Genomic DNA, 72,089 nt, shown 5'->3' with positions numbered 1-72,089 from the left:
CCCCTCTGTACGCTGTGAATACTATTGGTTAATAAAGAAACTGTCTTGGGCCTGCACAGAGCAGAATAGAGGTAGGTGGGAGAAACTAAGCTGAATGCTGGGAGAAAGAAGGCAGAGGCAGCAAGATGCCATGAAGCCACCAGAGGGGAAAGACGTGAACTGCCAGCTGGAACCTTGCTGGTAGGCCATGAACCTCATGGTAAAATATAAAATAATGGAGATGGGTTAATTCTAGATGTAAGAGCTAGCTAGCAATACCGCTTAGGCTATTGGCCAAACAGTGTTGCAAATAATAAAGTTTCTGAGTGATTTTTTTTGGTGGGGGGAGGAGTCTGGGCAGCCGGGAAATGAACAAGCAGCCTCCTACAACAGAATCTTCTATCCAAGCCAGGCATGATGGCACGTTTGTAATCCCAGTACTTGGGAGGCAAAAGCAAGAGGATTGCTGCACGCCCAAGGTCCAGCTGGCGGGCACAGAGTACTAGGCTAGCTAGGGTTGCATAGTGAGATCCTGTCTGGTAATGAAAGTAAACAAAGTTAAAAAGTGCCATTCCCAGAGAATAACAGAAACTTCAAAGAATGAAAAAACCAACAGACTACCTCATGTTTGGGGTTTACCTAGATGATAGTTTTGGTATAAATATGTTTGGTTTGGCAAGGCATATTTCAGATACAACATTGCATGTATTGCCTTGAAGGATTTCTGTATGTGGAGAACTGAAACCATCTAAAATATGTACTATTCCATGGTTTTGTTATCCAGCGTAAACAAAGCATTTATTCAACAAAATTCAGTGTTCAAAGGTTCTCTGATTCACTTCTGCTTGCATAGCACATTTGCATTGAGGGCAAATGTTTAATGGTACAACTTCCTACGTGATTTAAAATGGCAATCCTTAGGCGTTTACCTGGGTTATGGGTAGTTTTGACTTTGGCAGAATTCTAGCCAGTACCTGTATACTCTAAAAACGTTGTTTTCCTAATAATGCCATGAAAGCAGGGAAGACTAGTTTCTAGGCCACAGCTGTTTATGAGGGTAGTCTTTTATAATAGTGGTGACAGTATGCAATTAATTAAGCTTTACTTAATTTAAACAATCTGAGTTAAATTATCATTCTCATCATCATAATTGTTGCTGCTGTTGTCATTTGAGGTAGGATCTGTATCTAGCTCAGACTATGAGTTTAAGCTCTCCAGCTTCCTGCCCCAGCCTTCTCAATTCTGGAACTATTGGTGTTAGACACTGCTATGGTTGGTTTTAATGTCACCTTGTCACAAATTAGAATCAACTAAATAGGAAGCTGCTCCTTAGTCAGGGTCCCAATTGCCTTGATTGATGTGAGAAGACACAATGGGCAGTACCTTCTGGGATCAGCCCAGATAAGAGAGCCATGGCAGACCACTTGGCAGATTGGTTGGCAAGTTAACTTACTCTATCTCATCCTGTTGGCTGCTGCTGGTTGCTTTGCTAATATCAGAAGCAGCAACTCCTAAATGTTGTGGTGGACTGGGGCCAAACAGCTTTCCAGAAACCTTCTAGGCTTTCGTGCCATATCAGGACTGCTGAGGTACTAGCTTTGTGGACTGAGTAGCTAGCTGATTGTCACCCTCATGGTCTACTGAGAGACACTGTTGTGGGACTTCCTCAACTGCTGAGGCAGCCATTGGTTTTGTTTGTTAGAGAACTCCAACTATTACTGATACTGTGTACCATTAACTGGTAACCAGTCAGGTTCACCTTCCCTCCCTCCCCCCGTCCCTCCCTCCCTTTGTCCCTCCCTCCCTCCATCCCTCCCTCCCTCCCTCCTTCCCTTCCTCTTTCTTTCTTTCTTTCTTTCTTTCTTTCTTTCTTTCTTTCTTTCTTTCTTTTTTGTTTTTCTTTTTTTTTAGGAAGCTATTTTTCCTTTGCTTTGTAAATTAAAAAAACCCTCTCTCTCTTTTTGCTTTTGCTTTCCCCTTCTTTTTTTTTTAAAAGCAATCTTTCTTTTTAAAAAAAATATATGAGTGTTGCTTATATGTATATGCTTGGTGAGCATGGAAATCAGAAGAGACTGTTGGATTTCCTAGCACTGGAATTACAGATGGTTATAGGTCTCCAGGTGGATTCTGGGACTCAAAGCTTCTAGGTTAGTAGTTCTCAACCTTCCTAATGGGGTATGTATAATATACTGAATAATAAGACCTTTTAATACAGCTCACGTTGTGATGAGCCTCACCATAAAATTATTTTCATTGCTATTTCATTACTGCAAGTTTCCACTGTTATAAATCACAATGTAAATAACTGATATACAGGATGGTCTCCCAAAGAGGTCTTGACACATAGGTTCAGACCTATGTCTAAGAGGTGGGACTTGAAGCTGAGTCCTCTGCAAGTGCAACAAATGTCCTTTACTATTGAGCCATCTCTCCAGCCTCTTGATTATTTTCATTTTGGTCACTTGGTGCTTTCATTCCAGGTATCATTTAGATGCCTAGGGATGACTCTGTATGTCTTTGCACTACAGGAACAATACCTTCCCTAGATACTTGATAAGGAAAGTGGCAATGCACACTGAACAGCAATGACATCATCATTGTACCTTCGCTCTTGTGTTTTACATATCATTGTACCTTCGCTCTTGTGTTTTACATATCATTGCATGAAGGAAGTGGGGTAGGTTTGAGTGGCTGGTTCTCCTAGTGCACAGATTTTCGCAATGGTAAGAACAGTATTACAGATATAAAAACTAATGCACACCTGGACCTGACTGAGATGCTGGAGTCTGGACTCTGAAGTGGTGAGAGAGAGGATGAGCTCGGAAGTCTTGGGAACAAATGAGTGTGTTCAGTAGCTGGTGTCCTCCTATCCTGGTAAAGGGGTGTACACAATACATGGCTAGATGTGTATAGCATTATGGCCAGATGGCATTCTGTGTTGGAGTAAAGTATGCCCACAGTCTCAACTCAGCCTCCCTTAGCAAGGGGTCGGATTCTCCTGCCTTTGAATATGTGATGAGTTCTTGGACCTTTTCTAATGAATATGATAAGGCAGAGTGATGAATGATATGGAGATTAGCCCTTGAAGTCAGGTATATTTCTCTTCTCAGAGGAAAGCAAGCTGTCCTGCTGTGACATTACTGGGGTGGCCTCTTGAGAAGTTCTTATGGCAAGGCCTGGAGATAATGCTGCTCACAGGGCACATGAGGCACCCTGTGGGAAGCCCGTGAGCCAACCATTCTGAAAGCCAGCCTTCTGCCCGAGATTTTAGATGACTGCAGCCCCTGCCGGTATCCTACTATCCTACTGTAATCATGCGACAGATTCTGAGCCAGGAATGCCTCGACAGAGTTCCTCTAAATTCTCGGCTGGGTGCAACGATGCCTGCTTGCTATTACAGCACTCTGGAGGTTACATTAGGAGAGCTGCAAGTTCCATGGTTACATCCATGATCCTGGGTTACATGCTAAGTTTGACGCTAACCTGGGTTTCATAATAAGATCATACCTCAGAAAACAGGGAAAAGAAATTCCCATTCACCACCATGATAAGATAATAAATGTTTGCCGATTTACATTTCAGGTTCTTGGGAAGCTTTCGTCGAACAGCAACAGGTAAGGAAAGCGGTGGCACAAAGTGATGTTTCAGGTAGCCATGGTCATAACAATTATATATATGATATATTTATTATATATAATATATGTTATATACATTTTGTATACATATAAATGTTATATACATTGTACATATAAAAATATAACATACATGTTAGACACACACACACACGTATATATATATATATTATATATACAAAATCAAATGGCAAAATCTCAGTGCCACGCAACAGAATGTAGTTCTTGTGAGTCTGCAGGGGTTCAGCAGGTCTGGGCTAACTTTCAATGAGTGGGTAGGTTAGAAGCCTACCCATATCATCTTTAGTTTTCTCCTGTTCAGCAGGCTATCGTAGATCTGCCTTAACTGGGTGGCAAGACGTAAACCCAAGCATTCGTTGACTTCCCTGTCTTTGGTTAAGGTAAGGGGAGGAGGTAGAAGCTGCCCATGGCATCTATCTCATGGTGGGGTCGAGAGAGAAAGAAAACTGTATGGAAACTGGGAATGACTTGAGAGCTCTCCCTGCCACGTGGCAGTGCCCTGTGTGACTCACTGTCACTCTGCCGATAGCACTGGCCACGGCTGTCTTTTCTACAGGGGTGACTGGAGGGCAGATTGCAAAACAGGCTTCGTTCATTGCTTAGATGAGGAAGAAAACCACAAAAGACACAAAAGCCTCCAAAGACAGGCTAATACCAGTGTAATATAGCGATTAAAATGGTCACAAAGATTCATGCTTGTTGTCAGAAGCCTGCCATCGGTGGAGTGGGAGGCACCACCCGCTTGTAAAAGGCATCAAAGCCTCAACATAAAGCCAGCCACACTGAGCCTTATAGGAGAGAAAGTGGGAAGTACACTTGAACACATTGGCACAGGGAACCACTTCTTAAATATAACCCCAGCAGCACAGACACTGAGAGAAACAATTAATAAATGGGACCTCCTGAAACCGAAAAGCTTCTGTAAAGCAAAGGACATGGTCAACAAGACAAAATGACAGCCTACAGAATGGGAAAATATCTTCACCAACCCCACATCAAGCAGAGGTCTGATCTCCAAAATATACAAAGAACTCAAGAAATTGGACACCAAAAGATCACATAATCCAATCAAAAAATGGAGTACAGACCTAAACAGAGAACTCTCAACAGAGGAATTTAAATGGCTGAAAGACACTTAAGGAAATGTTCAACATCCTTAGTCATCAGAGAAATGCAAATCAAAACAACTCTGAGATTCCATCTTACACCTGTAAGAATGACCAAGATCAAAAACACCGATGACAACTTATGCTGGAGAGGTTGTGGGGAAAAGGGAACACTTCTGCATTGCTGGTGGGAATGCAAGCTGGTACAGCCCCCTTTCATTGTTGCAATTTCTCAGAAAATTAGGAAACAACCTTCCTCAAGATCCAATAATACCACTTTTGGGTATATATCCAAAGGAGGCTCAATTGTGCCACAAGGACATGTGCTCAACTATGTTCATATCAGCTTTGTTTGTCATAGTCAGAACTTGGAAACAACCAAAATGGCCCTGGACCGAAGAATGGATAAGGAAAATGTAGTACATTTACACAATGGAGTACTACACAGCAGAAAAAAATAATGACAGCTTAAATTTTGCAGGAAAATGGATGGAGCTAGAAAACATTATTTTGAGTGAGGTAACCCAGACACAGAAAGACAATTATCACATGTACTCACTCATAGGTGGTTTTTAAACACAAAGCAAAGAAAACCAGCCTACAAACCACAATCCCAGAGAACTTAGACAACAATGCAGATACTAAGAGAGACTTACATAGATCTAATCTACATGGGAAGTAGAAAATAGAAAAAGACAAGATCTCCTTAGTAAATTGAGAGCATGGGGACCTTGGGAGAGGATTGAAAGGGGAAGGGGAGAGGCAGGTAGGGGAGCAGAGAAAAATGTAGAGCTCACTAAATATCAAAAAAGAGCCATGAAAAACAAAACAAAACAAAAGGCATCAAAGACAGGTGTCCATTTTGACTTGTATTTGACTCTTCTGGAACTTTCAGTTTAATCAACAAAGTTGGCATTTTGTGTTTGAAAATATTTCTTTTAAACATTAAACTCTGCTCGTGAGATTGCTCCCTAGATAAAGGCTCCTACCACCAAGATTGATGCCATGAATTTGAATCCTGGGACCCAGGGTGCAAGGATGGGGAGGGAGGAAAGAACAGACGCCTAGAAGTTTTTCTCTAGTTTCTACAACTACACAAACTACAAAATGTTTTAATAAAAAGCTTTTTCAAAAACAATTTCTCACCAATTTAAAATCTGTGTAAATCTCTTTTCAGCCAAGGAAACAATTTGCTACTTGGGAACAATGTATTATTATGCTGCCATATTAACCTGTACTTGTACCTGAAGTAAATCAGGCCTGAGGATTAGAGATATAGATGGAGGCAAGTTCACAAGCCCAGAAATTCAGGCAAAGGGATGTACTTTAGTTACCTTTTACCTCATTGAACGAGAGTTGTGCAAATTCTTGGAGTCAGTGGTAGGTCAGCGTTATACTAGTGGTTCACAGTTGAGAAAACAGAAGGTGTGGTGGACTTTAAAAAGTGAGAGGAGAGATAGAGGGAGGAGACGGGGGTGGAGAGAGAGAGAGAGGGGGGGGGCGGTGGAGGGAGAGAGAGGGGTGGTGGTGGGGGGAAAGCTAGCTACCCTGACTTTAGTCCTGAGCTTGCCTATTTCACTTCCATAATGTTCTTTCTAAATAATTTCTCTCATATGTAAACTGGAAAAAGAGATTATATCTACTCTTACTAAGTAAATTAGTGTGTGTGTGTGTGTGTGTGTGTGTGTGTGTGTGTGAAGACAGGATATACCTAGATAGTTAATTTTACAAGAATCTTTCACAGACATGGACACTCATTTATCCTCTGCTTTCTCCTGGGAATTTTGGGAATCAAGTCTCTCAGTCCTGGAACAAACAGGCAATGTTTCTTTACTATTTTTAGACTGAGGAGTTTGCACTATGCTCTTTCCCCATTATCTGCTAACAGTAAAAGATAATAATTCACTTGAAGTTAAGGGAGGTCTCCTTGTATGACCCCCAAATCTCATTAAGGAACTTGGATTCCTTTACACTTTAGGAAAGTTCTCTCTGCTTTACCTTTCGTCCATATTTAAGTGAGGTGAGTGTATTCAATCAAGGGACAAAGTTTGCATAATGAAGCATTTCCATTAATCACACTTTCTTCCAAAGGTGCCATACTCGGAGCCAGAGACCTGTCCGGTGGTATAGGAATGCTTGCCATGAAAGCAAGGCAACCTAAGTTCAAAGCCCCAGAATTCCTGTGAAGGCCAGCATGGCCACACATGCCCCTGAACTCGGGTGTTGCGGAGCAGAGACAGGCAGACTCTAGGAACTTGCTGGAGGCAGCCTAACTGAAAAGCCAAGCGAGCTTCAGGCTCAGTGAGAGACACTATATTAAAAATAAGGTGGAGAAAGAGAGAGGAAGAGGTCTGGTGTCATCCTCTGACCTTGGCATGCAGGATCCTGAGTGCATACACCTGCACATACATGTGCACACTCACACACACACACACACACACACACACACTCACACACACACAAAGATTCCACATGAAAAAAATTCCCATGACCTATAAACAATACTGTATACAAATAGTATTATGGTGTGAGAGTCTGTGATTTCCCCCTCCCACCATTTGAGATTCCCAGTGTTCTAGACTGTGATGGTATTATTTTATAATTTAAAGAACAATACTTAAATAAAAAAATGCAATGGGGGAAGGACAGGAATAGCAATTGAGTACCAGAAATATTTGCTATATTATTTAGATTTTGTCTGTCTGTCTGTCTATCTATCTATCTATCTATCTATCTATCTATCTATCTATCTATCTATCATTTTGAGATAGTATCTTGCAGTCCTGGCTGGCATGGTTCTTACTATATAGTCCAAGTTGCCCCCGAACTTATGTGCAGTTGTCTTGCCTTGGTCTTGCAAGTGCTGGAATTTGTAGGTGCACACCATCATGCCTGGCTGCCTTATGCTATTTTTAAGCCATAGGGCCTAAAGTGTACTTCTTTGGTGGTCGGGAGGCAATTGAAAATAACCAAAAATAGCCTTGTCCGAATTAATCAGCTTTAATAAAGGAAGGAAGTGGGGTAAGCTTACAGAGCCAAGGTTCCAGCGAAGCGCAGGGAAACAAGAAGGGAGAGGCTTACCAAAACCCGGTTCTTTTAAAGGTATTTTTGCCCTGGGTTGGCCACGCCCCTCAGACAAGGGATTGGTCAGCCTCCCCAACATCTCCCCCTTTTGTCTAAATAAGACAGATTCAAAACCAAATACAACTATATACAATGGGAACAGATCATATAAAATTACAAGGAGTAAAACTTCTAAAGTGTACTTCTTTTTTATTTTTATTTTTTAAAACTCTTTTTTAAAATATTTATTTATTTTGTTATGTATACAATATTCTGTTTGTGTGTCTGCCTGCAGGCTAGAAGAAGGCACCAGACCCCATTACAGATGGTTGTGAGCCACCATGCGGTTGCTGGGAATTGAACTCAGGACCTTTAGGAAGAACAGGCAATGCTCTTAACCTCTGAGCCATCTCTCCAGCCCCCTAAAGTGTACTTCTAAGGTCACTGTTGAACTCCATCTCTCAGTTCACTGCTGTGATGGAACAGGTTCCTCCCAGCTGAGTACTTGCATTGAAAGGAGTGGCCTTTGCTTTGGAGAGAGAGCTGAAAGTTGCCTTCTCAAGATTAAAAGAGGTCATTATTTTGCAAACACTTGATGAAAGAGATCTAGAATTGCTTGGGATGCTGGCTTAGTTTAAAGGTTATTTGCTCTATGTATGTTACTTGAGGGGTAAAGATATGATGTTCTTTTGGGTCCCATGGGTAAATACAGAGGACTGAGTGTTTTAGGTGGTATGAAGTAATGAGTGAGTGTTGCCTACACTACTTTCCTCAGATTGTTAGCTGCAGAAGTTTCCATTCCATATCTGTGGCACACACTGGAGGGAATGTTTTCTCTGGCATTGAAGTCGCCATGTGGACCAAGACACAGTGTCATTGTAGTTCAAGATGTGCTATCATTATGACTTTGAGTGTGCTCTGAAGTTTAAAAGGAAGTGAACACAGAGTATCTCTACTGTTCATTAGGCAGGTGTGAGGGTGCTGTCCTCAGAAAGGCTTCTAAAGGCTGAAATTCAAGCCTCCCATGTTCTTTCCCTGGCCTAGTGACTTATATGATGATTTTTTTGTTTTGTTTGTTTATCGAGACAGGGTTTCTCTATAGCTTTGGGACCTGTCCTGGAACTAGCTCTTGTAGACCAGGGTGGCCTCAAATTCACAGAGATTCACCTGCCTCTGCCTCCTGCCATATAATTATTTTGAGGAAGTGACTGGATAGCACCAGGCTCCTCATGAAAGAAGGCAATGTCAGGCCAGGCGGTGGTGGCACATGCCTTTAATCCCAGCACTTGGGAGGCAGAGGCAGGCAGATTTCTATGAGTTTGAGGCCAGCCTGGTCTACAAGAGCTAGTTCCAGGAGAGACTCCAAAGCTACAGAGAAACCCTGTCTCGAAAAACAAAGGAAAAAAAAGGCAATGTCTGTGTTATAGACATAGATTGAGCTTCAGCAGACGACATGCCGTCATAGAATGGGAGGCTGGGTAGGAGTCAGGTTGTCTTTGAATCCCTACGTTCTGTTACTTAGTCAGAGAAGAGTGGTTTAGGTCATTTATATTCTCTTTTCCTCTCTTTCTGCTTTTCTCCCCTTCTTTCCTTTCCTCCCTCCTTCCTTCCTTCCCTCCCTCTGTCTCTGTCTCTCTCTTCCCTCTCTTTCTCCCCTTCCTTTCTTTCCCTTTTTAATAAAACAAAGTCTCATTTTGTAGCCCATGTTAGATCTTATATTAATAATCCAATGTTTTCAAACCTCTCTGACTGAGGTTGTACCTCTGTACACTACAGTTGGCTTTAAAAAACAAATATACACAACCCCTATGTTGTTTATGTTATGGGCCTTTACCCCATTTTAAGTTTATCAATAGCACACACATGAAAAAAATGTTTTGACAGCTTTACTAAGGGAGATATACAGGGTCATACTTTAAGAATACTGATTTAGCCGGGCAGTGGTGGCGCACGCCTTTAATCCCAGCACTCGGGAGGCAGAGGTAGGCGGATCTCTGTGAGTTCGAGACCACCCTGGTCTACAAGAGCTAGCTCCAGGACAGGCTCTAAAGCTGCAGAGAAACCCTGTCTCGAAAAACCAAAAAAAAAAAAAAAAAAAAGAAAAAAGAAAAAGAATACTGATTTAGAATTTTCTGTCTTAAAAATATAGATCCTGGTCAGGTGTGTGGTAGAACACGCCTTTAATCCCATCATCTGGAAGGCAGAGGCAGGCAGATCTTTTGTAAATTCAAGGCCAACCTGTTTGAAGACAAGTCTGGGCTACATAGTAAGTTCCAAGTTAGCCAAGACTCTATAGAGAGACCCAGACACACACATACACACTAAAGTGTTTATATAATTATTCTTTATTAGTAAAAACTTGGGTGTCATATATTGGGGTAAGAGCCTGAATGATCAGAGAAGCAACAGAGAAGCAATGGCGACCTCCTCCTCTCCTTTCCTCCCCATTCCCTCTCTTTTGTGTTCCTCATCCAAAAAGGGTCAAGACACTCTTGAAGCCCTGCCTACTACTTCCTTGTTTATCTGTCCTCAGTTCGCCAAAACCTGTATGATTAATTTTGGTCAGCTAGTAGTTAGCTCGGCCTTCTGATTCAAAACAAACTTTTTTGGCAGTCTCAGGAATGTCAGAATGTAATTAAAATATCACACATACATACACTTGTGAGATATATATATATATATATGTATATATATAGTCATATTTAAAAATATGACAAAATAAAATATAAGATAAATATAAATATATATAATCTGTGCTGGCTTCATCAGCACATATACACAATTTGGAATGATACAAAGAAAACTAACATCATCTGTGCACAAGTGGGAATAACCAACCCATAACTGATTTAACTTAAGACCCACTCCATGAGATAGAACCTATGCACTGCCTGGGTGACTAGGAACCTGGGACTAGATAGCCCAGGGACCTAGAGGAAAACCAAATAATACTGACCTAAGAAAGAAAAACTAACATAGTAATAAAATGATTCCCAATGACATTCTCTTATATTGATAGATCAGTGCCTTGCTTAGGCATCACTGGAGAAGCTTCTTCTCACAGTCAATGGGAACAAACGCAGAGACCCATAGCAGATGCTATGTAGGGCATGAAAGAGCGGAACATTCAGCCCCACATGGGATGTCTCTATCATATTCCTCCCATCAGATCTGGGAATGCCACAGACAAGGAGGTAGACACAGAAAAAGAGGCATATAGAGTGTAAATTCAGGAAATATTTTTTTAGTTTTATATTAAAATGAACAATACATTTATTTGTTTTTAAAAATATGACAAAATAAAATATAAGATAAAACAGAAGCTATCACATAGAAGTTGGGAAAATTTAACCAACAGAAGAGAAAGAGCCCAAGAGAAAGCAAAAAATCCAAGTCCCACTTGTTTGCACACTCAAAAATCCCATAAAAGCATTAAACTGGAAGCCATAATATATATATGCACAAAGGAAATGGTGTGGGTGTGTGTGTGTGTGTGCACTCACACTTTTATTTGGTTACAGTTTGGTGTTTTGTTTTTTCTTTTTTGGATGTGGTTTTATTTTGTTCTCATGGTTTTGAGGGGTTTTGACGTATTAGGTTTTGTTTCTTTTTTGAAAAAGAACTGAAAGTTGTTTGGATAGGGAGGGAGAGAGGATCTGAAGGGACTTGGAGGAGGAGATATGATCAAATGTTTTTGAATTTGAAAATCGTCTTAAATAATGAACAATGTAATAATAAAAATGAATAAATGAGGGAGAGATAGCTCAGCAGTTAAGAGGCTGTTCTTCCAGAGGACCTGGGTTCAGTTCCCAGCTCATGCATGGCAGTGTACAACTGCCTGTAACTCTACCTCCAGGGGACCTCACACAGACATGCATGTAGGCCAAGCAGGACTACACAGTGGGACCCAGTCTCAAAAAACAAAACAAAACGTGCCTCCATTTGACCTGGAAGTTACTTTAGTGCATTTTCTTCTAGGTGTTTTTTTGTTGTTGTTGTTTGTTTGTTTGTTTGTTTGTTTTTCGAGACAGGGTTTCTCTGCAGCTTTTTTTTTTTTTTTTTTTTTTTTTTTTTTTTTTTTTTTTTTTTTTTTTAGAGCCTGGCCTGGAACTAGCTCTTGTAGACCAGGCTGGCCTCGAACTCACAGAGATCCGCCTGCCTCTGCCTCTCGAGTGCTGGGATTAAAGGCGTGCGCCACCACCGCCCGGCCTTCTAGGTGTTTTTGCTTACATTGTTTTCACAATTAGCAACTATATATGTAGGAATAAAGTATTAGTAATTATCAGCTAATTTCTTGCCAATTTTGCCTGATTTCCTTTCTTATAGTAAAAGCCATTTTCACTTGTAAGAAATCTGCAGAAAACTCTGAAGAGGAGAATGAAAACACTGAGCATGAAATGGCCTATTTTTCTTATGTCAATGAGCATTTGAGTTTGAAAATTAAACTTCTCTATCTTGACTTTTCCTTTCTTTACCTCGTTATTCCATTTTTTTTCCATGTAGAAAATAATAAATTCTGTCTCACAAAGCAGGGACAGTTGACTGCTATGGCCCTTTCACAGTACGTGTCAAAATGGTCACCTATTGATCAGGCAGGTCCTTTTGAGAAAATGATTTGAAGACTTCAAACTGTCCTGTGAGCCTAACTGTTCCTTACTCTCAATGTTCTTTATTGCAGGGCTTGCAGTGTAATGAGACAGCCATGGCTGCTCTGTCACATAGTCCACACTTGTTGCTACTGTTAACATTGTTTCACACTCAGACAGCCTGTCCTATATGTCTGTGGTAGTTTGAATGTAATTGGCCACCATAATCTCATAGGGAGAGGCGCTATTAGGAGGTGTTGTTTTGTTGGAGTGTGTATGGCCTTGCTGGAGGAAGTGCGTCACTGTGGGGGCGGGCTTTGAGGTTTCCTGTGCTCAGTGTCTCAGTTGACTTCTGTTGTTTGTAAGATATAAGACTCTCAGCTATTCACCCCATCTGTCTGTATGCCACCATCCTCCCTGCCATGATAGTAATGGGCTGAACCTCTGAAATTGTGAGCGAGCCCAGCCCCCTGAATTAAACGTTTTCTTTATAAGAGTTTCTGTGGCCATGGTGTCTCTTCACAGCAATAGAAACCTAACTAAGATGCTGTGTTTACAGAGAATACATTGTCAAGAATTACGGTGTAAAAAGAATGCTGTAACTAAACGTCAAACAAAATGGCAAACTTGTGTATTTTGTGGACATTGTTGCATTTTTTTAGTTGTGTATTTTAATACTATTATTTGATTTCTCTGTATTTTATTTTATTTGAGATTTTCAGCAAATGACCTGCAAGAAGGCAATGTTAACTGCTCAGCGAGGTTTGGGCTAACATGGAGCAGGTTTAAATGTCAGATTATCTGGTTTCATTCTTAAGTGCCTTACCTTCCAGGGTATTGAGAACAGAAATCTCATCTTCCCTCCACTCTTTTTAATTCCACCTCATTAAAGAGAGTTTTGGTCTGGAGGGTGGAACCTAGGGCCTTCTGCATGCTCAGCACCTGCTCTGCTCCCTGGCCTTGGTTTTCAGGCAGGGTCTTACTCTGTAGCTTGGAACTCTCAAGCCTCCTGCCTCAGCCTCTTGAGTACGAGGATCTCAGGTGTGAACCCTGTAGCCAGCTGAACCCCCCTTTCTAAACAGCGCACAGTTGACGCATGACTGTGCTGAGTCTTCTTCTGAGTGGACTTGTGGGCTAGCAAGGCTGAACTTTGGAGGAGATAACAGATCAATTTGGTTCTCAAGGCGTCTGTTGACGTTAGTGCCTAGGAGTGGCCATCACCCCACCTGATCCAAAGGTGCGCACACGCAACTGTCCCAAAGGGCATTCTTATCTGCACAGGCTCTCCTCCACATACATTGTTGACTGCTACTGTGCGTCATTAGCAGTTGTACAGGGGCATCTTTCCAGGTTCTTACCATTCCGGGGCACAGTGATGCCTTTGCTGCTATGTCCCGAGCCATCTGCTCAGGTGGCCACACAGCCATCTTTTCTCAGAGGCCTCTCTTCTACCCATGCTCTGTTTGGGCAGTGAGGTTTTAATATCTTCCCTCTCAGAGACCCCTGGGCTGCCTCAGGGGTTGTAAGTCTTCCAGACCAGGGGGCATGGTTTTCCCTTTCGGGATCTGCTAGATTCTTTTGGTTTCTTCCTTAGGACTCTGTCCCAGGCTTGGAAGCAGGCTGGGATGAATGACGCATTCCTTTCTCCTTCATCAGTGCTGTCAGCATGTTAGATCTTTCATTGCTCTATCAGATCTCCAAGTGGCCTACATTTTAAAATCTTAAATCCAGGAATGGGCTCATCTAAAGTTTGCTATCTCCTGACACATTCTATTTCCTAGTCGGGGAGCAGAGAAAAATCAGTCCGGTTGTCTGAGTAGTGGCAGTGGTGCATGTGTGAGGAGAAAAGGGGGATGTTGGGAAAGGCAATATGAGAAACTAGGGCAATGTCTCTGTGTTTGAAAAGATCCGTCTTTTTATCAGTCTTAACTGATGTCCTGAAATCAACTACTTCTTTAATTTGAAATAATGTAGGACCACTACTAAAAGGAATATCGTTTGGCACATTCCCAGGGATAAATCTACGCAGCAGGTTCACGACACTGCAGTTGTGAAATTGTGTCAGAGATGATTACCCAAAGGCAATCAGTGCTCTGGACTTGTTAGGTGCACTGCCAAATATCTGGCTGTTAACCAAGGGACTTAAAGTCACAAAGCAATGGCTTTTAAGGCATATTTTATTTCGGGAGATGTATCTTGTCATGCATGGGGTTGAGGGTGAGTGTTGGGATTCTTTCTTTTGACTACATCCTGGTTTCTCCACTCTCTCTCTCTTTGAGATGGTTTGCTTTCTATGGGGTATCAGGAAGTAGGCAATGAGTCAGCTTCAATACCACAGTCTTTCTGGTTTTGGTTGAGTCTATGCTCTGTCTTCTCAGTCTACCGTTTTCAGAAATCCGGGGAATTAAATCTAAAAGTATTTCTGATTTGGAAGAAGGTTTGTGCATGTATGACCCTTCTTCCTTTAGTTTGGTTCTTGAGCTTGGGGTTAGACGCAGGGGTGTGCTCAGATATTAAGCAAATAGCTTGGTGACTTTTTTCATATGTGCACCCACACGTGTAAACATGGTTTTAATCAAAGGAGGCACTATTCCACAGCCCTGAACAGTAGTCCAGTGCCCTCCTTAGCCCTGCCTCCTTCATGCCACTACCACCTTGACAGCTAGCATCTCTGTGGTGGACTCTAACATTTAGTAGACTTTTTCTCTTCTGGCAGCTGGTCTCATTATTGCCTTGACCAAAGGAGGAAGGAAACAGTCTGCGGGCATTGTTCAATAAATGCCTACTTTCTTGTTCTGTCTTTTAGAGCCCATTTGTCTGAGATAGGGTTTCTCTGGGTATCTCTGGCTGGCCTGAAACTCTCCGCCTGCTTCTGCCTCCCAAGTGCTGGGATTAAAGTTGTGTGTCACCACTATATGCTACTATCTGGCTTTTTTTTTTTTTGGTCTTAGTCTCATTATGTAGACCAACCTGGTCCAGAATTTGCTATCTTCTTGACCTCTTGAGTTCTGGATTGTAGGACTGTGCCTCCAAACCATGCAAGGACACAACTTTCTCCTGAATGAGCCTTTGTCTGCGGCTCTTTCTCTGCTAGAATTCTTTCTGAGGCTGGGGAGAACTCCTCCTAAAGAAAAGCCTCACATGCTTAGGAGAGAAAGGGTCAAAGTATAATTTGATCTGCTTGGGATCTAGGTCATTAGCTGCCTTTAGCGGAAGTAAATGTTTTTTTCAAAGAGCCCCTCCATTTATGAATAAAAGGGAGGCCATTACTGATTCTACAGGCAATATTCTCTTCATCAGTACTAGCGTTGCTGCTATAGTGGCTAGCAATAAGGCTGTGGGTTCAGTTTCTAATAAATGCTCTAGCCTGAAGAACATATTTGGAACTGTGGAGATACCAGATTTTAAAGAGTAGGCGTATTTGCCTTCTGTTCTGGGACCTTCTTTCAAGTTTTCTGAACTCAGCAGGTGAAGTTTTAATATGTCCCTTACTAATTGATACACAGGGAACTAGGTCACCTGGACAGTGATGTTAAGGGCCAGCATTCTTTCAGGGTCATCCGGCCATTATGGTTGCTTTGATTATGGCCAGAGAGGTAGCTTTCTTATGGAGCAAGCTTTGTCAGTTTGTTCTGTCTTCCACCATATCCGGACTCAGCCAGAAGCTGAGCATGTGTCGGCACTATGCTCTTGGCTTCCTCAGCCTCCAGAACCATGAGCTAATAGGCTTTTACAAATGACCCAGTGTTAGACATTCAGTTATAGCAACAGAAAACAGACTAATTCTTCAAGCAAAGGCTGATTCTTTTACTATAGTTGCTGGCTATTTATAAAAGGGGTTCATTGAGACACTGGTTGAAACAATCTAGCTTAATCGATGCTGAGGTTATGACAGTTAGTTTTGGCAGGAGTTGATGCAAACTGTTGAAAAAACAAGCCTTAATATAAACACTGGAGTGTATCAGTCTTTGCAGGTAAAATGCTGGCTGTTCTGTGAGCACAAGTAGGGATATGAGGACGCCTGTCAGGTTGTGGGATACTGACTTGGCCAGTTTTTCCATGATAGAAATTACACGTATGCATTTTGCTTTGGACTCCCTCAACACAGAGCACATTCATTGCTTGCATGTGGTCCCTGGGACATCTCTGTGATTCTGTCTTGCTGAACTTATTTTTTTTATTGCTATACCTTGTTGTGTCTCCTTCTTCCTAGCTTCCTCTCCTCTCCTCTCCTCTCCTCTCCTCTCCTCTCCTCTCCTCTCCTCTCCTCTCCTCTCCTCTCCTCTCCTCTCCTCTCCTCTCCTCCCCTCCCCTCCCCTCCCCTCCCCTCCCCTCCCCTCCCCTCCCCTCCCCTCCCCTCCTCTTTTCTCTTTCTCAGACAGGCCTTGGCTTGGAACTCATTGCATAGACCAAGTTGATCTCAAAATCATGGAGAGCGTCCAGCCTCTGCCTCCTAAGTCCTGGACTAAAGACAGGTACAATCCTGCCCCGAAGTGCTTGTTTTCTCCTCGGTCTCTAGTAATATGTTATTTTCTCATAACACCTTAGTGTTTCTAGTTTGGCTCTATTTTCAGAGCCAAACTGGCTTGGTGATCATTTCTTGGTCATTAAAAATTGCTACGAATGTTAGTTCCTCCTTTTAAATGTAGTAAATACGGCTTCTCAGTGTCAGCAACATCCCAAGTGCACAGCTACTCAGCTGGTGATGCAGCACTTTTCATATGATTCTTGTATCCTAGCAATTATTTTAAAAAATTTGAAATCTTTTCCCAAGAGGCAGCAGTGAGTTCTGAGTGCATGTTTACAGATATTCATTTTGCTTTCAAAAATACTGACCAAAACCACATTTTATTGAGAGACACATACCTTCTGTGAGGTTTAGATTTTAGAGACCAATAAGAGTTCTGCCAGGGCACAATTAACTACCTGTGTATCTAGGTAAACGATGGGTCTGTGGATAGGAATAGTGTTTCAGAGGTGTGGTGGCGAAACCAGCCACCCGTTTTCCTGTTCTAACTCCGTCTTCATACTGGGACTTAAGCATCCCATACAGTGTCAGGAGAACCTGACAATGGGAGACCCTGATGGGCTGAACACCATTCCCAGCAGAGTCTGAGATGTTTTCCCAGAGGCCATGATACTGGCTTCCTCAGCAGCACCCAGCAGCAACTGTGCTCTGCGCTGACACCATGCTTCTTAATTCACTTTGAAGCTTCAAACAGGAAGTGTCCCTTTTGCTCTTGGATTGCATCAGTTAACTTTCCTTTTTTTAAATTAAATTATATAATTTTACAAAATTTCACCTCCTCCCCTCCTCCCATTTCCCTTCCCTTCCCCCATCCCCTCTCCCCCTCCCTCTCCAGTCCAAGGAGCAGTCAGGGTTCTCTGCCCTGTGGGAAGTCCAAGTTCCTCCCCCATCCATCCAGGTCTAGGAAGGTGAGGATCCAAACAGACTAGGTTCCCACAAAGCCAGTACATACAGTAGAATCAAAACCCAGTACCATTGTCCTTGGCTTCTCAGTCAGCCCTCCTTGTCAGCCACGTTCAGAGTCCGGTTTGATCACATGCTCCATCAGTCCCAGTCCTGTTGGCCTTGGTGAGCTCCCATTAGATCAGTCCCATTGTCTCCGTGAATAGACGCACCCCTCGTGGTCCTGACTTCCTTGCTCATGTTCTCCCTCCTTCTGCTCTTCATTTGGACCTTGGGAGCTCAGTCCAGTGCTCCAATGTAGGTCTCTGTCTCTATCTCCATCCAATGCCAGATGAAGGTTCTATGGTGATATGCAAGATAATCATCAGTGTGGCTATAGTAAAGAGCCAGTTCAGGCCCCCTCTCCTCAGCTGCTCAAGGAGCAAGCTGGGGGCATCTCCTTGGACACCTGGGAACCCCTCTAGAGTCCAATCTCTTGCCTACCTTCAAATGGCTCCCTTAATTAAGATATATACTTCCCTGATTCCATATCCACTCTTCCTCCATCCCAACTGTCCCATTCCCCCAAGCTCTCCCCATCCTCCCCTTCTCACTTCTCTCTCCCTATCTCCCCTTACACCCATCCTACCCCCACCCCCAAGCTCTCAATTTTTGCCTGGCAATCTTGTCTACTTTCAATATCCAGGAGGATAACTACATGCTTTTCTTTGGGTTCACCTTCCTATTTAGCTTCTCTAGGATCATGAAATATAGGCTCAATTCTATGGCTAGAATCCACTAATGAGTGAGTATATACCATATTCATCTTTTTGGGTCTGGGTTACCTCACTCAGGATGGTGTTTTCTATTTCCATCCATTTGCATGCAAAATTCATGAGTAGTACTCTAATGCGTATATATTCCACACTTTCTTTATCCATTCTTCTATTGAGGGGCATCTAGGTTGTTTCCAGGATCTGGCTATTACAAATAATGCTGCTATGAACATAGCTGAACAAATGCTTTTGTAGTATGATAGGGCATCTCTTGGTTATATTCCCAGAAGTGGTATTGCTGGATCCTGGGGTAGGTTAATCCCAAATTTCCTGAGAAACCGCCACACTGATTTCCAAAGTGGTTGCACAAGTTTGCATTCCCACCAGCAATGGATGAGTGTTCCCCTTACTCCACATCCTCTCCAGCATAAGCTATCATTGATGGTTTTTGATCTTAGCCATTCTGACTGGTGTAAGATGGTATCTCAGAGTTGTTTTGATTTGCATTTCCCTGATGATTAAGTGTCGAACATTGGTAACAGTTGTATGGCTGAGGCAGACTTCTGGGCTGCTGGCAGTGACACCAGGATTTATTCCTAGGGTTTGTACTAGCTTTTTTTGGAACCTATTCTTTTTGGATGGATACCTTGCTCAGCCTAGATATAGTAGGGAGGGCCTTGGACCTTCCCCAAAGCAATGTGTCATACCCTCTCTGAGGAGTGGATGGGGGGAGTAGATGGAGGGGATGGGAGGAGGGGAGTGGGAACTGGGATTGGTATGTAAAATAAAAAAAATAGATAGTTTTTTTAAAGAAAGAAAAAGAGAAAGGGAGGAAAGAAAGAAAGAAAGAAAGAAAGAAAGAAAGAAAGAAAGGAAGAAAGGAAGGAAGGAAGGAAGAAATTCACTCCCTGGGAGACAAACCACACATCTATGAGGGAATTCCTAGACTGAACTAATTAAGGTAGAAAGACTCATCTTAAATGTGTGCAGCTCCATTCTGGGACCAGAGTTCCTAACAGAGTACAATGGAGAAAGCTGAGCTTTCTCTCTCTTGTTGTGGACACGATATAACAAGCTGCTGCCCACTGTTCCTGCCACAGTGCCTTCCTACTATGATGGACTGGATCCCCAAGCTGTGAGCCAAAATAAGCCTTCTATTGTACTTTGAATAAGAATGCCCCCCTTAGGTTCAGAAATTTAAATACTGGGTCCCCAGCTGAGTTGTTTGGGAAGTCTTAGGAGATGCCACCTTGCTGAAGGACAAACATCACCAGGTGGGGGCAGTACTTGGAGACTAAAAGGCCCCGCCTACTTCCAGTTCACTCTCTGCTTTGAGCTCCTGTTTGAAGATATGAGCTCTCAGCTTTCTGTTCCCGCTGCCATGCCTCCCCACCATGACGATTCTCATCCCTCTGGAGCCATAAGTTCGATAAACTCTGTGTTGCCTTGGTCATGGTTAGCACAGCAGCAGAACCTTTTTCAGGTATTTTGTCACAGCAAGCATCTTCAACAAATGGTGCTGGCAGAACTGGATGTCAACCTGTAGAAGAATAAAAATAGATCCTTATCTATCACCATGCACAAAACTCAAGTCCAGATGGATTAAAGATCTCAATATCAATCTGAACACACTGAACCTGATAGAAGAGAAAGTGGGAAAGAGTCCACAACATATAGGCACAGGAGACCATTTCCTACGTATAACCCCAGTAGCACAGACAATAAGGACAACATTGAATAAATGGGACCTCCTAAAACTGAGAAGCTTCTCTAAAGCAAAGGACACTGGCAATAAGACAAAAAGGTAACCTACTGATTGGGAGAAGGTCTTCACCAACTCTGCAACAGACAAAGGTCTGATCTCCAAAATACATAAAGAACTCAAGAAATTAGACTTTAAAATGCTAATTAACCCAATTAAAAATGGGGTACTGATCTGAACAGAGAATTCTCAACTGAAGAAGTTCAAATGGCAAAAAGACACTTAAGGTCATGCTCAACCTCCTTAGCGAACTTTGGAAATCAGTATGGTGGTTTCTCAGAAAGTTGGCAATCAACCTAACTTGGGCATATACCCAAAAGATGCTCAACCATACTACAAGGACATTTGCTCAACTATGTTCATAGTAACTTTATTTGTAATAGCCAGAACCTGGAAACTGTTTTGTACAGCATGTACCCAAGTACATCTATAATAAATGCAATCTTAATCTGTGTCATAGTTTATTATTTCTGTCTTTTTGAGGCAGAATTCATCTACGTGTCCTAGAACTTATTTGTAGCTCACTTGACCGTAAACTCTTGATCCTCTTGCCTCTGTTTCCCAAGCACTGGAATTGTTGGCATGTACGCCATCCAGTTTATGCGGTCTGGGATTGAGCCAGGTTTTATGGGTACCAGGCAAGCGCTGTACCAACTGAGCTTCATTTCCAGCCTCTGGATGGTAGTTACGAAGGGATCACACTGTGCTAAGGACTGTACTAGAAATATCTCTTGGCCAGAACTGGTCTCAAATCTCCTGGGTCTGTGGAGGTGGGGAATCCTTTGTAGGCCGGTCACTTGCTGAGGATAGCAGTTTTATTAGACTGAAGGTTGGAAGAAGGCTTTAGTGTGGCTCACAGTTTAAAAGATGTGGGTGGATGGTGCAGGGAAGGACATAGCAAGGCAGAAGAAGTCACATCTCAACAGGCAAGAAGCAGAGAAACATGATGCCTGTGCTTGAGTGTTTTCTCCATTTCTCCTGTTTACCCTCTCGGAGCCCCCAGCTTATGCACTGCTGAGGCCCACATTCAGGGCAGGTCTCCCCCAAATGTCCTCACAGACAAACTCAAAGTATGGTTTCCTAACCTTGGATCTCTCTTTCCAAACAAGACAGACAAGGTTAACAATTCCACCCTCACCATGAGAGATGAATAGCTAATTAGAGCCTCCCATGGAAGCACACAACAAGGACTCCAAACCCACAGTTGGGACTGAGGGCTTCCAGAGGAAAGGACTTGGAAGGCAAAACTGTAGGGGAAGCAGGCATGAGGCAGAGAAGAGGAGGAAGGAGCACTTGGCAGTTTCAGTGGCTCACACTGATCATGGTTTGGGGAACCAAGAAGTGGTAGAGAATTGAGAAGAGATCAGGAGGCCAGTCAATAAGGACCTGACTTTCCTTCTGTTAGGGATTTAAAACCTTATCCTACCAGGAATGTATATCTGCTAAAGATTTTCAAGAAATGGATCGATATGGTCCGAGTGAGCATGGAGGGGACACCAGTCACGTCAAGCAGGATCTAGTAGCACAACCAACACATTTCTGTGTGACTTACAACTAGGTCACTGCTAGCATTGTGGAGTTTGTTTGCAGAGGAGAGAGGTCCAGGTAGCTTCAGGGGAGACATAAGCTGGGAATGGGAAAACAAGTCAAAATTATAGCTTATCAGACAATAGATTTCTTATGTGACCAGGGACTTGAATCTACTATGTTTCTTGACTATAACATTGTGATTGAATCTAATTGCATACCAAAGGTAAAATGACTTTTGCTTTGTTTCATCCTTCAAATAATCCTTTCTAAACAACTTACTTCGAGTTACTCTGAGGTACCAGGTTGATGCTTACTTTAAAGCATTACCACTTTCATGGGATAAGACCCATGGTAAAAGAGGGTTGAGTTGACTATAACACAATTCTGTTGCTATTTTATTAATTCAAATGTGCATAATGAGATTTTGTTTATTATGTATACAATATTCTGTCTGTGCCAGAAGAGGGCACCAGACCTTGTTACAGATGGTTGTGAGCCACCATGTGGTTGCCGGGAATTGAACTCAGGACCTTTGGAAGAGCAGGCAATGCTCTTAACCACTGAGCCATCTCTCCAGCCCTGAGATTTTGTATCAAGCTCACAGATTTCAGTTTGGAAGAAGAAAAGAAGAAGAATAAGAAGAAGAAGAAGAAGAAGAAGAAGAAGAAGAAGAAGAAGAAGAAGAAGAAGAAGAAGAAGAGAGGCACTCAAATCAGTACAAAAGATTCCCATAAGACATTCAAAATTATAACAAGCACCCCACATCTTTCATGGCATTCGGCATTCAGGTCCACAGTGAATCTTTAAATTGGCAGGACACTGGCATTATGAAACCTCAACTTTCTGAAGTGGGTGACAAGCAGCTCTATATTAGTATATATCAATCACACAAGGATATATCAGTCTGGTGTGGGAGAATTGTCTGTATTCTGTCAAATCATGTTTTAAATAAACACTGATTGGCCAAGCAGGAAGTGTAGGCGAGAAAACCAGACAGGAAGTAGAAATGATACAATGAGAACAGGAGAATTCTGGGAAGGAGGAAGTTGATTCTTCCCACTCCTGCCCAGACCACCGAAGCAGCAGGATGTGATCTGCCCCACTGAAAAAGGTACTGAGCCACATGGCTAACATAGATCAGAATAATGGGTTAATATAAGCTACAAGAGCTAATAAGTAGCCTGAGCAAATGGGCCAATCAGCTTTATAACTTATAGAGATCTCTATATAATTTTCTTTGGGGCTTGCCAGTTGTGGGGTACCAGGCAGGACAGAAACCCCAACAAGCCAGCCCCAATCATATTACATCAATCACACAAGGACTGCAACTTGAACCAAAGGTCAGCATTCTTGAAACCAGTCAGGTTATATGTCATCACGTAGCTGGCTCCTGTCCACATTAAAGACATGTGGAACATGATGAAATTTTAGATATGAAAAATGAAAATTTTATTTTCTTTTTTTTGACAGCTTTGTTTCTCCATCACTAAAATATCTTGCTCCCTGGGCAAACACTTAGTTTTATCGCCAGTCTATAGGAGACTATGGTTCAAAATAAATTTAGTCCACCCCCCTCCCATCACCATGGAGTCTTGCTAACCTAGGCCAACTTCACACTTTCTATTCTTCTGATTCTGTGTCCCGAGTAAGGGGCACCCACTCAGTTCTTCGTAAGGAGCAATGTAGAGTGACATTCTTGGTATTTCAAGCCTCATTTGACCCACTTCTATCCACAGAGAATTACATGTTCATGGAAGCCAAGGTTCCAAGAGACAACTTTGTGTAAACAGCTCACCCTTATTAAAAATGCACTGGGTTTGCTTCGGCTGTGTTTGTCCTGAAGGCTCATGCGTTGAACTTTTGCTCTCCAACTGGTAGCTTTGGTAAGAGGCGATTGGATCCTGAGATCTCTGACCCAACCAATGAATTGCATGGTTGGTAGAGTCATAACATGGTATTCCTGAGAGGTGGGGTTTAGTTGGAGAAAAGTGAATCACTAAGAGCATCTCCAGAAAGATGTACCAGATTTCTGACCCTTCTGTTTCTTTCTGCCTCCTGTGTACCATGACGTAAGCTCCTTTACCCCACCATATATTCACTACCATGACTCAGGGTCTGGACTCAGAGCCATAGCAACAGAGCCAGTGATCCACGGCTAAACCCCTGAATCCATGGAATGACATAAGTCTTTCCTCATCTTAAATTGTTTGGCTCAGGTGTTTGTCACTGAAAGGGAAATCTAACATATATAGCAAGTTTATGAAGTCTGAAATAATTCTTGAATTTTCTGTACTGCTCCTCTAAATGAAATTTTGCCCTGTGGGAGCCTGTGTCAGAAATCTGTGAACAATGGATGGGACAGAGAGTGGAATGTTCTTCCCACATGGTGGCCTTCTAGAAAGAATTATGATAAGTGAATACGCTTGGAAGAAAGACCCTGAAGGGAATGCCCTGGTGTGTCCACATTATCTCTGTGGAAAAGGCAACGGCCTGGGAGGAATATTCTTGACTCTTTTCACATGGCCAGAGATGATAAGAGGTAACACCAGGTGTATTCCCTCTGTGCGCTTGTATTTGCTTAAGTTAACCTCAAATGTCACCTCACGTTTTGCTTTGCTTCAACAATCAAAATGAGAAATGCTTTGCTTGCACTACTCTCGAGCTCAAACTCCCGGAGTTTCCTAGTATCCCACACAGGTCTTTGGAATGGGCTTTGGTCCCCAGGAAATTAGCCTGACTGGCCACAGGGTGATGAGTTGACAGTTTTCTGTGCATCTTTTCTCTTGCAGATTGATAGTTCCTTTTATTCAACTTTAAGAAACACCAGGAAGAAGTATGGTTTCCTCTGCCAACAGTGATTGCTTTCTTTTCTGATCCCTGTTGCGACCCCTTCTTTGTAGGGAGTGAATTGTGTATTGCTGACCCCAGTACAGCCATGACAAGGACGAAGCCTCAGACCCACAGGGACTTGGCAAAGGCCTCCTGCATATGAGTCAGTCTCCAAGCTGGCAAAGCCTTTTCCCTCTGGTCCAAGGATGAGATGTGCAGTATGTACAGGAACTAGCAACTGCAGCTTCCTCCTTCTGATATTTACAGAGTCTGCTTGCCTTTACCAGACTTGCCACCCCTACCCTTGCTCTTGCTGAACATAAGAAACACACTGAGGTTCTGAGTTAAGACGGTAGTAGGTGCCCCTCCACCACAGTGTGCACATCCCACCAGACCTCACTTTTTCTATTTCCGTGTCTGTCCTTCCTTTGTTCTTTTCCAGCCCCTAGTCAGGTTTCCAGAACATAAGATGTACTGAATCTGAAACCTTTCTAGACAACCGTCTCCACGTTTGGCTGCAAATGCCATGTGGGCCATGAAGGGATTTGTTTTTTAACCATTCAACCTTTCCACTCTCACTTATTTGTCACCATATGTAGGTCTCCAGGAGTGTCAATGGAGTCTCTGTGGTCTTCAGACTCCCTCCGAGCAAAGGAGGATGACGTCTGGTAACGGGCACTCCAGAGTGGCCTGTCGTGGCGAAAGCCGGCATGACCTCAGTCTCACGGGTATTGCTTCCTGCATTATCTACGCAAACACTCAGTCTAACAGGCAGGATGCATGGTGCATTCTGAGGCCTTCGGTTAGCAATGAAGAGGTTCAAGTCCATGTGCCCAGGCTGTGCTTTCCACCCATCTCGGCCCTACTACCCAAATATCCTGTGTGTCTAACGAAGCTCTCTGTGTAGTTGGCTCTTAGCAAATGTTTGCTAGATAAGGAATTACTGCTAAGTTTAATCTTTGAAGACAAAGATAAAACTGTAATCTAATGAGTTCAAGGGCTAGAGGGGGGTAGATTGTACTGAAAAGTGTATTACTGATTCAATTATGGAAGGGTAGGTACCCAGGAAAGTGGAGTGAGGGAATAGGAAGAATGAAGGTACAGTCAGAATAATACTCCGAGACAGCGAAAAAGGCAGGGTACTAGTTACAGGTTAGAGGCAGAGTGTCAAAGGTCATCCAGTGAAGGAAGGCTGAGGATGCAGCAAGGAAAGCAGGGTACCGGTGATCGAAAGCCAGGGAAACACTGTTTTGAGAGTTTATGCTCTCTTGGAATGGGAAATGTTAGCAAAGGAGGAGAGATAGATGCAAAACAGGTCTGAAACCGTCGCTAAGGCGAGTGTTCACTGAGCCCGCAGGTTCACCAGCGTCTTTCCACGCTTCGAGGCCGGACACCAGGCATGCGTACTTTTACTGGAGTACACCACAGCTCCTTTTCTGCCCTTTCGCCCCACATTTACTGCCTCCGTGTAATTCCTGTTGTAAACAAGTTGTTCACTGTGACCTATCATAGAGGCATAAGGCTTACTCATTACTGCGGCAGCCTCCGACAAAGAGGCTGTGTGGAAGCAGGTATCAGGGAAGCCAGGTTGGGAACGGCAGGCCAAAGGCCAGTTTTCAGGTCAGCACGGTTCCCATTCCAGGGATTTTGTGGGGGCTGGAATAGCATGTGGTGTTATATGTGACATCGAGGATTAAAGAGTGAGAAGCCAACGAAAACGATAAAAAATATTAGGGAATCAGTCTAAATAATCAAATATCAAAATAAATACCCTGAGTGATTAATTTGGACATCTGTGTCTTGAGAAAGATCAAATGACATTTGGCTTGATTCCCGAAGGCATATCAAAGGGCAAACTATTAAAGTGAACTCTAGCTCCGCTCTCTGCTACAAATGAACATTCCGAGTTTTCTTTTGGCTTAATTGAGCTCTATATAGCTTTAGAGAAAAAAAAAAGAAAAATGCATTCATACACATAGATAAAATACCAAATATGAAAAGCCATTAGCTGACAGGACAGTGGGCATAATGGGTTATCTTTTTTTATTGTTGTTACTGTCTATTGCTTGACTCTATTTTAAAAAGACTCTCTATGGGCAAGGAATCTAAACTGTTACTTAAAACATGAGCAAGATGTGTGATGCCTACCAGAAAGTCAAAGCTCTAAAGAAGTAAGAAGATCGCACGCTGTGAGGAACTGAAGGGACAGGAACTCTCATGAATCACCAGTGGAGATGCAAAGTCATCCCAAAGTTATAGACACTTTGAAAAGATATTTTGGAAAATTTAGCTAAGTGGGATGTTTATAGCAATGTTAGTTATAATTATCAGAATGTTCTACAGCAGGTAAGTAAACAAATAAGCTGTGATCTATGCAGCAATGGTCTACTCACCACTGAAAAGGGGCATCTTTCAAGCCACAAAACACATAGGGAAAAACTTCAAATACCTATTACTCAGTGAAAGAAACCAATATGAAAAAGTCTACATACTATATGATTCATACTATATACAACAGTCTGAAAAAGTCAAAACTACGGAGATAGTACAACAAAATAGGAACGATAACCAAGAACTAGGGAGAAATAAAGATGATGGGTATTTCAGAGCAGTTAATGGTTATATATAACATTAAAATGATAGATACATGCCATTCAACATTTCTCTAAGCTCATAGAACACACAATACTAACAGCGAGGCCTAATGTAAATCACAGATGTAGAGTGATAAGAAAAATAACATGCAGGTCAGGTGTAATGTGTCTGCTCATCTATATACACAGTACTGATATGACTTTATCATTTCTGCTTTTTAAAGTGTTATTCTATTTAGAGACAACATGAATAAAAGAAATAACACCCATCTTGGGTTTTTACTGTCACCCTTGCCAGCATGCTGATGGAGCTTGTTTATAAGAGTCACAGAGGTGATTGTCACTCAGAGAAGAAACAGGTAAGTTCAGACAGCTTATAGAATGAGCATGGACCTTGTGCTGAGGTAGCAGGTGCATGGCGGGAGGCTGTAGTGCTTGACTGGTCCTTGCAGAAGTAGGTGGAAGAGGTTGTTGGACTATTCTACTTCCATATCGACTGTTTTCTTTGAACACGTCAGGTCTTCTGGGTTCAACCTCTGGCTACTCAGACCCCAATATCCACACTGTTACTGACCACTGTGTTCTGTAGTGTACTCTATTGTTTTGAAGAGACACCATGACCAAGGCAAATTATAGAACTGGGGATTCCAGTTTTAGAGAGTTTCAGTCCATGTTCATAATGGTGGGAAACATGCCAGCAGGCAGTTAGGCATGATGCTGGATTAGTAGCTGAGACCTTCTATTTCGAGATACAACCATGAGCCAGAGAAAGCTAACTGGGAGTGGCATGGACTTTTGAAACCTCAAAGCCCAGCTCCAGTGACCCACCTCTTCCAACTAGGCCACACCTCTTAATCCTTTGCAAGCAGTTATACAAACTAGTAACCAAGCATCAAATACACACGCCCACAGGGTTCAGCCTCATTCTCAGCATCCCAGAGGATCCTGAAGAATTTCTAGAGATTTCAGGAGTATAAATGGAGTCTGTATTGACAACAGTCTCAAGCAGCTACAGGGAGGAAGCTGCTGCTGTAGATTTGGGTTGTTGTGGGTCAGAGCTTTGAGAATGAAGATATAGTGATGAAGTTGCAGATGTCCTGGGGTGGGACCGAATCCAGATGAAGGGTGAGAAGGCAGTCGGAGGTCTAGCCTTGTGACTAGGAAGAAGGCTGGATGGTTGTTGAGTAGACTATGTCAATAGTGGGGAATGAGCTGAGCTAATCCCCAGAGACAGTTTGGGGTTCTCTGCCTGTTGGTTTTTGGTGTCCCTACCAGGTGAGAGATGACAGATTGATGGAGGCTGTCACCATCCCTTTTCTGGGTGTCCATATCATTATGGGGTCCAGTTGAAGGAGTTTTATCCTTTCCTTGGTCTGGTGCATCCGGCAATTTCCTGGGCCTTGTTTCCCAGATATGGTTTGAATATGCTCAAGTGTCCCTACACTCTTAATTCACCCTGGTAAATTTACAAGCTAGCACTTTTCTACACCCAGGAAGGCGTCATTTATCAGTCAGCACTGCATGGTGGTGCTCCTGTTTCCACCCAGGTGCACAGTCCTGTGCTGTCTTCAGAATGGCCAAGATCTGTTTGTAAAGTGGGGTTCTCAAGAACAAGGCACGGCCTGAGAAACCATTGTGTACTAAGTTAGAGCGGTGTGTAACCTGATCCCAGTGACCTCGTTTGCTAGATGAAACATAGAGTGTATTAGTGAGGATTCCCTGGAGAGATAGATCAGCTCTGTTGGTCTGTCTGTCTGTCTGTCTGTCTGTCTGTCTGTCTGTCTGTGTCTCTGTCTCTGTCTCTGTCTCTGTCTCTCTCTCTCTCTCTCTCTGTGTGTGTGTGTGTGTGTGTGTGTGTGTGTGTATATACACAAACCAAGAGGTTTGCTACTGGTACGTTAACTTTTCTGGGGTCAGTAAAAGCAAAAAAAGCCTATTCTGCTCAGATAGGTACAAAGGGCAGAACAAAGTACAATTTCATCAGAGCTCGACTTGGGAAACAGATGAGTTTACTAGGCTTGCGTACAGAGTACAGGTGAGGGGCTCTTTAGAGGAGCATGGGTGACCTCAAAACAACCGTGTCACAGCAAAGTCCCACCCCTATTACGGATGGCAGCTTTGTGGGAGCCGCATCATGGAGTCCTCCTTTTGACTAACTTTTTACTTACTGTATGTGCTAGCATTTCCCAAGATCATTTAAGGCTGGAGGGGGAAGAGAGAGGGCAAGAAGGAGGCTTAGGTGAAGGTCATGTGACCCTCTCTCACTTCCTGCTACTGGGGAGCTCATTAGCTCCATCATCCTACCACAGACCTGGTTAACACCGTATTCTGCTCATTAGTAGCCATGGCTACCAGAACAAGGTAATCTCTACTCCTCGATGGTGTCAGGTTATTCTCAGAGGAACAAAAATGCCACACAATTGTAAAGAAATAGCTCTGGTCATTATGGAGGCTGATGAGGTCCAGAGTCCACACTCAGCAGGCTGAAGACTCACAAAAGAGCCAGTGATGTAGTTCTAGAAGAAGAGCTACAGGCTGGTGAATCACGAGAAGGCAGAGCTTCAGTTGAACTGGTGGTAGCAAAGGGTCACCGTGGCAGGCTAGCCTTTTTGTAGCCCTGTCTTCAAAATGGTCCTCCCATGGTTGAAGAGATGTACTGTATTTGGTAAATTGGCTAAGATGTCCATCTCGTTGAGCAAAATCCTTAGGAAGAATGTGTCACCAAATGTCTGGGCACTCATGGCCCAGGTAAGATCACAGTGTAACTGGCCACCCTGTACCATGACTGTGCAGAAGGCCTGGAAATGTGTGTTGATGGGTAGCTGCCATACCATGAGGAGAACAGGTTTGAGACAATGTCACTGGTCATGGATCCAGTCAGAACGATCTTGTAACATTTGTGATGCCATACTGGGGAGCCCCCAGGCTTACCTATGGCAACGAGGTGCTGCACACCTCCTCAGCACAATATGGAGGCAGAGGTGAGAGCAGTGGTTCATGTCACTGCAGCTTTTCAGTCAGATGGCAGGGCCAGTCGTGCCAGCCTGGTCCTACTTGCTGGCTTGCGCTCACATGACTGAGCTCAAGGAACACTTGCTGCTGAGAGATGCTCAGGCTCAGAAGAAGCCCAAGGCAGAGCTCTGGGCAGCGAGGGAAGTAGAGAACCACACGTTCCTCCACAAAGCCCTGCCCTAATGCCCTCTGCCTTGAAGGGAAATTTTGCAACGGTATTAACTAAGTCTGTAACACCTGACAGCGTGTGAGATAGCCAGCCGCGCAAGGTCTATGATAACTCTCTCTCTCTCTCTCTCTCTCTCTCTCTCTCTCTCTCTCTCTCTCTCTCTCTCTCTCTCTCTCACTCTCTTTGTTCCACGACAATATAAAAACCATAGAGGGAAACTATATTAATGTGCTAAGACAACAAGGTGCAAGGCACAACACTGGATGGCTCATGCTGCAGAACCTCAGTGTCTGGAGGTTAGGAGTCTGAGACCTACTCCTTAGTGGTGTTGTTTCCCAAGGCCTGAGGGAGAATGGATTCCCTTCTGCCATTAACAAGCAATCATTAACATCCCTTGGCTTTGGCTGTATCTCTGTACCAACTGTGCCCTTTGCACCAGGAACAAAAATGTGATGTGCTTGATACCACGGGATATTTACTTCTAACTAATTTCTTTTCCACGGCACACATGAAATTCTCCTCTTATGCCCTATTTCCTTATTTTCTTCCTGTCTCCTCTTCCTCCTCTACTCTTCCATAACCTCTACCCTGTATTTTCCTTCAAACCTGTGGCCATGACAAGTAACAGAAACAAGAACCTATTAAATTATTTCAACCTATCTGGACTTGGTGTCACCCGAAGAAGATGTGTCTCAAGAATCATTCTGTCTAATAGCACAGTGGCGATGGTTTGGGTATTGATGCATTGGCGGTGTGGTCCCTAGAGGGTGGAACTATTAGGAGGTTGAAGAATTTAGGAAGCGAGGCTGAGTCAAAACAGTTGATTGGTTACAGACTTGCTTGTCTTCCTGTTATTGTTTGAATGTGAAATAGTAGCCATAGGCTAGTGAGCTTTGAACACGTGGTCCCGTGCTGATGGCCCCTGTAGGAAAACTTTCCAGAACTGGAACCTGGGTGAAAGAGGTACGGCTGTGGAAGGTGGGGCTCGGGGCGTGTAGATGGGCCCTGCTTCCTGGCCCTTGAAGATGAGAGGAGTCCTAGCCATATGCTAACACGAACCCCATGATTCTTCCCAACCACATAAGGGACTGACAGATAGAATAATCTCTTTCTTCCTTAAGTTGCTTCTTTTTTTAATTGTTTGAGAATTTAGTATATGCACACATTGTTGAAAGAAATAACTCTCATGTCAAAGGACTAAAAGACATGGCTTATTCTAGAGCTGAATATAAATGATTGTGGCCTGGGAACATATAAACAGGTCTCCCCAGATATGATGTTCGAATGTAGAAGCATCTTCATGGAATTTCTTTTTATAGCAATAGAATAAAGAAAGGTATAAATCAAGGCATTTTTAAAAAGCACAATGGTGGAAACATTAAGTAGGCAGTTACAGCAGGCAGAGGTATAGGTGGGTTTCTGTCCCACCAGCCAGTTCCCGAGTCGCAACACAGAGACTTAATATTAATTATAAATGCTCAGCCAATAGCTTAGGCTTGTCTCCAGCCAGTTCTTACAACTTAAACCAACCCGTTTCTATTCATCTATGTGCTGCCCCGAGGCTCGTTCACCTCCTGTACGTACTTCCCATCCTGCTCACTCTGCATCTCATGGCATCTCCTGAGATTCTCTGACTCCTCCCTTCTTCCCAGCATTCCCTCTGCTCCCCAAATCCTGCCAAGCTAACAGCCAATCAGCTTTTTATTAACAATGGAGGCAATACATTTTCACAGTGTACAGAGGGTTATTCCGCAGCACAGAGGGAGCTCAGCTATAGGCCTCAGCAGCTACCTGATGCCATTCTTGGCCCTTCCATTGGCGGGGAATAGGTTTGGTGAACTGAATGCATTGTAAGGTTGTGTCTTTTTATTAGGACAGGTTTCATGCAGGGGTGGGCAAGGGTTCTTTACGGGGCTGAAGACAGCCCCAAAGAAAGTATAACTGGGCTATCTGATCAGCAACCATCTCAACTTTCCCGTCACTGAAGTGTTTATCAGCAGATCAGCCTATGCAGACAGCTTCTTTCCAGGTCTCCTCATTCACACAGATAATTTGGTCAAATCCACCCCCAGTTTCCTCCCATCCAGTTCCTCCCCTGTTTACTCCCACTACTTCCCCTTGCCAGGTAAGTTCTTGTCAGATATTTGGTCAAGGAGATGAGAGAAGTAACCGATACACCCATGAAGAAGACATTAGGACACATCCCCTCTCCCCCATTTCTGTTTGGTTCTCAGATGTCTCTTAAGAGAAACTTAGCTCTTCTGCTCTTACTTCACCAAAGTACCAAAAGGACATGTCAAGTGACCGTGGACCAAATAGTCATTCCCCTGGTCTGAATAAACCCTTCATTATAAGTTCAATGCTTTTGTCACACACGGCTTCCAAATCCCAATAAATGTTCTCACCCTGCCCTGCCCCTTCTGGGATGCAACTAAAGTCCCATGCAGGAGAAGCACTTCCTTAGCAAGGTCAGAGTAAACCTAGACTGTCTCATTAAGAAGATTTATTAGGCAATCTTACCCAAAGCAATCTACAGATTCAACACAATGCCCATCAAAATCCCAGCAAAATTCTTCAAAGACCACGAAAGAACAGTACTCAACTTCATATGGAAAAACAAAAAACCCAGGATAGCCAAAATAATCCTGTACAATAAAAGGACTTTTGGAGGCATCACAATCCCTGACTTCAAACTCTACCACAGAGCTACAGTACTGAAAACAGCCTGGTATTGACATAAAAACAGACAGGAGGACCAATGGAACCGAAAAGAAGACCTGGATATCAATCCACACATCTTCGAACACCTGATTTTTCACAAAGAAGCAAAAAAATATCAAATGGAAAAAAGAAAGCATATTTAACAAGTGGTGCTGGCATAACTGGATATCAACATGTAGAAGAATGAAAATAGACCCATATCTATCACAATGCACAAAACTCAAATCTAAATGGATCAAAGACCTCAACATAAAGCCAGCCACACTGAACCTTATAGAAGAGAAAGTGGGAAGTACACTTGAACATATTGGCACTGGAGACCACTTCCTAAATATAACCCCAGCAGCACAGACACTGAGAGAAACAATTAATAAATGGGACCTCCTGAAACTAAAAAGCTTCTGTAAAGCAAAGGACATGGTCAACAAGACAAAACAACAGCCTACAGAATGGGAAAAGATCTTCACCAACCCCACATCAGACAGAGGTCTGATCTCCAAAATATACAAAGAACTCAGGAAATTGATCACCAAAAGAACACATTTGAGATATAAGAATTAGTTAATAAGAAGCCTGAGCTAATAGGCTTAGTTTATACTTAATGTAGACCTCTGTGTGTTTCTTTGGGACTGAATGGCTGCAGGAACGGGCGGGTCAGAAACCTAACTCAACATTCATTGTGGAGGAACAGGCCTCACCAATTGAAAATAATTTGGAGTTTGAGTCCCTGAGTCCTGAGTCAGAAGGTGGGTCAGCCTCTATCGCAGGAACTGAGAATTCTGATGCTCCAGAAAGTCATGTGACGTTCACAACTGCATCCCCCCAGAAAAGGAACAACAGCGATGCCATTGACAAGGACACAGTGTAATCCTTCACACAAATAGGAAAAGCTTCATAGTGAAGCCTATGATATCTCATATACTGCAATGCATGACCCCAAAGTATGCTACCGAGCCAGAATAACAAAAACAGTATGGTACTAGCCTTAAACCAGATGTCGCATAGAGGTAAACGCACACAATCACAGCCACCTAATCTTTGACAAAGGTGTCAAAAAAAGAAAGAAAGAAATCCCATCCTGTTCAACAACTAGTGCTAGGAAAAATATATTTAAAAAAATGAAACTAGGTCCTTATTTCTCACTGTATACAAAAATCCGTTAAAACAGATCAAACTCGAAAACCACCAAAGGAAAACCTAGGAAAAAACACTTCTAGCTACAGGCATTGGCAGAGTCTTTCTAAGAAGGACTCTAATGCCATAGGAAGTAATGGCAAGATTGAGTAAATGGTATTTCATAGGAATAAAATACCTTTGAATAACAAAAAAAAAAATCAGCAGTGTAAAGAAGCAGCTTTCAGATTGTGACAGGCTTTGCCAACTCTACCTTCCCCGGGGGATTAATATTTAGAAACTCTAAAGAATTAGATAAATGCCAAACATAACCGTTCAACCAATAACTGGGTCAATGAGCAAAATGGACGGTTTTCAAAGGAAGAAATGCAAATGGTCAATAAATATTTGGGAACATATTCAAGACCGCTGCTTATCAGAAAAATGCAAATCGGAATGTATTGCGGTTCTATCTCACCTCAGGCAGAAGAGCTATCATTCAGAAAACAGTCAACAGCAATACTGGCAAAGATGCGGAGAGCGAGAAGGCTTAGGGCCCCATTGCTGGAAAACAGATGAAGATTCCCCCAAAAAACTAGAGCTTCTAGGGGTGTGCTAGAAGATTCTAAGTCAGCACCCCACAGAGATGCTTGCACACTGTGTTCATCGCTCAACTATGACAGCAGTGAGGGCTAGAGGTCCCTCAGTACAAGAACTGACAAAGAAATGTGGCGTGTAAACACAACGGGTTTTTATTTAGCCACAAATAATAAAATTATAATATTGATAAGAAAATGAATGGACTGACAATGGTTAAGTGACACAAATCACACTCAAAGAAAGAATGCATGCTTTCTTTCATAGGCTGAGGTCAGCTTGGGAAGAACCTGTTTCAATAAACAAAAAGCCAGGATATATAAAGGCGTGTAAAAGGGTGGAGAAATATTTAAAAAGAATGGATAGGGTTGAAGAATAGGGCTTTAAATAAGTACTTCCTTCTTTTCTTTTTTCCATATTGTCATGATCAGCATTAAAGTTGTCAGTTTAGAGGAACTTGTCATCATCAAAATATGTGTTTATAATCATCTTGGTTTTAAAGCAAAATTCTCTGATATAACCTAAAATTATAAGCTAGGAATCAAACTACCACACAGCTGGAGAAAGATACAATAGCTACTTGGGGGTGGGGGAGAAAGGAATCGCAATGGGATTAGCAAGTAAATAACAAAACAGCAGTAGGAAAGCTTTGCCATAGTTTATATTTTAAATATAAATCGTGATGATATCTTGTTTGTACAAATAAAGCTTGCCTGAAGATCAGAAGGCAGAGCTAGCCATTAGCTAACCATAGAGGTCGGGAGGTCTGGACAGACAGACAGGAAGTGATATGGCTGGGTGGAAAGAGGAAGTGATAAGGCAGGAGGAAGCAGGAACTCAGTCTCTTTTTGGCTAGGAAGTTGAGAGGTAAGATGGCTGTGGTTTTGCTCCTTTGTCTCTGATCTCTCAGCATTCTCCCTAGTATCTGACTCCAGGCTTTTGTTATTTAATACCTGTTAGAACTCGTGCTACAATAAATGCATCAAATTATTCAACAAAAAGGCATACAATGACAAAATGGGTAAAGCCCAAACCCCTTCTGTAGAATGCTTATAAGAAACTCCCTTTGGCTGGTGGTGGTGGCGCACGCCTTTAACCCGATGACCCAGGAGGCAGAGGCAGGAGGATCTCTATGAGTTCAAGGCCGGCTTCATCTACATTGCCTGTCCCAGGTTAGCAGGGTCTTCAAGGACCCATGTAAGTAGAATCTAAATGATAGTAGGAACATCCATACTTAACCTCAGATAAAATAGATTTTAAAAAATCAAACCTAATAAAAAGAAATTAGGAATTTCATTGTATAGAAATAAAGAGAAACACTAGCTTTAAATGTGTGCACAATATCAGGGACCCTTCATATATGAAGTAAATATTAACAAACTTAATGGGGAGAAATCGATTCTAATACAGAATAGTAGAAGGGGTTAGAACTCTGCTTTTATCAATGGATCATTGAGAATGAAAACTAGAAAATAAACAGCAGAATTAATCTGCACCCTAGACCACACAGACCTAACAGAAAAACATCTACAGACCATTTTATCTAGTGGCTTCAGAATAGTGTATAGACTATTTCCTATCAGGTGGCAGGCCATGAAAATTAATCAACGATTTTTTAAAAAGTTAAACTGTACTGAATATCTTTTCTGGCCACAATAGAATGAAAGTAGAAGTCAATCTTGAGGAAAAACCTTGGAAACTATATAAATAGATGGGAATTAAACAACCGAGAATCAGTAAAAGGAAGGCTTTTTTAACATAAAAGATAAATGGACTCTTTACAGTGTACAAAAGCATCATCCCGCAGTAGGATTGAAGGAAAAAAGATTAGAAATCAGAAGTGAAAAATGAGGCCTAGAAATGCAAAGGAACCTCAGAGAATTTTCTGTCAGCCACACAACAAATTTGATAACCTAAAGGAAATGAATAAATTTTGGGACAAATACATTCTTTTAGTATTGAGGCAGGAAGAAACAAAACCCGTGCAGACCATGATTCGGAAGATTGGATCAGAAACAGAAATCTCCCACTCCTAAATCTTAGTATTTCCTAGCTGGCCAACATCTTTGCATCTTGTTTGCTTAAAGCGAAGGAAATTAAGTCAAAATAATTCCCTATGTTTTAAATATCAAATGCTGTGTGCAAGGCTATAATGACAGTAGCACTGGCGATAGTGGCGTCGTTAGCGACTGTGTGCAGCTTTATGGAACATTTTCTAGACATTTTTTCTGGAATCTGTCTCTTCCCTTACCACACCCAGTTCTAGGGGGAGAGAGGGAGAGGGTTGGAGAGTCCCCTTTAGTTGTGCCTACTTTGAGTTTTTGCAGGTTGCTTCCACATTCTTAAATGTGTTTACCTTGCTAGGTCCCCATTTATCAGCGTTACCTCTTGTTTTGAGACAGGTGGCTCCATTTAAAGATACTTTCATAGTTCTACCTAGTGGGTGCTACAGAAGAGCGATGCACACCCAATGGATGCGGTTCAGGAGGGCTGTGTTTGTAAATAAGAAACACACAGTAGACTGCGCTGGCTAGAGAGGGATGCACCCAAAATACACCTGAAGCAGCCAGCAATAGAGACAATAAAAACAACTCATCAACCACGACGGGCAATAAAACGAAACGGTGTAACCTCCTCTTCCTTATTCTCACGAGTAAAACGAAAGCATGGGTGGAGCAGACCTCTAAGTATTCACGATGTGTTGCATAGGGTCTGGGGTTATTTCACTGAAGTATTGATGTGTGCCATGTTACATGAGGGACACAGGCCAAAGATTTGTAAAATCATCAACAGTCATTTTTGTTTGCTTCTGTTTTTGTGTTTTTGAGACAGGGGTTCATATCATCCAGGTGGGTCTTGAGCTCTCTAGATACTCGAAACCGACCTTGAGCTTCTGATCCTCCTGCCTCTACCTCCTAATTGTTGAGATTACAAGTGTGAGCCACTATGCCCAGCTCCTTCCATAGTACTTTTGACCCTGTGTTTATATTCAACTTAATTGTTGAATATAAAATTATATTCATTTTTAAAAAAATCTTTCTAAGGATGGGAGAAGAGGTGGAGAGGAGCTGGGAAGAGTAGAAATAGGGGAACTGTATGCAGATTATGTTTTATGCTAAAAAGAATTCATGTTCAATAAAAGGAGAGGTAATTCTAAAACTAAATTTTACCCATTTTTGTAACCTATGAACTATATGTAACCATTTTGTCTTCCTAATAAAGGGCTCATTTATAAGCAAAATGAAAGAAATTAAGATGTTCAATATAAATCAATTATTTTAAGAATATAAATGTATAGTTTAAATCTGTCTTACACAATAGGAAATGGTTTTATTTCTGCTCACTAAAAGCAAACTCCTAAAATAGAGGAGCAAAATTCTTTATTATTTCTCATCAAGTTGCTGACAGTTGAGGCACAATTTCAACTTCAGTCATTTTAAACAGGCTTATTGGTTTGTATGGAGCACATTCTGAACAGTTGTGCTGACAGTTTGAAATAGGCTGTGTCAGCACTGGACTGAATTATTTCAGTAGTTTATTTTCTGTCATTGACCGTTTTGTTGAAGCAAGGCAGAAGTGCAAAGATAAGCTGAGCCCAGCATCAATATTGCAACCAGTTCACCAGTTCAATCAGGACCTTGGCAAGGCGTCTGTAATCACCCCAGCTTGAGTTTCATGGCCACATGTGAGGGAGGTGTGCTCATGGCGTGCCTCTGGCAAAAGAGAGAAGCCACCCAGAGCACAGTGCAAGAGCCCGTGTCCTTTACTCCCTCTGGGCTGATAGAGGGACACTATTTTGTCATTTGGAGTTACCATGTGCACGAGAGAACTGGTGATGTCAGGATAAAGATACAATGCCATGTTCTCTTCCGTGTATACCATAGAGATCTGGAAGACCTTAGGTTCATCCTCCCTCCCCCTCCCCTACCTACCCATGTGCATGTGTGTGCACAAGTGCATTGCATGTGGAGGTTGGACGCTCCGTTCACCTTTATTTTTCAAGATGGTCTCTCACTGGCCTGGAAGTTGCCAAGTCGATAGACTAATTGACTAATTGATCTGGTCATCTCTGCCTCCCCAGTACTGGGGTTACAAATGTGTGCAACCCATGTCCACCTCTTTGAAAGTAGATTCTAGGCATCAAAATCTACTCTTTATGCTTTCAAGGCAAGAACTTTAACAACGGGGCTTCCCCAGCCTTGGTTCAAAAATCTTAAACACTGGGGAAACGACCAGATCCCAGCTTCTGTTAAGTACATTCTGATATCCTAGTGACCCACACTGTAGTAAGTAGCTTACAGCTCATGATTTTATGAGCTAACACACAACCAAATTCTACCAATTTAATGTATACAAGGACTTTGTCGGTAGTAATCTCAATTTTTGGAATAGTTTCTATGAGTTAAAACATTTATTAATAGTTTGTTATTACTCCTTGCTCTGTTTTTAAGGAACATCCCACATGTTATGTATCTGAGGGTGATCTTGAACTCTTGATCATCCTCTATTTGTCAAGTGTTCTGAGGATAGGAAGTTGTACCACCACACTTGGCTCCAAGCTATTAGGTTTCTAAAATAGAGACTCTCCTAAGGCTGACAGAGGAGAGGATATTTCAGACTTACACTGACCAACACAGTAGCCACTAGCCACATGTGATTAGTAAGCACTGAAATATGGTGAACTTGAGATACTTATTAGGTATAAGATACACTGTAGATTTCATTCATTCTTAAATAATTAAAGAGTGCAGGGTTTCATTAATTTTCTAATGATTAACTGTTGAATTGTTAACAGTTTGGATACATTGAGTTAAATGATATATGTAATTATGTCTACAAATTCATTTCAACTTTTTTGTTTTTTATCGAGACAGGGTTTCTCTGTGTAACAGCCCTGCCAGTCCTGGAACTGTCTTTGTAGACCAGGCTGGCCTCGAACTCACAGGGATCCGCCTGCCTCTGCCTCCCGAGTGCTGGGATTAAAGGCGTGCGCCACCACCGCCTTGCTTCATTTCAACTTTTCAGTTTAGTTTTAGACAAACTCGTGGCTCATGTTCTATTTCTATTGTCCTGAGTGGCCATGGAGTACTCCAAAAGAGAAGATGAAGCGTCAGGATATTTAGCTATTCTGTGACAAGAAGATGATTTCCAAATAAAAGCATAAGCAATTAAGATAGGTACAGAAATCTTTTTTTTAAAGATTTATTTATTTATTATGTATACACCATTCCTTCTATGTATGCTTGCCAGAAGAGGGTGCCAGATCTCATTATAGATGGCTGTGAGCCACCATGTGGTTGCTGGGAATTGAACTCAGGACCTCTGGAAGAGCAGTCAGTGCTCTTAACCTCTGAGCCATCTCTCCAGCCCAGGTACAGAAATCTTAAGACCTTGCAAATGAGTTTGAAGATAGCTGAGTGGGGGAAACATGCTCACAGAACTGCTTCTCTAAGTTTCTTTAGTGCTAGAGTACCCGGTGTACCATTGTCCACCTGCCAAGCTCCCTAGGAGTGTGTGAAAAGACAAGAGAAAGAAGACAGATTTCCTTTAGAACCATACTTTATAATAAGCAGCAGGGACTATAGAAAAGTTAATTGATGGTGTCACTCTGAGTATCACATTAGTATCCTCCATACTTCAAAGACTTTTCTATTTAGTTGTGAGATGTCATTCCTGGGAGAATAATCAGCAGACTAGTATTCTAAAAATACACAAGCTATTACGTGAATAATTATTCATCAGAACAGGAGAGATATGTATCCTCACATTTACGTTGTCTGTGCTTACGTCAGAGGAGCCCACCTGCAGGAGATAATTGATAGCAGCTTCCCAGAGTGCTCACACAGTTGGTTTTGATGAAACTGATCGACATCTGGCATTTTTGCAATGTTAGAAAGGGTTATAGTTTGCAGCAGTGAAAGAAGTGATTTTTTTGTTTGTTTTTAGTGTTTCTTGCCTTTATTCTACCTTTAAAAATTTTCCCTTTTATTGAAAATAGATTCTTTTCTCATACAATATATCCTGATTACAATTTCTTCTCATTTGCTCCTTCCTCCTTCCAGATCCTCTCTAACTCCCGTTTCCACCTCCCCACCGCCCCCATCAGCGCCCTTTCTGTCTTAGAACAGGCTTCTAAAAGATAACAACCAAGCATGACAAAATAAAATATGATAAATACGGAAGAAGAGCCTGGACAAGGCAACCCAACAGAAGGAAAGGAGTCCCAAGAGTAGTCACAAGACTCAGAGCCACACTCAGCAGTGCATAAAAATGCTAAGCTGAAAGCTATAATGTATAAAGAGAGGACCTGGTATAAACCCATATAGTTTCTGTTCTTGATGCTTTCTTCAGTCTGTGAGTTCATATGAGACTTCTTAGCTGATTCAGAGTACTTTGTTCTCCGGGTGTCCCCCTCCCCTCTGACTCTTTTTTAAGCATTTAAGAATGTGTTATTTTTAAATTGATTTTATTTAGCTATACATTTTTCTCTGCTCCCCTACCTTCTCTCCTCCAGTACCCATGTCTGGTAGGTCACACACTGACCTTAACTCCGGCTCCAGGGGATCTGATGCCTCTGGCATCTGCCCAAACCTGTACTCACATGCATACTCTTTTCTTTTCTTCCTTTATGGAGGGGGGATTGTTAAATTCAACTTTCCAAGCCCAGTTCTCTGCAGTAGGCCTGTGATTCCAGCTCCTGAGAAGGCTGAGGCCGGAAATTCAAAGGCTGCCTGAACTGTAAAGTCACTTAGGCCAGCCTGGACAGTTTAGACTTTGTCTCAAAATGAAAACTAAAAAGAGCTAGTGGTATAGCACAGTGGTAAAGCGCTTGCCTAAGGTGTGAAGACTCAAGTTCAGTCCCGAGAACTAAAGAAAGAAGTTCTCCTTTTATCTCCTGTGTCCCCCTTCTGCCTGCCGAACCCAATATCCCGCAGCTGCTCTCTTTTCTGCGAAAGACAAATTCATCTTCCTAGCTTCTTGGTCACAGATATCATTGTCATCTCTTTGTTTGTTTGAGACAGGATCTCTTTGCATAACCCTGGTTGTCTTAGAACTCACTATGTAGACCAGGTGGGCCTCGAACTCACAGGGATCTGCCTGCTGCCACTTCTTTAGTTCTGGGATTAAAGGCGTGTGCCACTGTGCCCAGCTTCACCCTTGTGTCTTTCTCCTCTCATATCCAAGTTATGGTAACCCAGTCACTCTCATCCCCAGCATCGCTTTCGAATGGGTGGTCCCTGAAGTGACCTGGGTCCTCCCCCTGCCTTTAGCCTCCCTACCTCCCATCAATTGAAAGCACAGTAATTGCCAGAGTAATTCTGGAAAAATGATTCAGGGGGTTAGTCACAATTTAGCCCTTACAAGTAAAAATGATGGGGCATTTGGATTTATTTTTAAAGACCAGAGCAAATACATTGGTATAGGGGTGAAAGAAGATGAACTAAGGTGAAATTCTCTCCATTTTTGTTCCTTTTTTCATCACTCTCTCTCCCTTTTTTTTCTCATTCCCACACCGTCATTTTCTATTTATCTCCTCTCCTTTTATGTGCTTTCTTCTCCATTTCTCTTTACTTCTAAGTTCTCAGCTTTCCTTTCTTTTCTTTTAACCCTTTCTTCTTCTTCTTCTTCTTCTTCTTCTTCTTCTTCTTCTTCTTCTTCTTCTTCTTATTCTTCTTCTTCTTCTTCTTCTTCTTCTCCTCCTCCTTCTCCTCCTCCTCCTCCTCCTCCTCCTCCTTCTCCTCATTCCTCCCCCTCCTCTTTCCTCCTCCTCCTCCTCCTCCTCCTTTGTTTCTCTGCTTCCCTTCTTTTCACAAAGGTCAACCATGTTTCCAAACTGGATTTAGCATATTCAAGGGTGAGTGGGAAGTCTAACAGTTGCCATTTTCTCTAGCACAGAACATCTAACACTTGGTTGATACTTTTTGGTTTTGGCTTAAAGAAAAAAATTCCCTCCCTCCTCTACCTCTTTCCCCCCTCCTTCCTTTCTCTTTCCTTCCCCCCATTCTTCTGCCTTCCTGTATTTCCCTCTTTCCCTCTCTTTCTCAGTCTCTCTTTGAGACAGGGTATTACTCTATTCCATGTTGGCCTTAAACTCACAATTATCCTCCTGCATTTGCATTTAGTAAACCATAATGATCTAAGTACCTCAAAAATGCCATGAGGAAGGTCATTGTTCAGAGCCTTTGTATACATGATCTCACAGCTGCTGTGGCCACATGTACAAGGCCTGCACAAGATCAAGCCAGACAAAATCCTAGCTTGGTTGGGGAGGGCCTCATAAGATCTCACTCCTGTCTGAGAAGTTATTGGCAACTGAGAGTTTTTATCATATGTTGTGATGTTCTTCAATCAAGAATAAAGGTGTTAGAGGCACAGGATCAATTAGACTGACAGAATGAAAGCAAGCTGATATTAGGTAAGAAAATGACACCTGAATGTCTGTTTTTGAGAAGAGACTAATTTTGGGGGGGTGAGTGGGCCTAGACAGTGTTTCTCTGTAGCTTTGGAGCCTGTCCTGGAACTAGTTCTTGTAGACTAGGCTGGCCTTGAGCTCACAGAGATCCATCTGCCTCTGCCTCCCCAATGCTAGGATTAAAGGCGTGCACCACCACCATCCAGCAAGAGATCAGTTATTAAAAAGGCTGTCCTATATAGGTAGTGTAGCTAGAAGGGGAGACTGTTTCTTCAGGGATTCAATTCCTGGTAGGTTGTTCCTGTTTCAGTGGATGTTATATACCCATACACACACTGGTAGCACTAAGTGGACTCGGTGGATTAAAAAAAAGAGAACATGAAGTTGGTGAGGAGTGGGGGGTAGGATATGGGAGGAGCTGGAGTGGAGGAAGTGGGGGGGTCAATTTCATCAATGTATGATATACGTGCATATGAAATTCTTTTCTGTTGTTGGCTTTCTGTTGGTGAACTCAATTCTTTGATCACATTGTTTAAAATTTTTATCTATTTATTCAATGTGTTTTTCACATAACTCTTGATCCCATTCATTCTCCATCTCTTTGCATCTGCCCTCTGTCTCTGCTCACACCCCCCCCCAAGAAAAAATTCAAGAGAAAAAAAGGAAGAAAATAAAATGAGTAAAATAAAAAAAGGGGGGAAGGAATTAAACAACAACCCAACAAGTCACGCCGTATACCTCCTTGTCCATACATCTCTACTTGCAAGTGTCCATTGCAAAGAGTCACCGGTCTGGTTTGAGGCCCCTGGTCTCCACTACACGTTTGATGCTGGGTTCCCACTAGGACATCTGCTGCCACCCTGTGTTGTGGAGATCCTGCAGCTTTGGGTCTGTGAGTCAGGTTCCTCCACATGCTCCAGCAGATCATAGATGGGGTGAATGTTGTGCCAGGCCAAGTCATACAGGCCCGGGAAGCTGTAGGGTCGATCTGCCAGATGGAAAGTGGGGACAGCTCTCCCATGGTCACGATTTTGGAGTTGGTTCACCTACACCTGTGCTGAGCGTTGACTCTATTGTTTTGTCCTGGCGAGGGCCAGAGCCTGCTCTCCTGAATTGTTGCAGCTGGTGAGCATAAGAAATTCTTGAACAGTGAATTTTTTTTTAAAAGAAATTCAAGCTGGGTGGTGGTGGTTCACGCCTTTAATCCCAGCACTCAGGAGGCAGAGGCTAGCAGATGTTTGCAATTTCGAGGCCATCCTGGTCTACAGAGCTAGTTCCAGGACAGCTAGGGGTGTTACACAGAGAAACTCTGTCTGGAAAAAAAAAGAAATTTATTGTCTTAGTAAAAACCAAATAAAAATGTTAACAAATATTGATAATTATCAAAGCTGGATATATATATATACATATATACATACATATATATATACATACATACATACATACATATATATATATATATATATATATATATATATATATTTACTGCTTTCATTCTTCATGTTTGGTGTTAAAAGTGTCCACAATGCCTGTTAAGTTTTCTATTGAGCTGGGCAGTGGTGGCGCACACCTTTAATCCCAGCACTCGGGTGGCAGAGGCAGGCAGATCTCTGTGAGTTTGAGGCCAGCCTGGTCTACAAGAGCTAGTTCCAGGACAGACTCCAAAGCCACAGAGAAACCCTGTCTCGAAAAAACCAAAAAAAAAAAGTTTTCTATTGAAAGAGTAAGAGAAGGTGTAGGATTGGGTGGGTGGGAAGGATCTGGGAGGAGGTGGGCGAGGGGAGACAGTCGTCAGTATATCATATGAAAAAAATCACTTTCCATTAAAAACATGTCCACAATGAAAATGTTTTTAAACGTGTAAGTCATTCCTCAGCTCATGCTGTTGAGATGGGTGGGTAGAGTCCTTTCTGCTCTCTGTCTGTTTAACACGTGTCCTGAGCATTTGCTATAAGGAGACCAACAAAACAACCTTTGTGCCCTGTCTCTGTGGAGTTTCTATCTTTAAATCTCTGCTAAAGTTCCCACTTTCTCAGAAATGCCTTCCTTTGACACTTGTTATTTTTAATGGAAATGAAATTCACACTCCCCATGGCTATCTTTATATGTGTAGGGTGCTCACAGTGTCACGTAAACACGACCTCTACACCACCATTTTCTGAAGAGGTCACTCCTTCAGTGGTGTTCCAGATTGTGCGCTCCAGGCTCCTTGCCCTTGTCTTGCTATGTGCTTTTTTTTTTTTTTTAAATAGACTATCTTCTATTTTATTAGTTTCCTAAGTCTACAAGAGCCAGATACCCAAAGCTAGGTGGCTTAGAGTTCTGGAGGCTGGACTCATGAGATCGAGGTGGTAGTTGGGTTGGTTCTTTGTGCAGGTTGTGGGAGACAATCTGCTCACAACTTCTCTAGAAGTTCCTGACTGTTGCTTGGTGTCGTCTTTTTCCTCTTCCTCCTCCTCTTCCTCCTCCTCTTCCTCCTCCTCTTCCTCTTCCTCCTCCTCCTTCTCTTCCTCCTCCTCTACCTTTTTCCTTTGCAGTGCTGGTGATTGAACCCAGGGTCTCGTGCATACTAAGTAAGAAGTGCTCTACCACTGAGCCCCAGCTGCAGCCCTGTTAGTCATTTGTGGTGATCCTTAACTTACGGGCACATCACTGTGATCTCAGCCCTTGTCCTCACGTGCAGGCCTCCTGGGTGGATATGCTCCCCAGTCACAAAGCCTAAGCCATATTGGACCACAGCGTAGTCACACTCCATTTGATCTCACTGTCTCCTGCAGTGAAATTACTTCCTGATAAAGTCACTGTTGTAGGTACTGGGGTGAGGGAGGTTCAGATTTCAGTAAATGAATTCATGGGAAGGATATGGTTCATGTATAGCTCAATATACTTCTTATTTTCTGTATCATGTTTATCGTCTATTTCTCTTCAATTGGATACCAGTTGCAATGATGGCCTATCCTTTCCCCCTAGTCACGTAATGGCCGAACAACTAAGAATTGGAATATAACCTCCTTGAAGAAATGGCTACATCTGTTTGGGACTCTCCTGAATCATTATCAACTGTAACAGAATCTCATACACAGCCGGAACTTAGTACGTAATTGGTAGATGGATTATTGGCATTTGGAGTCAGAAGGGCCACACTCTATGATGAGCAGTGAATGTTATAACCAATTATGCAGACAAGGCAAGATGTTTTTATGTATAGAAATCAAAGGCGGAAGTACCCTAAACGTTTGCTCGTGATACCTAGTTACAACCTCAAGGGCGTAACATTCCAGAAAAACTAGAATTACTATCTTAACTCTTAAGCTTTCCGAGGCAAAACCTTCTACATTTGCACACATGGAACCACTCTGCTGTTCTGTGGCAAATTTACATACGTTACATATCGATCAGCCAAACACTTTCTGTGCTACAAAATTATTTTTTAGGACAGCTTAGTTCATTTGATAGATACTCTACACTAGAAGACAAAGACTTCAGTTAACCCACAAGGACAGTCTCAGAAAAAGAAACTGATGAGAGGAAGGGGGGGTGGGGGAAAACAGATTGCCAGATGAAAAGTATTGTGTGATCATGTGGGAAATATAGTCAAGTTCAACAGCTATTAAAATGCTCTAGAGGCGTGCCAGTGGGGTCAGGAGACAGCAGGTGGCGCTATTCCATCTTGACTTAGGAGCAGCAACCTACCTTGGAAATGAAAAAAAAAGATGTACTTCTTAGCATTGTAACTGGGACAAACGATATAGATTTTAGAATTCTTTTTGGCATACCTTTCCCTGGGGACTGTATTTTCACAGTGTTGGGTAGGTGTGGGCCTTCTCTCCGATGACTGAGGCTTAGGAAAAGTAAAAACTATAAGAGATGAAGGGAGAAATGGGGTTGCAGTTTATTCTAAGAGTGAATGTCTACTTAATAGGCCGGCGCTTACTTCACACCACTCAAAGATTACACATTACAATGCGTTCAGTGAGTTCTACGTGCCCAGTGTATGGATACAGCATGGACAAATGTACAGGCTTCCCATGTTGTCTAATACTTATTATAGAGGGGAGGAAAGACAGGAGAAGCAAACAATTAGGAAACTGCCCATAGGGGCTGGAGAGATGGCTCAGCAGTTAAAAGAGCATATGGCTCTCTCAGAGGATTTTAGTTTGGTTCCTAGTACCCACATGGGGCAGCTCACAACTGTCTGACTCTAAGGCTGGGGGACCCAATGTGTTCTTCTGGCATCCACGGCACAGCGCTAAATGTGCACAAACTGACACACACACACACACACACACACACACACACACACACAAACAAACAAACACATGCACACGCACACGCACGCTTGCATGCACACTCCCACATCCAATTTAAAGCAAAAGTTTTAAAAATCCTTTTTTTTTTTTTTGGTTTTTCAAGACAGGGTTTCTCTGTAACTTTGGAGCCTGTCCTGGAACTAGCTCTTGTAGACCAGGCTGGTCTCGAACTCACAGAGATCCGCCTGCCTCTGCCTCCCGAGTGCTGGGATTAAAGGTGTGCGCCACCACCGCCCGGCTTAAAAATCCTTTAAAAGAAAGAGAAAGAGAGGGAAAAAATGGAAGATGGTGACACCATGAAAAAAAAAATGGCAAGGACCAAGATAAAGGACCTGAAGAGTGCCAGGTGGTAGTGAAAATAATGGCTTCTAGACTTTTATTTTGATATTAGAGCTGAAATATTCTTTGGTCTGCTGTATTGGATGTTAAGCGTGAGAATAAGATATATACAAAAAGAAAGGGCTTCAAAAACTCCCAGCGAACTAACCGGAATGATAGGAGCACTGTGGAAAGAGCGGGCTTTGAAGCTTAAGTTGATAGTGGCAAGTTGACCATGCTGATTTTAAAACACCTCCCACTGAAGTGAGATGGGCAGATTTTGAGAAACAAGGTTCAAGAAGGCAGGTCTGGTCACCTGTCGGGTATACTGGCTCTGAGATGTCTGGTAGCCTTCAGGTTGGCAAGAAAGAGCTTCTGAAGAAGTTTGAGCATGAAGTGGAGTGTGTCTCCATCAGAGCAAGAAAGATTTCATCCAGGAAATGCTCTAGAAGGCTGGAGCAGCCTGGGCTATGTCAAAAGGCTGGTGCAGCTTGGGCTAGGTCAAAAGATCCTGAGCTTGAACTACAGAAGTGTGAGCCAGGTAAAGTACAGAGGTTCGTGGAGTAGAACTCCCAGAGCTGATTGTCTGGTTAGATCTGTAGGTGAGAGACAGAGATAAAAATCCTTGGGATTAGGGGCTGGAGAGATGGCTCAGTGGTTTACAGTACTGCCTGTCCTTTCTTCCGGGGACCTGGATTTCATTTCCAGTATCACATGGTTGCTCAAAATTGTAACTAATCCCAGCTTCAGGGGATCTAACATCCTCTTCTGGCTTCCCTGGGCTCTAGGCATCCAAGCAGCACAAAGGTCTATATTCAGGCATAAAACCCACATGCATATGAGGGTTTTGTATATTTATATATTTGATATTTCTCCCTCAGTTCTCTTTATTCTGGAAAATGAGACAGAAAATTCTCTTTGAAACATAATGTTTCTACAGAGTAACATTTCATGACCAAGGGAGAAAACATTCCACCAATTCACTGTGATCTTTTTTTAGAAAATTAATTTTAATTGACAAATAAAAGGGGTATAGATTTATAGTAAAGATGGCATTTTGAGATATGTATACATCACGGAATGGCTAAATTTAGTATAATTACTGATACTTAATCAGTTTTCACCAGTGAGAACACTTAAAATGTACTCACTGCTGGGGTCTGGAGAGATGGCTCGGGGGTTAAAGCTCTTGACTGCTCTTCCAGAGGTTCTGAGTTCAATTTCCAGTAATCACATGGTGGTGGCGCATAACCGTCTGTAATGGGATCAGATTCCTTCTTCTGGTGTGTCTGAAGACAGAGCAGTCATATACATAAACATATGAATAAATACATTTTAGAAAAGAATATACTCAGTGTGGTTTCAAGAACCAGCACATTCTCTAACTGCAGTCACCATACTGGACTCGTTCTTTTTAGAGAACTGTATTTTGTACTCTTTAACCAACATCTCCCCAACCTCCAGCCCCCAGATACCACCATTTTACGACCTAGTTCTATGAGTTTGGACTTTTTCAGATTCCACACATAGACAGAGGCTGTGCATTTTTCTGTGCAATAATATTTTCTAGGTTGAAAATGACTGGAAATCTCTTTCTCTTTTGAAGAAAGACTGGATTATACCCTCCCTAGTGTACATGTGTGTGTGTTGTGAGAGAGAGAGAGAGAGAGAGAGAGAGAGAGAGAGAGAGAGAGAGAGAGACTCTAGCTATTCTTCCACTGATAGACACCTGGGTGGACTCCCTGCCTTGTGAATGATTCTGTAAAAAACACAAGGAACAAGGAGTGGGCTTGGGGGAAGGCTGGAGAGCTGGCTCAGCAGCTAAGAGCACTTGTTCTTCTCTTAGAAGGTTGATTTCCAGCACTCTTATGGCGCTTCACAACCAGCCCTTCCTCTAATTCTACATGACTGGATTCCCTCTTCTGATCTTCTTGGGCACCAAGAACTCAATGATGCATATATTTACGCATGCAGGTAAAACACGCATTGAGCCCAGTGGTGGTGGCGCACACCTTTAATCCCAGCACTCGGGAGGCAGAGGCAGGCAGATCTCTATGAGTTCGAGGCCAGCCTGGGCTACAGAGCAAGTTTCAGGGCAGACAGCAAAGCTACAAAGAGAAATCCTGTCTCAAAAAAAAAAAACCCAAACAACAACCAACCAAACAAACAAAACAAAAAAGCCCCATACATTTAATAAATCTAATAGAAATGTAAAAAGCACCAGAACCAGGAGGAAATGGTATCTTTTAGTGCACTGACCTCATTCCTTTTGATTATTAGCTCTAGCAATCTGATGGTTGGATCATATTCTATTTTTGATTTTTGAGGAACCTCCATCATGACTGCATTGCACTGTGAATATTTAAAAAAACTGCACAGTATCATGGTTATTTTTATTATCATAACAAGAAACTCACGCTGCTTTTAAAAATGAAGTAATATAATTATTTTGGAAATGAATATCCCAGGCAATGCATTTTACATCAAAAGAGAAGGAGCTACCTCAGATGAACTCTGGTTAGAAGAAATAGCGACAAGCCCCAGTCCCTAGCGGCATGGAAACATTTGCCCCTTCTATGCACGAATTTACAAAAGGCCATCTGCCTTTCTGATGTGCAGTGTTCCTGCAATAATTGGTAACAGCAGTGTCTGGATAGAAGGTTCAGCAAGGGTGGCATTCGAGGGACATTTGTAGGCTTCACAGAAGGATGGAAGCTGATGTTTTTAGCCATAACAATAAACTTCCAGTTTATAAGGTATTTTAAATTTGAAGTTTTGACCAAGGGTTGTCATATTCATTATTATTTCACAGACATTCACAGCTACTTTGGGACAGGCACCAGACACCATGACATGGTGATTATGGGCATATGTCATTGACCCTGACACACGCATGCGCGCGCACACACACACACACACACACACACACACACACACACACACACGTTCAGTCCTGCCTCCCTGATGAAGCAGCAACCATGAGATTTCTAATGATCCTATCAGCACTGAGTCTGGATGAAGGAGGTCTTCGAGTACCATGGGTTGTAAGGGACACTCTGATTCTGTAGGCTAAATTGTGAGCTCAATTCTCCTCTTCCCTTTGAACCTGGGAGAGGTTGCTACAGCATTGTGACTGAATGTTTTGGTTGAGTGTGGTCCTCCAGCCAGTAGCTTTATCAATCCGAGGATTATTTTTCTTCCTAGCACTAAATATTGGGAAACAGCTCAGTCATAGGGACTGGATTTTTAGCAGGAGGACATTATTGTTGAAGAAGGTGAAGTAAATTTTATCAATACGTCCTTCCTGTTTACATTATAATCACTGTGACAATTATACTGTGATTCAACTGTTACCATCTAAACTTAAAAGCCAGTGAGTGGGTCTAGAATGCAAGCAAAATGAGCTGTAGGCTGAGTGTGTCAGAGAAGAAAAGGGATTTACACACGTGGCAGTTTTAGGCTATGGTGTGAATGTGGTATGGATCGCCTAGAAATTGCATTTTGGGAGCTCTATTTTGATTTTCTAATCTTGCTGATTAGCAGTATGTAATAGCTACTCCAGGTCCTGGGCAGCAGTAGCCCAGCAGGCTCCCAGAGACACATGATCACAGGGTCAAACAACTAGTACTCTACTTCGCACTGGTGATGGGGAATCTCTGTCAGCCAATGATCTTTAAGAAGTTGGACCAAGTTAGGGTGTGACCTTTTGCGTACCGGAGAAAACTGCCAGCCTGCCCAGGGTTCCCTCTCTCTGTAGTTCCCACTCTACACAGCCGAGTTTGGACTTCTTGTTCCTGTTGCATGAGTTTGCTTCTTATAATAAAGAAAAATATGATTGGTATATCTTGGAGTTAGTCTGGGATTCTTTGACCAGCATCCTTCAACAACTGGTGCCTGGATTGTGGGGCTTGGAGACAGGTATATCTTGTTGTTGGGACCTATATGGTTTTGACCAGCTGCTGCCAGGTCCCGCATGGATATTTGGGAACTGATTCTCCCTGTGTCAGGGTTCTGCAGCAGCCTCTGGCCTTGGTGGCATCTCAGAGCTGCTCTGGGTCTGGCTTCCCCGGCAGACCCGGGTGTATCTGTAGGTGTTGCTGCCTTGCTGTCTCTGCAGTACCTGCGCTGCTGCCACCCAGTCAGGGATCTCCCTGGAGTGCACAGTTTGTGGTTTGCACTGACAGAAGGCTCTGGGTTTTCTCTTTATCCTGGTCACCAACTCTCAAAATCACGGATTGCTTTAATAGCTGATCTTAATTTAATCATATTTTTCAGTATCTAATACACTTAAATCAATTTGAAAAGTCTACAGCTTGGATTTTCTGACCATGTGGCTACAACTGTGACACCTGCTAGCCCGTAATGGTTATTGTACCTACTCCAATTCAAAACACCTTACAACAGGTGAGATTTATAAGGTCAACATGACAGATAGTTTAACAATGCAAGAGTTCAACAGCTTTTTTACTTATACCATGGATGATACTACACAAGGCTTATGTGATTTCCCTCCTACATTCCTATATTTCATTCTAGGGATTAGCTTTGTCTTTCATATTTTCTCCTTAAAAAATGGGTTGATAACAGAGTCAAGAATGAGGCACTTTTAGAAATGATACAGTCTTTACAGACTGATAATGACAAGCAAAAAGAGAAAATCAGCACTCTGGAGAAGAATATGACCAATTTGATGAAAAAAAAACCCAGTCAATGACAAAGGGTGCTGATACTTTGTCTGAGAGATTTGTGATGTTGAATGTATTAATTGGAATCTGTTGAACAGTTATGATAGATTGACAGATAGAGTGTCTCTCCAGGAAGGTAATATGCACACCATAAAAATTACCACCAAAAATGAGAGTTATCTTTACTAAAGAGACTTCATATCTTGGAATCCTCAATGAGGGAATTAGAACAGAACCCCAGACAGGAGATCTAGACTTTACAAAAGACAGTGTCAAAAAGACTTGAAAAGATTGAGGAATTTATCAAAATGATGAGCAGGAACAAAAGGTACAAAGACAGAATTTAGCCTCATCTGGAATGGCTTACCCAGAGTTCTAACTGCCTATCCAGTGATCTCCTCAGAAAGCCCATCGGGCACCAAGTACCCTAAGGTAGTCAAAGAATATACATGGGAACCTATATGTATGACTGATCTAAAATAAATTAAACAAGCAATAGTTTCTTACGGCCTACATCACCCTTTGTTAGGGAAATGGTCAAAACATTGGTTTCAAGCAATAAGGCTGCCCCGCAAGATCGCCTGCAATTAATCTCAGCAGTCCTAGAAGATGAACTGCAGCTTCTCTGGAAATGTTATTTGAGAGAAGAGGCAAAAAATTTAGAACAACAGGGAAAAGCAAAAGGACTTGAGATTTCCCAAGATCAAATTCTTGGTGAGGGACATTACTCTTATCCTCAGGATCAGGCTCTTTATGATGAACACACCTTGCCCCTATGTAGCATAGCAGCCTTAAATGCTTGGGACAGGATTTAGGAACTAAGAAAGAGAATTGAATCATATATTAGGGTGAAATAGGGTCAGAGAGAACCGTTTTTACAAAGATTAACTAAGGCTGTACAAATAGGAGTAACAGACATGGAAGCTAGATGTGTACTCATTGGATCTTTGGCTTTTGAAAATGCCTACTTAGAATGCAAAAAGATCATTGGGCCTTTAAAGGTCAGATCAGCAACAATAGATGAATGGATCTTGCATACAATGAATGTTGAGACACTTGACTATAGTACTGAAGCTTGGATAGCAGAAGCAATTTCCAATGGTATGAGGAGACACCAAAATGCCAATGTTTTAATTGTGGTAGAACAGGACATCTGAGAAGGGATTGTAGACAAGAAATTCCTAGGGATAATATCTCCTCTGAGAATGGCATGAATAGGAGGACTTTGTGTGTATGTAGGAGGTGTGGCAAAGGCTGGCATTGGACCAATGACTGTAGGTCGACAAAAGACAGACAAGGCAACCTGATACCATTGGGAAACTCCTAGGGGGTCCTCTTGAAGGCCCCCATGTCAAACGTGGTACAAACTAAAAACTTATGTGAAAAAGGTACAAACTAAAAACTTATGTGAATTAATTATAAAAGGAAAATTGAAACTTCGTCAATTAGCAGGAATAGACCCAGCAGAGATTTTAGTGCCTTTTGCTACTGAAGAAATTAAAAAGTTATGGGAAGACAATGAACCATGGCAAAGAGCTTGTGCTAATCTTTTGGGAGAAATTAATAACAGTTATCCCAAAAGTGATAGACTACTTGGATTCTTCCCTGAATTGTACATCATGCACCAATAGCTGGAGCCCATACATTTTATACTGATGCAAATAAATCAGCAAAGGCAGGTTACAAATCAGAAGAATTAAGAAAGGTGGAACAAAGCCCTATAATTCTGTCTAGAAGGCAGAGTTATATGCTATTCTCATGGTACTAAGGAATTTTAAAGTACATCTCAATATTCACAATATGCAGAAAGTGTTATCTTGCATGTTGAAACTGCTGAATTTATATCAGATGATACAGAATTGATTTCATTATTCATTCAGGTCCAATACAAATATAATTTGAACTTGTATCGATATACAAGAAACTATACCAATGTAAATTGTCCATAAATAATAACTCACAAGTATTCACTTTATTACTGACTATTATTATTATTAGTGTGAATAACTTCACACTAAATTCCCTATTTTCCCATTCAATTTTCCCTCTTTCTTTTTTCAAGGAGATCTCTGGGTCTACATAATTTCCACCCCAACCCTCTACCCTATAGAAGTAATATTCAACCCCTAAATGGTATCCCCAACCCTGAAAACAAACTTTGTTAGAAGATGGGATGTCGTCTTCTAGAATTGCTTCCAGCTGTCATGGGGTGATGTTCTTTTTATGGGATCCTGTAAAAGTAAAGCAATGGTTAAGTTTCAAGATTACTGTCTAGTATAATTTCAAATTATTTCCGAGTAGTTGATAGAGTTTTTCTAAGGTTCTTATTTGGAGTTCTGGCCAGAATGTTATGAGACGGTGCACCATTTCCGCAGTTGGTACTTAAAAGCCAGTCTTATACTAGCATTCTCAGCATCATGATGCAGTCTCAACCAGGTAGAGCTGTTGCTGTGGGGCCCCATCTTTTTCCTGGAAATTTCAAAGATTACTGCAGGAAAAAGATTTGTAGGAAAATCCACTATTCATTGTGGAAAACTTAAACATTATTCACATAGACATATATTCAGTGAAAAGTATGATATAGACAAAATAGGCATAAATAAAATAAAATTTTTCAAACACTGCAGCTGCAGTTTTCCTGTCCATTTCCTAAGTACTGGGGTGAGACTGTTGTAGCTCATGTCCTTTTCATTAATTTGGGAAATAATCTTCATTTCCATATGAAATAGAGATAAATAGTAATAGTAGAGTATACTGATTTTTTTAATGCTCTAATTTGGAAAACTAAGAACTATCCTCAGACTTGCCCCTATTTTAGTTTTTGAAATGTTACTGGTCTATGAAACTACAAATATGCATTTATCTGTCTGTCCGTGAAGCTCCTGTTTGCATCCTTAGCATAAAACAGAACAAAATCAACTAAACAATTATAGTCATCTGGGAATGTGTGAAGTGTGGTATACTTAACAGGTAAACATAATGTTTTTGGTGGACAACTGCCAATTCAATTTTGTTGAGTTTTTTTGTAATTATATTGTGGTTTGCTGTTGTTGAGTTATAACTGTTCATTATATTATATATTTTAAATACCAGACTTATGCCAGATATATAATTTAAAATTTTCTCTCTCATTCCATATATTGTATTTTCATGTTTTCCCCCCTCAGAGATAATGTATTTATAAACACAGAAATGGTTGCAGCAATGCTAAGCAGATATATATATATATATATATATATATATATATATATATATATATGTAGATCGATCCATGTTAGGCATCTGACCATGGTACCTAGGGAGTTAAGTTCAGTTCTTGTATGTGACCTGACTTCTCCCTTCTCTGCAATACCCTGACTGGGGTTTTGCAGAGAACACAGCTCCCATAGCTCCTTAGACTGGTGTGGTGAGGCAAAGTATATAGGCCCTTGGTTGGCAGAGATGGAAGGAGGCTGCAAGGAAAACTCATAACCCACACTCTTATAACTACCCTTGGTCACCTGAAGAATCTCTGGCACTTGGCGACTATGTATTGGCTACTGTCCTCCTTACAATTAAAAAGGTACAATCACCACCCAATATGAAGTGAGACCATGTAAGGAAAAGAAAAGGGCTTATAGGGCTCAGGCCACATGCAAAGACTGTTTTCTTTTCAGGTAAGCGTAGAACAGAAGGTTGGTTGCATTTAGAGCTTCCTTCTCTGTTATCTGGGAGGACCAGCCGATAGCCTTCTATAGGCCCCAACTTTGAGGAGGAGGAGAAAGGTGAGCACCCACATTGGACAAGATGTGAAGCCAGAGCAGATCCTCTCTCAAGCACCAACCCCCAGTCTTAAAGCTCTACTTGGATGGGGCTGTTGGATAACACTCAGCTCAGGATCCCTTTGTCAGTCAGGAGCAGCAGAGATTAAGGATAGTTATCTTGCGAAGGAAGTCATGCCTGAGGACCAAGGAGTTAGAGACAGGACTTATGAAGGAAGAGAACTTACCCATCAAGAGGAGCTGACAAAGGAAGGACCAGAACTTCTCCCTCTTTCCAGGTGATGGCAGTATGGAGCTCTAAGAGCTGGCCAGGTGCTCCATCTGGATGGTGCTGGTGGTGACAGTGAGGTCTGCAGATGTCTTTATGATGCTCTGCCGTCTTATGGGGGTCAGGTCAAAGGAACACTGGGGTGGAGGGTTCGGGTTGCTGTTCCCACCCACCACCCGCCCTGGGGAGTTGCCCCAGGCGACTGGAAGTGTGGTGGTGGCTGTTGCTGCTGCTGCTGCCAGCGCTTGCTGTAATGCCTGGGAAGCCTGAGCTTGAGCTTGAGCCTGGGCCTGGGCCTGGGCCTGGGCCTGGGCCACTGCTCCTGCTGCCACCTCTGCTTTCACGTGTTGCTGAAGATCAGGAGGGTTACGTTTGCACCAGATGTTTCAGATGTGTATGCCCCACTACAGATTGTGCAGGTATACACCTTGGCGTGCGTCACCGTCTGTGCAGATAATTAAGCCTCTAGTGAGGCTGCTCAGTGACAATTGTGGCAGGAAGGGCAGGAGAGATTCACAGCGATTAGCAGAATTTAAAATGGTTCAATAGGTACTGTTACATGCAAATGTGAGCTCTAGACGGGATGAGGGACACTGGATGTAGCATTAAGGTGACTGTTGATTCTTCACAAGAGGATGTTTAAGACATGACTGATTCTGAGAGCTGTACCCAAGAACTTCATCAGAGAGTAGTAAGCAGAAGGAGGTTGTGTGGTTGGGATTAACAGCAGTCGAGGTGGCTGGGCATGGTGGTGAATGCCTTTATTCTCAGCCCTTAGGAGCCAAAGTCAGTCAGAGCTCTGAGTTTGAGGCCAGCCAGGGCTATATAAACAGTTGAAACCAGGAAAAACCCTAAACAAACAACAAAAAAAAAACCTAAAAACAATCTTAGGGCATTTTAGGGCAAGGAGGACCTTCAAAATGACAGCAGGTAAGACTATAACATCAGGAATCCAAAGTAAGAAGGCCCTTGATAAGCAGAGAAGAGCAGAGAAGAGACACACAGACCATTTTTGATGACAAACTAAGGGGTTTGTTTGGGAAAGAATGTGTGTGTGTGTGTGTGTGTGTGTGTGTGTGTGTGTGTAAATAATTAGTAAAGGCTTCCCCGAAGAAGAGGGGAGGCCAGATCAGTAGCAATTAGTGACTTCATTCCTGTTACATTTCCCTTGATGATGGGCAGAAGGAATCCCAAGTCTGCATGTATTGCAGTTGGCTGACATCACAGAGCTGTCAAGTATCAGAGCCGCCTACAGCTAAAGGTCAGGGTTGGTAGTGAAAATGGCCTGATTGTGAACATGTTCTTCTCTTCTCTCCCTCCTACCCACTTCTATTTTCTTTTTTCCCACAGTTTAAATGAGGTACAGTTATTATACCACAAAATCGCCTACTGCTTGTGCAGTTAGGTGATGTTTAGTAAGACCATAGAGCTGTGTGATCATCATCACATATGACTCTAGGTCTTTCCTGCCACTGCTGTCTTGTGCCCATTTTCCATCAATTCCATGTTCACCCTCATCTTCAATCACAGAACAGCATTCCTGCTTTACAGGCTTACTTTTCTATAGCTTTCTGCAGATGGTTCTCAAACATAGTGCTCCTGTACCCAGCTTCTCATCTTGCTCTGTGGTCAGGGTTGCTGTGTATACCAGCAGTTCCATCCTCTTCATTGCTGTATAGTATCTTGTCGTGAAGACAGGCTTGGTTCACCCGCTTCTACACCAGTGCTATGTAAGTGCTTATTTCACAACATCTGTAATCCTCTTTGCATTAGCTAGTAGTCCTGTGCTTAGCTGCAGGGGGTACAGCCCACCATGTCAGGGAGTTACAGTGCCAAGAGCTGAGTGTTGGCTGGCCACACTTCATCTACAGTTAGGAAGCAGACAGAGATGGATGCTGGTGCTCATGATGTATTCTTTTTATTTATTCTGGGATCCCAGCCTAGGGAGTGGTGCCACTTACATTTAGGGTTTGTTTTCCCACCTCAACTAACCTAATCTAAATCCCTCACAGACATACCCATAGATTTGTTTCCATGGTAACTCTAAATTCCATCAAGTTGACAAAATTAACCATCATACTTTTCAAAATAAAGTAAGAAATGAGTGTGGAATAATCTTTTTGTACACTGTGTGGATGTGCCCCTCTGGCTGATTTAATAAGAAGCTGAACAGCCAATAACTAGGCAGGATTTCTGGACAGAGAGGATGCCGGGAAGAAGACGGGCAGACTCCAGAGGATGCAAAGCAAGCAAGATGGACATAAGGCTTTTCATGGCAGTGATGCCTGTCTTCCCCTGGCAGTACCAATTTACTTCAGAAAGGAATGATGGACATCAAAGAGCCTCCTTAAGGGGTTTGCTTTCTTTGTGGCAAGAAACTGCCCTTGCCTTAATTGCTGACAAAATGCTATCCAAACTGTACTAGCAGGACACAAACCAAAATGACTCTGTACTTGGACAAGACAGGGTTAGGACAATTCTTCAAAATTCTTGCTTCACAGGAAAGTCTGTCAGATATTTTAGTCCTGTAGGCTGACGATGGGTGCCCAAGTGATACAGAAAACATTGGGTGTTTTCTTATTGTTTTTGGGTGACTATCCAGACAGCCAGATGTCTCTGTCATTTCTTATTTTTGAAAGTTGTTTGCTCTGCACTTCCTGTTTACTCAAGTAATATTTTATTCTTCTCAGGTCTCTGATGGAGATGAATATGAGATAGTTCCAGTTCCAGTTTTCTTTGTTACCAAATTCAGAAAAGAAGTTTACTAACGAGATGTAAAATATATAGGTTGAGAAACATGAAAGCTTAAGTTGTTTATCTAAGATGCTTTTAGTTCTAAAAAGATAGTTTTAGGATGATAATACAAGTTATAATAGAAAATAGTTTAGGTATAAAACTTTAAATTCATCAAGATAAGATAGATAATAGAGTATTTTTTTCTGAGTATGCCAAATACAAATGAAATGGACATTGTGAATATAATTCTTGCCTAATAATAGAAAAATGGGGAAATATGGAAAAATCTTTTTGTATACAGTGAAGATGTGTTATTCTGGTCGATTTAATAAAAAATCTGAGCAGCCAATAACTAGACAGGATTTCTGAGCAGAGAGGATGCTGGGGAAAAGAAGGGGAGGCGCCAGAGGATGCAAAACCAGCAGGACGGGCACTACGGAGATGATGGTAATAAAGCCACAAAGCAGAAAGGAAATTAATAAAAATGGGACAATTTACGTTAGAACAGCTGGCTAGAAACAAGCCCAAGCTAAGGCCTAGCTTTCCTAATAAATAAAAACCCTCCATGTCATTATTCGGATGTGGCTGGCAGGACAGAGAAAAGACTGACTGCAGAGATGCTTCAATTTTGAAATGTTTTTATAACTTAAGCTTCAGAAGACCTATAATTTCTACCTTCTATAAAAGCCGAGATGGTCTCACACATGGTATGAACAGCAGATCATAACCATTTGTGCAGACCCACACAGTTCCTGAATAAGGGTGTCATAAGCCCATTATTGGATCACTCTCCATTTATGCAGGAGTCTGAACCATAATGAGCTAAATCCTAAAAATCCTAACACTTCCTCTTGGAAACGAGGATTAGCTGGTGTTACCGGAAAGAAGCTACTTAAGACAGTAGGGATATGATTAAGATTCTTGACTGTGTTTCCCCATTTGCAGATTTTTATGCTGTCTCTGTTCATTCTCTCAAGCTGTAACTAGAAAAGGCATAATCCCCATCACAGTCAATGAAACAGACTTGTCTAGAGCTGAAATCTAGCAGAACTGAATTCAAGACCAAGGGCTCCAGCACATATTTTACTTAAAATCTCTCTTCCATTATCATTGTGCCTAGCAACCCCCTACTGACCCTAGTCCATGTGCTGCCCACTATGTGAGATGATATATAAGTGAAGTTTGTAGCAGCTTCATTCAAAGAGAACATGTCTGGATAGCTAGAAGAGACCTCCTGTGGCATTTGTGGTCTTCTCAGAAAAAAAAATCATGGGACATGCTATTCAAGAATGATTAAAAATGTTGAGCTGAGAATGTGTCTCAGTGATAGAGTGACTGATAAGCATGTGCAAATCCCTGCAATGGAGTCCCACTGGGAGAAAAGTTAAACATACCAAGATGGCCACAGCAGAGCCTTGAACCAAGTGCTGGGCCCTCTTGGACTGCATAGACTCCAAGCTTACAGAGCTGACTGGGTAAAACTGTCATACACCTACCTACCAGTAAGACAGCATCGGGCATCCTGGATGGAGAACAAGTAGTGGGTAGGTGACAGTCACAGTGATTCGAAGCTTGATCATGAAGAACTTATGCTCTGTGCTAATGTTTCGAATTCATTCCCAAGACGGAGAAAGCCATTGAATAATTTTAATGGAAAGAATTGCAACACTTTTACATTTTGGAAAAAACCGATCAGACATAAACTTCAAAGGTGGATTTTTTTTGAGTGATATTGGAAAAGAAATTGATAGTGAAGAATTATCAGGAATCCAGGTTAGAAAAGACACATGCCTCTGGTGGCAGGATTGAAAGGCAAAAGAGTGGGATATTCAACTCCGCGTTTCTGGATGTCCTGGCTCGCTGCACCAGTCTCTTAAAAGGATTCTAGTATTTTTCTTTGAGATAACTTTTTAAAATTCCATATTTATTTTTCATCTTTTTGCATATGTATGTATGTAGTGTGAAAGTGTGTTCTCATGTGTGGGTACACGTGTATGTGCAGGTGCATGTGATATGTGCATGGTGACCATGTTGATGTTGGTGTCTTCCTCCATTTCTCTCCATCTAATAGTTGAGACAGTCTGTTGCTGAACCTGGATCTCACCTAGTCCACTTAGTTCCTTGGAGTACCCCTGTTTCTGCTTCCAATTGCTGGGATTCCAGGCAGCTGCAACATCTACCTGGTTTTTTATGTGATTGCTGAGTATTCGAACTCTGAACTTCACATTTATGTAGCAAGTGTTTTATCCACTGACCCATGCCCCACACACTAGTCCATAAGAGAACATTCCCTTGACTTCTTTTGCTTTTTCCTTACCCCTTCCTCTTCCTCTTCTTCTTGAACTGACAATCTTCCTGCTTCAGCTTATTGTGTGCTGGAATTACAGGTATGTGCAGCCATGTCTGACTTGCTTCAGTAATTTATATCTCATAATTTAAGAGCCAGCATTACTTGGAATTGTGCAGTTGAATCCTGCCTGATGTGCTCTATCCCTGTGAGGGATAATGGCCTTGGTGCTTCACACCAGAGACTGAATAATCTGTCAGTCAACCCATCAGTGCTGGCTCAGCAGCTCTGGATGCTTGCACGAGCATTTATTAGTTCACAGGAGAAAATCCATCATGTGGTATTGACTACAATTAGAAATACCAGGAAGAAAAAAAAAAAACATTGCTCCAAATAAACCTTTTCATACTGCATTCAGTTTGGAAACATTGAGTTTTCAGAAAAAAAAAAAAACCAAACAAAAACAAGCAAACAAACATGTTTTCTAGGGAGGGAAAATTCTGTGCAGTGCAATACACTGCTTTCTAATTCTCATGGTTCAGCATTTCTCTTAGACATCACGCGGCCATGGCTTTAACTTTAGTTTTCCAGGTGAAGCTCCCAAGGAGGCAGTTCCGCCTTACTGGTTAGGCTAGCATGCCATTATATCACCCGGAGGCCTCCAATAGTGTGGCTTCTTGAATATTAGCTAACACAAGCAGCCTGCATATTGTGTGGGAATTATCACCCGGTTGCAATGGTTAGCTGTCATCTTTACAAACTAAAAACAAACGATTGCTTTAAGAGCACCCGTTTTCTTCACACACACACAGCCTAACAAAAGACTGGCGCGAAGCTGCTCTGAAGTGGAGACAATCCAGGGCTGCCAGGATCCCAGCGTGTAAGATAAGGAATTTGTAAGGAATTGGCAATATGGAATTCGCAATTATGCCGATGTCAAACCTGAATCCTGTGAGCCTGACAGAATGGGGACCCAGGGAGATTCCAGCAGGAAGATCATCTTCTGGCGAGGTCTTTCCTTTTTGTCCTGGGGAGGGTTGCTCTGTTTTGTAAGAGCTTTCTGTGGATCAGAAGAAGCCTGACCATTTGATTTACTTTGAATCTACCTATTTGATTGTTAATTTCATCTGAGAATAATTTCCCTTGTAAGCATCCAGATTAATGTTTGATGAAGGACCTGGACATATAATCACACAACACAGCAACAGGCACATTTTCTATATAAAATAGTGAGAGAAAACACTGCACATCATTGAATATTTTGATAGGTGTTGTTTCACTCACTTTAACCATGTTAATAATTTATTTTCATTCTCATTTTTTTCTATGTGTGTACATGTGTGTGACTATGGTATATGTGGTATGTGGTATATGGGGGTATCTACCTATATATGCACCTGTAAGGTTAGAGATGGAATCATGTGTCCTGTCAGTCTCTGCCTTAATCCTATGAGACATCATCTCCCACAAAGTCTAGATCCTGGCTGGGGACCAGCAAGGTCCAGACTCTTCATCCCTGTCCTCTGCCCCCTGCACCCAGCCCTTGGGTTTCAGATGTGTGGGATCATGCCAAGCTTTTTATGTAGGCATTATTACTAACTGAGCCATCTGTATAGTGCTTCCTTTTATTCTCTCTCTCTGTGTTGTATGTCTGTTGTGTCTATGAATGTGGTGCACACACATAAGTGTGTTAGTGCACACACCTATGTGCCTGCACAGGTAGGGATCAGAGTGTGGCAGAATGGCAAACAAATATCTTCCTTTATTGCTCCCAGGCTTTTTGTTTTTTGCTGAACTGGAAGCTTACAATTCCAGTAAGGTTGTCTGGCCATGAGCTCTGAGGATTCCTCCATCTCCATTCCCTAGTGGTGTGTAGCAATCATGCCTGGATTGGGTTACAGGCACATGTGGCCATGGCCAGATTTCATGTGAGTGCTATGAATTAGAATCCTCTTGCTTGCACAGTGAACACTTTTACCTACTGAGCCGTCTTCCCAGCACAGACTTTATGTTTTTAAAATGTAAATTAGATTATAGTGACACTTTCCTCTAAAGCATCCAGTGGATTTCTTTCATACTTTGAACAGATATTTAAACTCTTGCCGTGGTCTGTGTGCTTTGGAGTAGCTTCTGAACAGCCCCGGGCGAAAAATCCATGTGAGCAACTCGCTGCCCACTGCACTATGAAAGCAGTAAATGGCCCTGCAGTCACTAACATTTGTGTTTCACGCTACAGAGCTGTGAGAAAGCTGAGCCCAGTAACCAGAATCAGGGAGAAATACCCAAACCCAAGATTTGTTCCTAAGGATCCACTAGATTCCCAGTAAAGATGACTGTCTGGGACTGGAGGGATGGCTCAGTGGTTAAGAACATTTGCTGGGGAGGGGGAGGAGGAGGGGAGGAGATGAAAATTTTTAAATATAAAAAAATAAACCATGAGAAAGAAAAAAAAAAAGAACATTTGCTGTCCTTGTAGAGTAATTGATTTTGGTTCTCTGCTCCCACACAACAGCTCTCAACCAGCTGTAACTCCAGTTCCAAGGATTCTAACACCTTCTTCTGGCCTGTGAGGGCACCAGACACACATGTGGTGTGTACATATGTAGATACAGGCAAAACAACGATACACATAAAATAAAAGTAAAGAAATATTTCTCGTGGTTTTTGTTTGTTTGTTTTATTTTTTCTTTTGTTCTGTTTTGTTTTTGAAACAGGATCTTTCTACTTAGCTCTGGCTCTTCTAGAACTTGCTATGTAGACCAGGCTGGTCTGTACCTTAGAGATCTACCTGCCCTGCCTCCCAAGTGCTGGGACTAAAGGTGTGCACCACCACACCTGGCATAAAGGTAAACAAACCTAAAACAAAATGAAACAAAAAGAACTCACAAAAACTCAGAATAAAACAGCACCAAAATTTCTTTCAAATTCTAACTTGATTTGCCCATTGATAAATGGGGTGCAGGGAGAAGGTAGCAAGGACAGGGCTAACTCTCCCCGCTTTAACATTCTCAGAGTGAGTCCATAACCTTAATTGTTTCTTTGTATTCTAGACACCACAAAATCCCACTCATGAAGTTTAAACAGCTGACAGTTTTTACCCTTTAGAAGCCCAAATTTCAATCATGATGAGGAGAATTCCTTAAGAAAGGTCCAGGCCAGTCCCTGGAGTCAGATGCCTGAGATGTCACAGGCTGAATCAGGACAGTTGAGTGGGGTTTATTTCACTATGGCCTCTGTACCACCACTTACCAGCTTATCTGTATTGAATTACTTCCCGTTTGGGCTCCACCAACACAAACTACCCAAATCTCCTGCTGGGAGCTCAGGCTATCTTCCAACATTTCAACTACCTTTGTGACAGGTCACGCTTAGATAAGCCTTTCAAAAAGGAATCATCTAAACAGTTAAGCTCTGTGCTAACCAAAGCATCAACCTTCTGTATCTTTAATACGAGTTCACTGCCAGATAAATAAAAAACAGGTCCATACTGTTGAAAACCACCCTTGAAGCTAACTGAAACCTCCTCATGTTCACGTTCTAATGGATTTGTTTCTACATTCCCTTTAGTTATTGGAAAAGCTTCCTGGTAACCTTGCCACCCATGGCCACTCTGCAATGTGTGGAAGCTTTCTGCTTCCCTATTCGTGGGGATCGGGGTGGGTGTTATGGTTTCCATCACCCAGCACTTCCGCAAAATGTCTAGCCACCCCAGATGCTGGCACTTCTGGGTTCCAGGGTCTCGCTTGCTCCATCAAGCGCTCAGGTTCTTTACATAGCCACCCTCAGGCCCTGCATGTCCTACGTGTAGCATGGTCACATGTGCACAGGGGCTTACTTAGGTGCTAGGTAGCCTTTAAAAGCTAGACAAGCCCGCTCCTTGCTCTCTCTTTTCGTCCCTCTTCTAAAGAGGTAGCTATTACTTCCCTCTCTCCCTCAACCCCTCCCCCACCAGCTTCTTCTGGCCTGCGCATGTGCCTTTCTCTCTCTTAATAAACTCTTAAAGTGTATTTCATTGTGTGTTTCGGGATCCGTTCTCACTGGCGCCCAGTAATTCCAGTGGGTACTGTAGGAAAACGCTAGACAGAGGCCAGGGATGCCACTAAACACGCTATAATGCACAAGACACAGCAGAAACGGTCCTTCTGTGGATGCTAACCGTGTGTTGTTGTAGAGTATGAAGGGCCGGGGACCGGACTTGTAGCTCAGAAGTAGAGTTCTTTCCTAATGTGTGTGAGACCCTGATGGGGAGAACAGGAGATAAAAGTCGGACTCGTAGGGTAGGGTCTCTAAGGCGACGGAGACTTTCTGAGGAAGTCCTTGCTGGAGGTCAAGAATGCCATTAAAGAATTCTGGTTCCGGATTCCTTGTTATCGCTTACATTTGCTTAGAGGCTGTAGACGAGGGGGTGACAAAGAGGTGCACCTCCTGGTTGGGTCAACAGGACTGACCGGCTCTGCACCACGCCTTACCTCGGTTTCTGCCAATTAGTTCTTTAAAATGTCCCCAGACTAGTATCTCCGTGTTACCCTGTTTCTTGGGACCCTTTCCTGCTAAACAGGGTCTCTGTTCCTCTGGCTTCCTCTTAACTGCCACCTACGAATCTATGATAAGCTCTCTAAAATTAACCCTCTCTGTCTGTGCAGCTGAAAACTATTGCCTTCGGGTGACTTTGATGGTCATGGAGATTCTGGAACCCTAGCTTCCCAAGCTAAGCTCACCAAAAGCTGAGAAAGTCTCCATCCTTAAGGAAACTTAGGTAACAGTAAGTTCAATCACAAGTATAGCCAAGGAAGAAAGAATAGGAAGGGTCTAAATACCCTTGAGATGCCTCTTGTTTATAGTTTTCAAATCCAGCAGTTTATTGGCATTGAAGTAAACCTGGTGTTTATAAACTGGGGAAAGAAAATCCAAGCCCTCAACAGAAATGATGAAGATTGATCACCTACCATCCACACGGTCCTAGGCTTTGCTCTACATTCGTTGCATGCTGCGTGATCTATCTAGCTCAGCTCCCCCACCAAGGTGCTGCTTTGCCCCCACTATGTGAGATGCAACTGAAGTTCCCTGAGTCGTTAATAAATGGGCTGGCGGTCTCTCCCCCACACAGAAAGAATGGAGTCAGTTTCCAGATCCTGGCTTGATTCCAAAGTCCATATTCCTCCCAGCGTGGTGGCAATGTTCCTTCTCAGTAGGAAGGAAAACACAGAGGTAAAATTCTCAACTCTGTCGGCAGGGATTTTTTTTTATTCTCTTTAATCAGTTCCTTTCACCTGTGATTCTTACCCCACAGTGGTGGGCAGAGGCATCCTCTCCCTGACCTGTCTCCAGTCTGCAGCTGTTGGTCCCCTCCAGCTCCATCTGTCTCCAGTGTCCACTGCAGCCCTCCAGCTCCTGGGATAATTGTGCTGCAAGGGACCAGCCCACCCCGGGGCTAGGATCCTTCTACTCAGGGGACACTTTTCAATCCTCAGCAAAATGGGAGGGTGGCGGGTATTTTCATTTGCCTTTTTGAAAACGACCCTTTGACCAGGTAAACTTTTAAAGGACACACGGATTGCAAGGAGCAGAAAAAGCCTCAGAATCCCTATCTTGTTCCTCTTTTCCACATTTCACACTTGGTTCTTTATGGTCAAGCCCCCCTTCAGTGTTGCCAGCTAGCTTGCCTGTGAAGAATTCTGTGGCCCCTTTCCCAGAAAATGTCAGACTGCCATTGTGGTGTACATGGGTAAGAAAGTGACCTTTCCCAATTAGCTCAGTGTTTCCCAGTTATACAGTGTTGGGGTGGTGTTTAGCCAAGTCTCTCCCTGCCCCTCTTCAGGTCATCTGTAGAGCTAGGTCCAAATGTGTATGAAACACTCGGCTCACCCTGAGCTGCCTTAAGGATGCACACATTTATCTGTCATAAAGTTTCTTCTGGCCTTCTCAGCACAGGCAGTCCTTGACTAACCCTTCCCTCAGACTAAACCACGGCTCCTCCCCTGAGGAAGTCGTTCAGCTAGGAGAGCTGTGGCCCCTGGGAACAGAAGCTCTTCTGAGCTGGGCTCTTGGCACAACAGTGATTGAAACAACATCCTCCCCTCACACCAAAGTGAATTCCAGTGAGGGTTGTGTGACGCAGTCAAGCATTCCTGATGAAACTATGGGTGAATAGTCACTGGCCTTCTACAGGATGGAAGACTTCATATGTTTTTAAAAAAAAGTCAAAATAGTCTCAAAGGAATATACTAATCCGTTTGAGAAGGAAGCATGGGAAAATAGCCTTCACCAAAGCTTGTAGATAAAATTAGAAGTCAACGATGGAAAAGAGACTAAAAGGGAATAAACGTGAATGTTTAGAAGTTCTAAGGCTTTCTAGAACACTGGCAGTACTGTTTCCTGATTCGAGTCTGGTCACAGGTTCTATAACACTGCTCGCTGAGCCATACACATGTCTTGTATTCACATATATTGATGCACGTCTCCTGTACGTAGAGAAAGAGTGACCACCTAAGCCACAGGCCCCACCTGTACCGATCGGAGGAAGAGGGAACCCCTGAGACATGGATGTACAAATAGTTAATAAAAAGTCAAAGGTGGGGGCTGAAATGATGCTTAGTGGAAGATGATGTGTTGAATTCAGGAGGCCCTGGGTTCAAAACCCAGTCTCCAAAGAACAAAAGTGAGTCAAAGGCAAACAGGTAAAAATATGCTATCAGTATGACAGATGCATGTGAACTTGTAATAAAAATAATTCAAAGACAATCGACTGGGTAACACAAGCATGATAATAATGTTTTCTTTCCCTCATCATTTTCCTCCCTTGTGCCCTTCTTTCCTTGCTTCTGTTGTTGCTGACAGGGTCTCTCTGAGTGCTGGAATTATAGAAGGACCAGCTTAAACACAAATATTTTTAATAATAAAAAAATTCATCATATAAAAAACCTCAACAACATAGAACAACAAGACAAAAATGAAGCTTGACTTGATGGTTTCTTGATTTAGTTTTTCTCTTCAAGAAGAAATTAGCCGGGCAGTGGTGGTGCATGCCTTTAATCCCAGCACTCGGAAAGTAGAGGCAGGTGAATCTCTGTGAGTTGAGGCCCAGCCTGGTCTACAGAGTTAGTTCCAGGACAGGCTCCAAAACTACAGAGAAACCCTATCTCGAAAAACCAAGAAAGAAAGAAAGAAAGAAAGAAACTATTATGAATAGTCCCTTCGTGATTCTTGAAAATTCTACCTATAAGTAAAATTACATTATGGCAATGACCTACTATTATTATTCTCCAATCAAACATCTATTTGTAAGCATACGCATATACATAAACCAGAAAGACTGGCTGCTTTATAGAGTTTAAATGGACAAAGTCCCCTGCAAATCTTTTGTTAGCACATGAAAATATGAAAATGCACCTCATTCTTCTAATAACTTCACATCATTCCATCTTGCCATGATTTAGGAAACTTTCCCTGTTTGTGAATGGTTGGGCTGCCTCATCCCTTCCTTGTAAAGAACATTACAATTTAAACTTTACATGTATGTTTGGATATTCATTTAAACAAATGTCAGAAGAATCTGTAGAAATTTAATTATGAGTCAAAAGGACACACATACACACACAAACACGGTATTGTGGGTGTGTCCTCCCTCACTCCCTCCCTCCCTCCCTCCCTCCCTCCCTCCCTCCCTCCCTCCCTCCCTCTCTCCCTCCCTCCCATCCTTCCTTTTGTCAAACATGACAAAATAAAATACAGTTAAGATAAAGCAAAAACTAGCTGGCGGTGGTGGCACACACCTTTAATCCCAGCACTTGGGAGGCAGAGGCAGGCAGATTTCAAGACCAGCCTGGTCTACAAAGAGAGTTTCAGGACAGCTAGGACTGTTACACAGAGAAACCCTGTCTTGAAAAACCAAAAAAAAGGGGGGGGGGAGTTACTGTCTTTTCATTGGAGAATTTATACTATTGATATTGAGAGATCAATGACCAATGATTGTTGATTCTTGTTATTTTGTTGTTGGTGGTGGTAGTGGAGGTGTGTGAGTGTTTGCGTTTCCCTTCTTTTGATTTTGCTGATCAGGATTATTTATTCCCTGTATTTTCATGGTTGTAATTAACCTTAGGTAAGAGTTTTCCTTCTAGCACTTTCTGTAGGACTGGATTTATAGGTAGATATTGATTTAATTAGGCTTTATTATGGAATATCTTACTTTCTCTGTGTCTGCTGATTGAGAAGTTTGCTGAGTATAACAGTCTGAGCTGGCACCTGTGGTCTCTTAGAGTCTGTAGCACATCTGCCTAGGCCTTTCTGGCTTTTAGAGTCCACTGAAAAGTCAGATGGAATTCTAATAGGTCTATCTTTCTTTGTTACTTGCTCTTTCATCCTTGCAGCCTTTAGTAGTCTTTCTTAGTTCTGTATGTTTCGTGTCTTGATCATTACATGCCGAAGAGCTTTATTTACTGGTCTAATCTATTTGGTGTTCTGTGTGCTTCTTGTACCTTGGTAGGCATCTCCTTCCTTAGGTTAGGAAAACTTCTATAACTTTTATGAAGATATTTTCTGGGCCTTTGATCTGGGTTTCTTCTTCTTCCTCATCTATTCCTATTATTCTTAGTCTTGTTCTTTTCATAGTATCCCATATTTCCTAAATGCTTTGTGTCAGGGTCTTTTTCAATTTTACATTTTCTTTGACCAAGATATCAATTTTTCTTTCATACCTTTGGCACCTGAGATTCTTTCTCCCATCTCTTGTATTCTGTTGCGGAAGCTTGCCTCTGTGTTTCCTGTTCAAATTCCTAAAATTTTCATTTCTACTGTTCCCTCAGTTTGTGTTTTCTTTATTGATTCTATTTCCATTTTCAGGTCTTGAACAGTTTTGTTTCCTTCCACTGTTTGTGTTTTCTTGAGTTTCTTTAAGGGATTTCTGTATTTTTTTTCTTTAAGCACTTTTTTTCATCTTCATATAATTGGTTTTAAGGCCTTTTTCTTTTGCTTCAGCTATATTGGAATATTCAGGGCCTGCTGTGGTAGGGTAGCTAGGCTCTAGTGGAGATATATTGCCATGACTGTCCTTGGTTGTGTTTTTATGCTGGCATCTGGGCATCTGGGACTGGAGAGACTATAGGTATGGCTGATTTCTTGGTTTGTCTTTGTTGGTGAGTGTTTTGTTCCTTGGTTTCTGTTTCCTCTCTAGAGTTTAGGAGAGAATGATGCCTGTATGTTGCCTGCTTTCCTGGCCTACTCAGCTGGTGTGTTCACAGATAATGCCTGCTGTGTTTGGAGGATGGGATACTGGGATGAGCTGGGGAAAGGAGCGCTGGAAGAAGGAGAAGGTCTTTGTGATCAATTGGGGATGAGGTCAGAGAGGAAAAGTGAGACCACTCTAGCTTTTCTGATAAAGAACTGGAGATGAGACTGTTGGAATTGGAACTGGAGGAGCAAAAAGAGAAGTGTGAATCTGTTTTGGGCCTACTTGTTGCTGGGGAGGGGATTGAGACAAAGAATGAGTCGGGGATGGGCAGCTAGAAGGGGAAGATCTTGTCCATAGGACATGGTGTCTATTCACAGCTTGGCCTTGGCTCCAGGAGAGGAATAACCATCCTGCTCCTTCTTGACCCTCAGCAGCTGTGATTCTATCTGTGAAGAGATTTCTGGCTTTTAATAGTTGTTACAAGGTGGAGGGGCACTCACCCGCCTCTCCCCTGGTACTTAGCTGCCTGCCTTTGAGTTTTCCTGGCCTCTCTGGGAAATTCCCCTAGCTGAGAAATGAAGCTATGAGCCTTCCACCCAGTTCTCCAGCCCACTGCCTGAGTGCTGTGCACCTTGGTCCCTGGCTCAGGACCCTCTTCCCTTCTCTCTGCCTGAACCTCCCCCACACCAGCTTGTTCTAGCCTGCCTCTCTCAGAAGCATCGCCCCGTACTGTCCTGGATTCCTTCAACCCTGCTAAGGATTCTCTTATTTCTTCCCTTAACCTTCAGGAGAGACGGGGAGAAAGTAGAAGAGAGCTGACCTGAATTAAGTACTGATGTTTGCCTGGATGCGCGCTGACTTCATGGCCCCAAACCTTGAGAAAGGGTTATGGTTACCTCATTTTACAGATAGAAGAACGAAAGATCTGAGTGTTTGTTAAAGGATCTGACTCTACTGCCTTCTTAGAAAGGATTAAACTGCAGCCACATGGGACTCCAAAGTGTTTCCTCCATTTCCTGGGTAAAGAAGCTTCATCTTCCTTAGGCTGGATCACATTTCTGTTACAGCTCCTACACCCCGGTGAGTATTCTTGTTTGCTTTTATTTTTGAAACTGTATCAGACTGTAAAGCTTAATTTTGTGACACCAATTAAAACCATTTTCATGAGAACTGGATCAGACCAAAGGAACTGTTCCTCCAGTCTAAACTTTCTGCCATTGCTGCCAACTAATAAAGTAATATTTT

The 72,089-nt window shown here is 42.4% G+C and overlaps 1 pseudogene; it reads right to left on the bottom strand.

Moving 5' to 3' along the window:
• Positions 1 to 56,684: 56,684 nt before the first annotated feature.
• On the bottom strand, positions 56,685 to 67,036 carry LOC121676992 (annotated as a pseudogene).
• Between the last annotated feature and the right edge of the window lie 5,053 nt (positions 67,037 to 72,089).

This window comes from Arvicola amphibius, chromosome 14 (assembly GCF_903992535.2).
Source record: "Arvicola amphibius chromosome 14, mArvAmp1.2, whole genome shotgun sequence".
In the NCBI taxonomy this organism is placed as follows: domain Eukaryota; kingdom Metazoa; phylum Chordata; class Mammalia; order Rodentia; family Cricetidae; genus Arvicola; species Arvicola amphibius.
The sequence above is the reverse complement of the archived record's forward strand: the minus strand, read 5'-3'. Positions and strand labels throughout refer to the sequence as shown.